Source organism: Silene latifolia, chromosome Y, assembly GCF_048544455.1.
Source record: "Silene latifolia isolate original U9 population chromosome Y, ASM4854445v1, whole genome shotgun sequence".
In the NCBI taxonomy this organism is placed as follows: Eukaryota; Viridiplantae; Streptophyta; class Magnoliopsida; order Caryophyllales; family Caryophyllaceae; genus Silene; species Silene latifolia.
Window position 1 is genome coordinate 312876088 of NC_133538.1, and position 72089 is coordinate 312948176.

The 72089-nt window shown below is 36.9% G+C and overlaps 3 protein-coding genes across 3 annotated transcripts; 2 read left to right on the forward strand and 1 right to left on the reverse strand.

The window, feature by feature from the left end:
• Positions 1–14216: 14216 nt before the first annotated feature.
• LOC141631204 (uncharacterized) lies at positions 14217–14946 on the forward strand. Its single transcript, XM_074443905.1, has 2 exons — positions 14217–14238; positions 14354–14946. Exons 1-2 carry the CDS (start codon positions 14217–14219, stop codon positions 14761–14763), a joined length of 432 nt encoding a protein of 143 aa, XP_074300006.1. The 3' UTR covers positions 14764–14946.
• A 17009-nt stretch (positions 14947–31955) lies between these two features.
• On the forward strand, positions 31956–41608 carry LOC141627321 (linoleate 13S-lipoxygenase 3-1, chloroplastic-like). Its single transcript, XM_074440636.1, has 8 exons — positions 31956–32558; positions 35071–35351; positions 38071–38311; positions 38479–38802; positions 38894–39087; positions 39175–39476; positions 39570–39833; positions 40647–41608. The coding sequence occupies exons 1-8, from the start codon at positions 32177–32179 to the stop codon at positions 40948–40950; spliced, it is 2292 nt and encodes a 763-aa protein (XP_074296737.1). The 5' UTR covers positions 31956–32176; the 3' UTR covers positions 40951–41608.
• A 2237-nt stretch (positions 41609–43845) lies between these two features.
• Positions 43846–45981, reverse strand: LOC141627323 (serine/threonine-protein kinase RIPK-like). Its single transcript, XM_074440637.1, has 5 exons — positions 45466–45981; positions 45146–45281; positions 44875–45011; positions 44648–44774; positions 43846–44542 (listed from the first exon to the last, which is right to left on the reverse strand). The coding sequence occupies exons 1-5, from the start codon at positions 45868–45870 to the stop codon at positions 44064–44066; spliced, it is 1284 nt and encodes a 427-aa protein (XP_074296738.1). The 5' UTR covers positions 45871–45981; the 3' UTR covers positions 43846–44063.
• Between the last annotated feature and the right edge of the window lie 26108 nt (positions 45982–72089).

The window sequence follows — 72089 nt, forward strand, 5'->3', positions numbered from 1 at the left end:
AAGCTCAACGATTGTAATCGAAGAAGCTCACATATCCACACGCTAAATGTTCGATTAGCAACATAAATTTTCATTTGTAACGGACACTTGCTGCAAGTGAGTGAGCAAGTAAAAGAAAGGTTATGTAAGATCACAAGTTTCTGACTATCACAAGCAAAACTCATTGGATTAACAATTGGTCTTGTTTTAACTTGCTTAAGTCCAATTAATCTCGATCTTCCTTTTGTCTATTAAGAAAGGTAAGTTAAATGCTTGATAAGCCTAATTTTAGTGTCATTTTACCCATACTTTTACTCTTATTCAACTCGATTTTGGGTGCGTTAAATGATTAAATAGCTCATTTATTAGTTTTATTAGTTAATTTGTATTTAATAGTTTAATTCTATTTATCGTGAATAAATATATTTATATGTCGGAATTTAGTTCTATAACTCGTTTTATTTGCTAATTAGTAATTTTAATTATAAATAATTTGAATAACGTCATGTTTCGAGAATTAGTTACTGCTTTTGTTTATTTAATTTTTGTAGATCCGAGTTCGTGAGGGGAAATAAGACGGGTCCGACTGTCAAAGTGGCAAATTGGAATAACCGAAGTCCAAAATAAAGGTCAAAGTTTGACTTTGTTCCTTCTTCATCCCCAACATCCGACATCTCCCCTTCATCTCTTGATCCTTCTTCATCACCATTAACAAACCCGCCATCAATCAAGCTTCATCACGCATCTGCTCCTTCATACACCATCATCATGGCTGACATACTCGACATCGACGCATCCACCTGCTCACGCCCAGAAATCCACCATCAACCTTAATAACATTACCAGCAGCTCCATTTTCCTCTGCCTCACATCACCACAACAACCCGCATCAACATCATACATCCACCATACTTCACCAATTCGCATCACCATCACCATTGCTCGACCTCGGACGACACCTGCAACAACAATCATTCATCATCATCACCAGTCCCCTACTCCCCTGCATCTCGTCCATAACCACAGCAGCAACAACAGTCCACCATTACCATCATCATAGAGCTCCCATTCCACCATCAATAACACGCACTCGACATCCCTCAACAAACACCATTAACCACTCGATCACCATTGATGAAACAGCAGCAGCGGCTCCAATCACCGACATCCGCAACCACCATCAATAACAACAGCAATATCAAATCGCTTCATTTGCATCATTGTACTCCTAGCCGGCCTAGCACCGGTGGCCGGCCAACCGGCTCGTGCAACACATCGACCGTTTCACGCATCACTTTTGTATTCCCAGACGGGCCACCGACTGCCGCCCTCCATCCCGGCTGGGAATACCATTGATTTCGCCCTTTTCTTCCAGAGACTTCCCAGCCGGTGCCACCACCGACCGCTGGGCACCCGGCTGGGACATCCCATTGCTGCGATTTCCGTTTCCCCTTTTTGCTTGTTGGTCATTGTGTTTCACGCGTCTTTCTTTTTGCCCTTTTCATTTTGTTTTAATGACCGTGTATTGGTGTTAATAGAGGGAGTATATTAATATTATTATTATTATTAGAATTAGAAGAATTATTAGAATTATTATATTATTATTACTATTATTATTAGATTAGTATAAAAGGCAAATTACATTAGATTAGAAAAGACACTACACATTACTACCTTAAAAATTAGACTAGATTATTATTCTCTCTCAATATTGTAGAACCCTAAATTTATTTTGCTCTTACCCAAATTGTAATCTTTACTCAAAAATTAATACAATTGTTCTCTTGTTTATCCAAGTTCTTCATTCGATCAATTCAAGTTTCCATGTTATTGGTATAATTCTTTACTCTTATTTCACCCTTTAATTTCAATTGTTTACATTTGCCTTCTTTTAAGTTTTGTTTAATTGTTTATGTTTGAATACTACTTCTTATTGTTTAATTGATGTTATTCTCTTTCTTGTTCATCTTTTGTTTGTTTTCCATTGTTGTTGCTCTCAAAGATTGAGTCTTTAACTTTCTTGTGTCAAAGATTGAATCTTTGAGTTGTTTGTGTTAAAGGTTGTGTCTTTTAGTTTAATTCTCACCCATCTTTAGTTTAATTTGTCTTTCTTCATAATTTGTGTTGGATATTTGCATGATTAATTGTAGAATCCATTTTCACACCATGTTCATGATTAAAGACTCCATCTTTATTGTTTCTCTTGCCTTTAGAAACATGATTAGTGAGTAGTCTTCTACTAGGACTCGGTTTGACCCGACATGAGTAATTTCACTAATTGATTCTCATAAAGGCTAATTATTTGGGGAAATTGGTGAGGGTAGTTTAGAGGAATGATATGGTTTATGGATTGATTTTGGGTAGTGTCGACTTGTGACCCTTGTCCACCAACGAGAGTTGGTTAGGTTGTGAGTAGGGTACCCGGAATTCGACCATATTGCTAACCTTTGTTGAGACCGAAAGGGAGAACCGAGGGAGGGTGCCTCTAGACTAGCGTTTGAAATCGACCCTTGAGAGAGGGAGTGGGATGACCCGGATTACGATGAGTACTTAATGATCTTGACCAAGTTCTTGACCTCCTCGGAAATATGCATGTTTTTGGGGTTGTTGAGTGTTGAGTTAGGGATTCCGACCTTCGAACCCGAGAGGGGGGTTGGTGGGTAGTGCTAGTGTCCTACTTCGAACCCGAGAGGGGGGTCTTAGGCGAATTAGAGCCATCTCCTCCTTGCCCGTTTACCTAAACGATTAGCCTAGGGAATTAGTATGTGGAATTACGAATTGTTGTGGGAGAACCGAGTCTTAGGCCTTTTAATTATTTGAATTACAACTTTAATCCTCTCTTACTCATTTATCATCTTTTGTTAATTTGCATTTTATTTTATTTAGTTTAGTTGTTTAGTTTTAAACCTCATCCAAATATTGCCGACTTAGCTAAACAAAGATTTAAAACGATTAATACTCTTCCTAGCTCCTCGTGGGATCGACCCTCAATAGTGTACAACGACAATCGTGCACTTGCGAGGTATTATTTGATAACCATCAATGCACTTATGAAGGAGGAGGTAGATTATTTTTTTTTTTTTTTTAAATAAAGGCCAATCCCAAATCACTTCCAAAATCTATAGCAAACTCGGAATTGATCTGAAAGGCCTGACCGTCTGAAGCTACTCGGACTTGGTGCAACCATGTTCACACCATTTCTAGCTAAGTAGTGACCCGTGAAATTTATGGTGAACGGACTTTTCAACTCTAACTAGGTTTGTGACCCGTGAAATTCACAGGTTTATCTATTTTAGTTTTGATATTTTTATCGTATTGTTAATATTTGTTCGAGCAATTAGTTATTGATCCATTTAAAAATATATAGTCTTAAATACATAGAAATTGGTTAGTTAATACCTTATTTCTTTGACAACTTTGGTTTATTTTTTTAAATCGAATCCTGCAAGTGACAATTTGGTAGCTACTAATTTTGAGAAACTTGACAACGGAGTAATGACAAAGACGACTCATTATATATACGTGTGTTTTACTCCGCAATATAATAAAGTGAGTTTTTTTAATATTAAAAGTTGAAACCATCCGTATATAATAAATTCCGTATGGAAAAATCTTCAATGACCCCTTATAAGGTTGTAAACTCAATATCTCAGTATAGTCATCTCCAAATTATTTTCAGACCTCTCCATCAACACTCCCATAGAAATATCTTTGAAGTCTTATCACCACGTGCATGCTTCAAATATTATTTACATCCGAAAAACATTTATTATATCGATAGAAAAATATTAGATACGATTCAACGGTATGGTCGCTATCTACTCCATGTATTATGAATTAAATTTTCATTTCAATTTCTCGATAATCTAAAAAACTATATTCCCTAAATTCGAATTCCAAAAGGTTCATAAAATTTTTTAAGTTCCTTATTACTATTTCAAGAATTTGATATCTCTTGTTATACTTATGTCCACCATCCTATATAAAAATAAAAATAGTATTAAAGACTATAAAATGATCTATTTCGGTTTTGAAAAAAAAAACACATAAACTTAAAAATATACGGATTTGAATTTAGAAAGCATACTATTTAATATTTATCTGAAGGTTCACTTTCGCTTCCTTTTAGTACGCTTCCTTTTACATGCCTTGATAATAGTTCATATGAAATGAAAAAGAAAAATATATGTTAGAGATGATTATACCATGAATACAAAAGTACAAATTCAAATAGGTTGATCGGGAAAGCATAATAGTAAAATTACACAACAATATACGCTTAATAACAATAAAGAAATATTATAAGATTTCCATTTTGAGATCAACGATCATCTTATAATGGTTAAAAAAGCATAAACCACTTTAAAAAGTAAAGTAAATTTTATAGAAAAACAATCAAAGGTGGGAGTTGGAGAAAACTTAAATTGAAAGAGGAAATGACATAACTAAAATGATTAATTATTGTCATTATGGTTCAAAAAGTAAATTGTGAAATTTTAAACATTTTTCATTCAATTATTTGTACTTATTTATTTACCATTAATTATGAGAGTAGAGTAGGTCTTTTTTTTTCTTTTTTAAGAAATTATGAGGGTAAGTTTTATGTATTATTCCTGTTTTGACAAAAAAAAAAAACATAAACTTAAAAACATACGAAGTAGAATTTAGAAATCATACTATTTAATATTTACCAGAAGGTTCACTTTCGCTTCCTTTTATTACATGCCTTGATAATAGTTCATATAAAATGAAAAAGAAAAATATATGTTAGAGATGATTATACACGTGAATACAAAAATACAAATTCAAATAGGTTGATCAAGAAAGTATAATAGTAAAATTACACCACAATATACGTTTAATAACAAATTAAAAGAAATATTATAAGACTTCTATTTTGAGATCAACAATCATCCATTACTTATCAGTTTTTACGTTTTTTTACCTTTCATTTTACCTCAGTTTCGTGCCTTTTGTATTTCTTCCCTCTTAAGATTACCCACGTGATGGTTTACCTTATCTGCATTCACATACGTTTCATGGTGCTTTAAAGTTATATAAAAAATACGTTGACCAAAAGATAAAACATCAACCTGGCAAAAACTTGACAAACGAATCAAAACATTGCCACATGTAAGTCACTTAAATTAAACCAACTGGAAAACATGAATTCAAATATAAAGCAAACGATTCATAAAACCAACAACATAACAAATTAAAATATACTTTATTGGACACAACAACAACAACACCAACAACAATACTCAACAATACTCAATAATAATACTCGACAATAATACTCAATATACTCAATATAATCAAATAAATAAATTAAACCATAAAATACAATCCACAACTTAGAAACTCATGACAAATGGGCATATTTTAAATAAATAAAGTGAATAGAAACTATTATAGGTATTGTAGGTTTTATAGTCATTACACAACCATAAATTCCCATATTTTAATTGAATTTTTAATTTATTTTGTGGCATTATTAAATTAGATAACTGATTGCCGACAACCTCAAGAGATGAATTAAATAGGACAAAATGTTAATGAAAATTATGGGTGTTGAGTACTATAAGGAGTTTTAATAAAATTATTAACATATTATATTACAAAAATTAATTAAATAGGAGAAACTTTTAATTAATTTGGTGTGTGTTAAGTATTATGAAGAGTTTTAATCAATTTATTACCATGTTTAATTAAAAAAAATTAAATAGGAAAATGCTAATAATGGTGGGTGTTCAGTAATATGAAGAGGTTTAATTAATTTATTAACAGGTTTTATTACAAAATTTTTAAAAACAATGAATTAAATAGGAAAAATGTTAATAATGGTGGGCGTTTAGTAATATGAAGAGGTTTAATTAATTCCTTAACATGTTTTATTAAAAAAAATTCAATTAAAAATTCAATTTTAATTATAAATTATGAAATTTATTAACATGTTTGATTACAAAAATTTCAATTAAAATGTCAATATTAATTATAAATTATGAAATTTGATGTAAATTTGTAAGAGTTATATAAATTTTGGAAGACAATATATTTAATATACAAAATTAATTTAAGAATAATGATAATATCCTTTCATATTATAGATATAACTGAATTAAATTAATTTATAGATAAATGATTTAAATTAATGTCATGTAATAATAAATTGATAATCCATGTCACATTAATTCGCCATGTCATATTTAAAATATGCAACATCTCATTTAAATATGCCACGTCACATTAAATTTTAATTTAGGTGACTTTTTGGATCCTACGTGGCTTTGTTTAGGTGGCGTTTATTTGTCATTTTAGGGTAGCCTTTTAATTATATTTATAGATAAAATAATTTTCTAACTTATATACAAGTTCAATACGGAGTATTTTAAATGTTAAGAAAACTTTATAACGTGGACAAATAATTATTTGATATCTCACATATCATAATTCATAAGTTCATACCCCATTCGATATGTCCACATACTATACGTCTAGCAAGACGTATAAAGCATGGAATCCCCACATTCAAAAATGGTTTGTTTAATTATGGCCTTACACAAATTGGTCTCTTGTGCGACAAAGCCAACCGTGTGTATTTATTTTACTCAATTATTATCAGCCGGATTCATTAATCATTAATAATTATAACTATGAATTAATAATTTATATTATTTGTCAATCTCCCAATCACTTTCTTGTATTATTTTTACACAAATTCTCATTGAAGACATGACATATCCGTCACAAGCTTGTGACGGATACCACTTTACCTCACAATGTACCCACTTTTTCTCTCTCTGCAACACTATTTATGTGGTCCCCTTTCTCCACTAACCCATTTTGTTACCATTTTATCTCACAAAATATCCGTCACAAATGGTAACCCGTCACAAGGGAGACCAATTGTTATTTTTATGTTCCATGAAGGAAGAGGTCTACACAAGGAATCGGAATTTGCTTCAAGAATATTTCGTTGATAAAAAAAAAAAAAAAAAATATATATATATATATATATATATATATATATATATATATATATATATTAGTTCTCATATGATGTAAAATTAAAAAGTCACACAAAATCGTAAAATGATCGTTTATGACATAAAATAAAAATATTATAAAATCATCCTACACCAAAATTAACCAATGGGTTAAAAGATGAGAGTGGTTGGTGTCTGATTATCTCGGGGTGCGTGGTTTTGGATCCTGATCGATAATTCGAAGCAACACAAGCTTGGACAATGATATATCTCTCGTCTATGATGATATTTTTAATTTATGTAATCGTTTTAAGTATGTTTCCTTTTCTTTCGTTCGTAGAATGAAATCATAATAAGGTTTTAGTCCTTGGTTAGTTGTTAACAGAGACGTTTTAAAAAAAATGAAGGCCTGATTGACCATAAGAAAATGAGGCCTCAAATATGAATGTACAATTACACTATACTAGAGCTAATCAAAAGCGGGCTTGGGTCAGACACGGGTCGGGCCCAACTGCCGAAAAAGTGTCCGATGGGCCTTATTTTATAGCCCGAGCCCGTTAAGCGGGCCAGTTTCCATTGTCCGTACCCGCCCACTTCAAGAGAGCGGGCCGGCCCGCGGGCCTAACTAAAATCAAATACGAAAATTAGTGTTTCTATTGAAACACGAGTTTGTTATCGCACTAAAACTTAACAATTGTCTTTAAAAGCTTACCCTTAAAAAAGTATACTAATTTTCAAAAGATAAGTTTACTAGATTTTGGAAAAATACAAGTTTGGCAATGTTCTACTACAAACATCAAAAGTTCATTTTTACCTTGGTCTTTGTGCGGCATTGTTAGCGGTTACACACACTCCAGTGTAAATATTTGAAAGGTACGTACTATCTTTATACGACGTTAACATGTCCATTCTCGGCGAATCTTTATACGACAAGTGTAAATACTGACAATCTCCAACTTATACATAAGGCATAAGTATTCATTTGCGCTACCTAATTGATTTAAAGTGTACAAATTGTAAATGAAATGAGCAGAGAACGGCGGAGGATTGAGGGTTTGAGGACTTTTATGAGGTTACTTTTAATAGCGGGCCTAGTTTTCTTGTTCGTTACCCGTTTAATTTTTTATTTTTTTCGTCCAAGCACGCTATTTTAACGGGCCGAACGGGCTGGGCCGAACGGGCCGCCCGCACTTGATCAACTCTACACTATACTTCGAAGTTTGTATTGAATTTCACCAACAAAGCTTGTAAATTCCGTGACCAAAACCGGAGGTCCGGTTTCATCGCCCGTGGTTGCTTAGAGCCTTAGACGCCTTTGGTTGTTAAATATAGTTAGTAAGGATTATTTCCACATAGGCAAGTTCTCATTTATGACGGATGTGAACACATCACAAGCTTGTGACATGAGACAAGCTTGCAAGTGGGGAGGTGCTTATGACATGTCACAAGCTTGTGACCGTCATAAGCAAAACAAGATTTTCCACATAACATTGTACATTTAGCTGACGCTTATTTGTTGTTATGAACAAAGCAAGCCTTACGTGTAACGTGCTCTTTGTTTGGAGATTTGTAAATCCATGTTAACTAAATTTCAATAGATAAGATTGAACTTAAGTCCTCTATTTTTGATTAATTATCTATTACGAAGTACAAGTTTTTCTAACCAATAAGATAAAATTCGGTGCTAACAGAAAAAAACTTTTTATAGATTACAATATCTATATTTAATTTCTTTATTTATTTTCAATTGGCTTACATATTTTAATTATTCAATCCTCAATCATTGGACCCTATTTTCCCTCCATTAATAAAAGCCACCCTCCCCCATTTCTCAACCTCCCCTCCTCCAATATCTCTTCCTCTCTCTAAACCCTTTTCAAGCTCATCAACCTATAAAATATCCAAAAAATTATTCTAAATACAAGAAAATTAACTAAAAAAATTACTTTTCTTGAAAATTATAAAATTATAATGCCTTTGGAGCTTGAATTATTCTTATATGAAGAGAAAGTTGAAGGAGATTGGGAGAAAGAAAGATAGCAATTAACATTTTCTTGAACATCATTAAGGCAGGCATCAACTTGTTTCTTACTTCTTCGGGTAATAAATAAATAAATCGGTTTTTCTAACCTGTGCTCAGAAAGGCACAATGTTAATAACCTCTTTTATCTTTTTCTAGTTTTCACCTTTTTTATGATCTGTAATCTGTATATGTTTTTGAAATTTGATTCTATATCTTTTTATTAAAATCTGAATTGGGTACTTAAAAAGTTTTGATTTTGATCATTATTTTGCTTAATTTTGGCTAATTTGATTGCTTAATTATCAGCTGATTAGTTTCCTTAATCCTGAGATTTATCCAAATTTCTTTCTTATTTTAGTAATTTTGATTAGTTTTTCATACATGCTTTTCTTCTAAAAATATAGAATTGCATTCAATTTATTCAATACCTTGTTATGACTCCCTCCGTCCCGATCATTTGTTTACGTTTGATTAAAATACCCCTAACAAAGATAAACAAATGATTAGGGCGTAAGGATTACACAATAAGTCGTTCTATGATTTTGACGTACGAGATGAATTTCCTGAAATTTACAGGAAAATATAACAACAAAAACACAAGATGTCAGCAACAATTGTAAGTGAACCAATGATGGTATCAACCCAACAAGAATCATCATCGTCATCATCGTCGTCATCAATATCAATTCAAGTTCAACCCGAAATCCGATTCATAAAATGCGAATGTTGTGGACTAACAGAGGAATGCACCTGATAAGATTAGTAATCAATTCCTTGCCTTATTTCATTATACGTCATATGAATATATAGTACATATCGTGCTAGGGCTACAACTTAATACGACTCAATACGGGCCTTGGACTAGGCCATACAATATTGCCCTATTCTACTCTATTACCCCCCCCCCCCCCTCAAGTCGGAGCATACGGATTTAGTATGTCCAACTTGCTAACAAGAGACACAAACTGTGAAGTACCAAGAGCTTTAGTGAGAACGTCAGCTAATTGAACTTTGGTAGAGACAAACGAGGGGGCAATGAGACCAGACTGGATGGCATCCCGTACATAATGACAATCAATCTCGATATGTTTGGTACGCTCATGAAATACCGGATTCTGAGCAATATGCAGGGCGGACTTGCTATCACTAAATACCGAAACAGGAGATGGGTGAGAAACCCCCAAATCAGATAACAAGCCTTTAAGCCACGTAATTTCACATGTGAGAGCCCGTAGTGCACGATATTCAGCCTCTGCGGACGACAACGAAACCGTGGGTTGTTTCTTTGTTTTCCAGGAGACCGGAGACGAGCCCAAAAATACCAACCAACCCGTGACAGAGCGACGATTAAGCGGACACTTAGCCCAGTCGGAATCACACCATCCCGTGAGCTGTAGGTCGGATGCAGTAGGAAGAAATATCCCTTGCCCGGGCGTTCCTTTCAGGTAACGAAGAACACGGAGTGCGGCCTGCCAATGGTCTTGTTGAGGAACGCTCATAAACTGCGACAGTACATGTACAACATAGGATATATCGGGCCTTGTGACGGCGAGATAAACAAGACGCCCAACGAGACGCCTATAGGATTCCGGAGTACCAAGAGGAGGGCTATCAGAGCGACCCAGCTGATGGTGCTGCTCCATAGGCGTGGATGCAGGCTTACAGCCAAGAAGACCCGCCTCTGAGATAATATCTAAAGCATATTTCCGCTGACATAGGAAAATGCCAGTGGAATTACGAGCCACTTCGAGGCCGAGAAAATACTTCAGCTCACCCAGATCTTTCATATGAAAACATTTATTGAGATATGCCTTAAATTCGCCTAGGGCTGATAGATCATTGCCGGAGATAATGAGATCATCCACATACACCAATACATTCAAATGGACGGACTCGCGAACATAAGTAAACAACGAATAGTCATAATAGCTGTGATTAAAACCATACCGTTTAAGTGCGTGCCCAAGCTTTGCAAACCAGCACCGGGGAGCTTGCTTAAGCCCATAAAGAGATTTCTTCAAACGACAGACTTGCCCCGGAGAGGATGACGTGAACCCCGGTGGTAATTTCATGTATACTTCTTCTTCCAAGTCACCGTGAAGAAAAGCATTATGAACATCCATCTGATGGAGGTGCCATTTCTTTGCCGAGGCCACAGACAAGAAGGTGCGAACCGTTGTCATTTTAGCGACAGGAGCGAAAGTTTCATCGTAGTCCACCCCCTCGGTTTGGTGATTCCCAAAAACAACTAAACGGGCCTTTAATCGCTCAATGGAGGAATCAGATTTGTATTTGATTTTGTATAGCCACTTACTACCGAGAGCTTTCTTACCCGGAGGGAGTTCGGCCATTTCCCACGTATCATTAGCAATAAGAGCTTGCATCTCAGCTTGCATAGCATCTCGCCAGCCCGTATGCTTTGCGGCCTCTTTGAAAGATCGAGGCTCGGTGTGACTTAACAAGGCTGCCATATAGGAACGATGTGGGGGCGAAAATTTATTACAAGATAAATAATTTACTAGAGGATAAGAGGTACCTGAAGGGGACGAAGAGACATGGACATTCGAGGCACGAGATGGACTGTCATCGTCGGAGAACTCGGTCACATAGTCCTGAAGAGACCTGGTCGGTATCCTCACACGCTGCCTACGGCCTAAGGCAGCAGGGGTGGCGGCAGGTGTAGCAATGGGGTGATCAGGCGCGGCTTGCTCAGTGGTTCCAGGCGCAGCAGTTTCAGGCGGCTCGGGAATTGGAGCATCCGGAATTCGCGTATCATTGAGAGAATCAGAAATCTCATCCCATATTATACACGGTTCACTGGGTGTATGTGAATTAATGATATCCTGGGTGGAGTCAACATCATGGGTAGGCATTTGGAAAGGGAATTGTGTCTCATAAAATTTAACATCCCGGGACACGAAGAATTCTCGCCTGTCAAGATCGTATAAATACCACCCTTTTTTACCCGCAGGATAGCCCATAAAAACACATTTCCTACTCCGACTAGCAAACTTGTCTCCCTTGGACCGTTGATTATGGGCATAACAAAGGGACCCAAAAACCTTTAATATATCAAAATTGGGAGATTTATTAAATAAAATGTCATAGGGTGTTAACCCGTCTAACAGTCGAGAGGGTGTGCGGTTTATGACAAAGGCCGCAGCTAGAGCACACTCACCCCAAAATTGTATAGGTATACCCGCCTGAAATCGTAAGGCTCGTGCGACATTTAAAATATGTTGATGTTTGCGCTCAACTCGCCCATTCTGTTGAGGGGTACCCACACACGAGGACTGAAATAAAATCCCATTTGTGGCAAAATATGGTTTTAATGGGTGAAACTCGGTACCATTATCACTCCTCACAATTTTAATGTCAGCTGAGAACTGTCTTTTTATCATTGCAATAAATAGGAGAAATTTAGTGGGTACGTCAGTTTTCGCATTTAACAAATAAATCCATACGCCCCTCGAAAAATCGTCCACTAAAGTCAAAAAATATCGAGCACCTGACATGGAGGGTGTATCATAGGGACCCCATAAATCGCAATGAATGAGCTCAAAAGCACGGGCACTTCTATTATTGCTTAAAGGAAAGCTACTACGAATATGTTTAGCTCGGTGACAAACCTCACACGGCTTTGACAAATTTTGTTTGCTAGTACGTAAGAAAGGAAGCAATTTAACAACATTCTCTGACGGATGACCCAGCCTCGTGTGCCATAAGCTCAAGGATGACTCAGCCGTGACCTTGTTTATTTGTCCATCGTTAGTCCGCAAGTAATACAGTCCATCGTGCCTCTCACCCATGCCAATCGTCGCCTTCGTAACCCGGTCCTGTATGATACAAGTGGTAGCATTAGTAATAAACTCACAATTTAATGAGTCACATAATTGGGATGCTGAAATCAAGTTACACTTCAGTTGAGGGACAAATAATACGGAATCCAAATATAAATTACAAGTCAGCACCACACGACCCAATTGTGACGCGGAAACGGTCGACCCATCGGGTAAACCCACGACTTTACTGGATATGTTTTGCACATTAGTTAATAACGCAAAATTGCCCGTCACATGATAAGAGCAGCCCGTATCAAGTAACCACTTACCGGAATGAGTGTGAGTAGGAGTACCATATACTGTTATGCGAGAAGCGGAAGCATTTGGTGTAGACTCACCGGTAGCAGGAGGTGCGGTATTAACATTATTTGCAGCCGAATTACTTCCACCCTCACCCCTGCCATTACCCTCATCCCGAGGACGAGAGGAGCCACTCCTCCCCCCACCACGGCCACGGCCAGCCTTGTTACCGCGAGAACCCGGAGGTTTTATTCCCTTCAATTCATACCACCATTCGGGAATTTCATCTAGTAGGTCGAAACACATGCTTCGGTCATGCCCTTTTCGATTACAATTGCTTTGCACCGGTTGTTGTCGTTCGTCCGAATCGATTGAGAGGGGTCTTTAGGCGGCTGACGGGAATCGAACCGTGGTTTCACATTGAAAGTAGAAACATCAGTAGAAGTATCATTTGTGCGATCAATTCCCCGAACCCGTTCCTCTTGGGAAATCATATTAAATGCCCGAGCAACGGAGGGCAAAGGCACCTGGGATAAAATCACAGAGCGCAAGGACGAGTACGGGGTCGGGAGAAGACCAAGGAGAAACTGGTGGAGACGGTCGGAGGCACGACGAGCCGCATATTGCGTCCCACTAGTACACTTATCACAACAGTCACATGAAATAATTGGTTCATGGGAATCTAATTCATCCCATAATTGACAAAGCTTACCATAGTAAACAGCTACCGACATGTCCTCTGTTTGACGGCAATCGCGAAGTGCGGATTTCAGCTGCTGAATGCGGGACCCATCAACAACGCCAAATCGATCGTGAAGATCATCCCACATGCGTTTGGCATTCTTGTATTTTGGAAGGAGTGCACGGACTTCGGTGGTGATCGTATGCGACAGCCACGAAACAAGCATAGAATGTATTGTTTCCCAATCATCCACCGTACATGGAGGCTTGGGCTCGGTAAGGGTACCATTAACAAAGACAAACTTTCGACGGGACTTGAGCGCGACACTGACATCGTGCGCCCAATCGTCAAAATTGGTTAGGGTAAGACGGGTCGGAGTGATAGAATCCCCTGGTCGGTCTTGAGGACCGAGGAAGTATGGGGAGGAAGCATCGATTTTAGAACTCCCTTCGCCGTTGGTCATGGCGGCTAGGGTTGAATATCGTAGGATTTTTATTTTGTGATTTTTGAAGACACTGATACCATGATAAGATTAGTAATCAATTCCTTGCCTTATTTCATTATACGTCATATGAATATATAGTACATATCGTGCTAGGGCTACAACTTAATACGACTCAATACGAGCCTTGGACTAGGCCATACAATATTGCCCTATTCTACTCTATTAGCACCCCAGCTTACATCGAAACGATCCGAGAACGATATATGGGTAAATGGATATGTGGATTATGTTCCGAAGCGGTCAAGGACGAGGTTATTAAATCGAAGAGGTTAATTACTACTGATGAGGCTCTTAATCGCCACCTTAATGTGTGTAGGATGTTTCGGTCCTCGTGCCCGCCAGCTGGCGGTGACCCGACCGCTCATTTGATCAAAGCTATGCGGTCTATACTTCGTCGTAGCTTGGATAGTCCTCGGGTTAGGTCGACCCCGGTTAGTCCTAATAGGGAGGGTAAATTCCGCCCTAAGCTCACTAGGTCCGAGAGTTGTTACCCGAGCCTTTGATAAACTTATTATGAGACCGTCTACACTCTACTGGTCTAGGGCGAGTGACAACCATGTTATGAGTTATATATGACTTGGATTGGAGAAATAATTGACAAAATCGAGTTATTTTCAGGTCAATTGTACTTGGACGAGGAGCTAATGTTGAGAAAAAAATCGTAAATTAAAAAATGGTTTAGTGAACTACTCTTATTTGCTAGAAATAGCGCCTTGTAATCTATTCTATCTATCTCGATTATTTGTTTTATTTTATATTTACTGCTAGAAGTATTTAACAAAAGGTAACAAATGATTGAGACCGACGAAGTAAAACTATATCAAGCAATTTTGTGGGTATGGATAAGAAAATGTTGTAAATTTGGTTAGTGGTTACAACAAAATTGTTCTTGGTTTGGAATAATTTACTTTACAATTAGGATGATCATGTTTTTTAACTTTAGATTTGGATTGACATGAACATTCTTTGTGCTAGTCACTTTTTATCCTTTCACGCGTATTTCCTTTGCCAAAAAAGATTAATCGATGCTGACGTGAATATCCCTTAATGAAGTACGGGTATGTATGATATAAACTCTGAAACGTTCTCTCTCATTCAATACTCCCCCATCGAGTCTATAGTTTACATTTACTTTATTTTTCTATTCGAAAATAAAACAAATGTAAATTATTCACGGTGATAGAGAGAGTATGTAAAACATTATTTTAACAAATACTCTGTAACCATTTTAGATTTTCGGGTCAGGTTGGGTTTGGGTTGGGTTATTATTGAATCAGGTCATTTCATCCTTTCAAGTCAATCGATGTGTCGGGCAAGTCGGGTTCAGGTTGGGTCTAGTTACTTTACCGCACTACTCCAATAATTTTACCAATAAGTTTAATTTTCGATTATTATTTGGTTTAGTTACTTTGATATTAAATCAAACATTGGACTTATATTAAGTTTAATAATTGTCCGATCATCAATCTTATCGGGTCGGGGTCAAGGGGGGTTCAGTTCACTGATTATCGGATTATATCGAATATCAGGTAAAAAACAGGTCGAGTAGAGTTGATTTCTCGAGTTACTGGATTTTCGATTAAGTTGGATCGGGTCAAGTTTGCAGGCTCTAGGCGCACACATAGCTTCGTAAATTTAGTCTTTTGTGGTACCATTACGAGTATTTAGGGTAAGATTATTGACAGTCTTGAGATAAGACGTTGGTAAGTTTGTCGAGACAAGACTCACTTAAAACTACCAATAATCTACCTTGGTCTTGACAAAGTCTTAAGTCGAGTCTTGTAAATTCAAGACTCAAGTTAAGACTTTGGGTGAGTCTTGACCCCACTTTCAAGGGAAATTATCCAATGAGTGGATCTCACGTGTCATTTTTTTTTGTAAAAAAAGGAAGTGAAGTGGAAAAGTAGAGTTTGAAATACGTCTGACGGACAATGTATAAAGTCTAAGATAAGTCTGAACAAAAAATAAATAATACTCCCTCGACAATTTAATGTTCTTTCCATTTCTCTATTATATGTGAATAATATTTTAATGAAATGGGAAGAACATTAATGTGTGAAGGAAGTAGAAGTAGTGAAAAACTAATATAGCCAAGTTTTAAGATTTAAAAGAGTTTTACCGATAATCTTACCTTTTTAAACTACTTTCAAGTTTCTAGTGTGAGTGCACTACGAGAGACTTGAAAAAGGAGTGTGGATGACGACATGAGTAGTTGGACTTGTTATCATCAAAGGGTAAAAAGAGGATTTTTATGTGTGCTTAAAAAGATTACAAATTTTTGTCAAAAAAAATGTGAGTATTTTACGATAATTTATTATAAATTATTATCTGATAAATAAGAATTTATGGATAGTTACATTTTATTGTAAAATGATTATATTTTTTCCGTCATAATTATTAATTAATGACCCGTCACAAGGTACTAAAGGAGATCAACTGTAAAAAGATAGGTAAAGGGTCAAGATTCTGTAGATATGATTTAGCAATACTTTGAAGAATGTAGACACATGAATAACTATCACAAATTGTCGTTATAGATGGAAATATCCGTCTATAGTTATAAACGGGTCAAATATTCACCCATTTTAAGCATAAGACAAGTAACAAGTTGTATGGTGGGGCCCAAAAATATCACCATTTTAAACATATTTGACCCGTCTTTCACTTTAGGCGGATATATCCGTCCATAATAAGGCTAATATGAACGATATGTTCTACTAAAAATAGTAATATGTCACATTATGTTGTCCACGAATTACGGTACAAATATATACTCCGTTTGAATGACCACCTAACAACTAACAAATTCTATAGCAAGTCTCCAAGTCAACAAGTCTCATTGAAGACGGACATATTTGCCGCAAGTTGAAAATGGGTTAAGTAATACTCAAGTGAGTAGATAAGATAAAAACAGAATGCCCAGGGAGTAGGGACTAGGGAGTAGCATTCTACTTTTGTTTTATCTACCCACTTGAATATTACTTGACCCATTTTCAACATGTAACGGATACGCCCGTTTTAACGAGAATTTGTGCAAGTTCTATTATTCGAGTCACGTTGAGCAAGTTTGTTAGCTTTATGGTGGGCATGTCAATATGTCATGGTAGATTGGTGGCTAGTTTGTGTCGTTTTTTCTTTCAGAATTTATTGAATTGTAATATTTGTCAAATGAATCGAGATATTATCGAGGGTGGAAAATAATCTGAAAATAATCTTGGATTTTGATTTTAATTTATCATCAAAAAATATTATTGACACTTTAAAATATAATGGTATAACGTTTTATATGTTATAAATTTAAAAAGAACATGTTATCAAAGAATAATAATGAAATAATAGGTTTTTTTTTGTGACAGGTATATTCGTTACAAGTTTGTGACGAGTCAAATATCACCCACACGAGAAGATAAGACAAAAATTAGAGCGTTTAGAGAATTACAAAAGTTTGTGACGGATATTGTCCGTCACAAATGAGAATTCGTGATAATGAAAAGGTCATCGCATGCAAAGATTACTAATAAAACAATACCTTTTAGTGATAAATTAGTACGTTTATTATAAAAATAAACACCGATTAAAGGCATCACTTGGACCATGGTGTTCACCGATCCAAAATTGTGTCGAATCAGACCGACCGATTAAGCCGAAGACCGAAAATAAAAAATAAACCGGTCCGATCTAACCAGTCTGCTCCAGTCTTTTTTAGGGGTTCAAACCACTTTATTACACCAAAGGTTTGCTCGAACCGGATGACTGCAATTTACAAATCTATAGAGCGAACCGAAAGAAACCAGTCCAGTCTGATTGGCCCGGTTTCTCGGGTCGACCCGGTTTTTGAACCGCCCTGCTTTGGACAATAAAAAGATTATGAAACATATAAAAAATTACTCGCATAGAAGTTAGGAGGTGTTTGGTTGGGAGATTTGGAATGGAATAAAATGGATTCTAGTCTTTCTAGTGTTTGGTTGGGCACTTTGGGACGGGGTTAGAATCCATCAGAATTCTAATTCCACCTCAAGTCCTCAACCCCTTGAAATTGGAATGCCATACCCACCTCCTTCTCATGGATTCAAACTTCATTCCTTTATGTTTATTTTTCTAATGAACCAAATATGTTTTGAAAGGTATGAAATTGGAACCTCATACTTCTATAGTTTCTCATTTTCAATCCATTCCAATCTTAAGCAGCGAACTAAACAGCCCCTTAATCTTTTATTTAGTAAGAGACCGTTTCTCTTAAATACTTTCGTACTATGTTTTTTTTTCTGGTGTAAATCAGGTGTCAATTTACAAATAACTTGATAATAGTTGACCCGAAAATGACCCGAGCCCGAAATGACCCGGTCTGACTCGTTTGACATGTTTGCCAGGTCTAGCTCTCACGAAGAGGCCAGGTAAACGACTGGCCAAAGAATTTGCTCCATTCCCATGAGCAGGAATCGTACCCCTGGCCTCATGATTAAGGGGTGAATTGAGCAATCACTATACCAAACGCATTTAGTTGTACTTCCGTACTATGTTAAAGGTATACGTGAATACAGTTCTAATCAAGGGCGTCTAATACCCGGGGCAACCACGGGTGGCGGAACCAGGCCTCTAATTTTGGCCACTGAATTTATATCCTTTACTGATAAAATTCAATACAAACCTCAACTTATTGTACACTTATACATTTATATTTAGGACCTTATTTTGTTATGATACACCGAAGCTCCATTTTACTTTAAGACTCTCTCACATTGTGGCGTAAAGTCGTAAAGTATTGCTCATGACTTGAGTCACGAGCATTAAGAGAATCAAAATTTGATGTAGTTTATGACATGCAGTCAAGGAATAAGTCCAAAAACGGTCTTCCTTTTGATGTAACCTTTATTTAGTTAAATTCTTACTTGCTACTCGACTTATATAATACTCCTATAATAATGGCTAGCTAGCTAGTTTTGATCAAATTACAGATTTGATCTGACCACTCATAGTGTAAAAGTACAAGGAACAAAGGGCGAAAGTAACTATACAAGGAAGTTGCTCTAGGTTTGTTAATACTTAAGACTAGTCCTCTGGCTAATGCTTGAACATTAATATCCGTTACAAGCTGAAGACGTCTCACAAAAAGAGAGAGAGGACAAGGTGGGGTATCTCCCATGTGCTTCCCCACTCACCTCTCATAGGTATTTTGTGAGAGGAAATGGTATTGTGACGGATATCGCCGTCTTCAATGAGAATATGTGTTCTTCGTAAGCTATCTACAATGACTGATCTTGAGGCAAAAAAAAAAGGGACTGAGTTTCAAGTTTGAACCTAGGTTCCTAAACTCAAGGTTGAACCCAACCTCTCAAATTTATTTGACGAACCTCGATCTCATTAGGTAAAGCACTCCGTATATGACATGCATAATAATTACTCCATATGAATATATGATAGTACAAGTATATATGATGACACCTGAGAATTGTGACAGAAGAACATGAAATAATGTATGTGTTGCATGGTTCGCTGCATTTAACAGAAAATGCCACAATATTTATTCCAGTCAAACATATCAGACTAATAATACATGCAACACAATGAGGACCTTCACGTTCACAAACAAATCCTAGCATCACGACAGATTTCATCTTCAAGATTATTTCATTTATATCGTCGGGTCGTCTCTTTTAAAATGGACGGATATAATCGTATGAAAATTTAAAGGAGTAGAAATAACACATAAATTATGTCAATGGAATACTCGAAAGTTTTTGCTAATCCTTACACATTTTGCATGCGCATCATCTATTTTTTTATCCATTTTAAATTTAAACCAAATATACCTGACTTAAACATTTGTATACAATCTATATGGACATGATATGCCATAGTCGATATATAGGAATATGTTTAAATATTCGATGTATATTTCATATTATATATTTATATTGTGTTATCATAAATCTCAACCCCTTCTATTTATAAAACTGTTGTATGGTAAATGGAATAATATAGAAAAGCCTTTTGACGAATTCGATCCTCCAATCATTCTTTCAAGTATAATAATAATAATAATAATAATAATAATAATAATAATAATAAATAATTAAAGGTAGTTATGTAGTGGATTATACACGTAAGTCACATTATTGGGCAATCTATGCCTTAAATAAGCATGCACAATATGGTGTACTTCATTATGAGTTATGAAAAACAATGATGATTAACAGATTAAGTGAAACGATTTCAATTCATCCTTTAAGACTTTTAAGTTTTAACTTACAAAAATGTACTTTATTTTAGTTGTAAAGAGTGAAAACAAGAATTATTGTTCAACCTCCAATATCATGATAATCTTATATTTTATGAAAGAATTTAATTTATGGAAAAATAAGGAGCAGAACCAACCAGGGGTCTTCGAGCCTTTTGGGTGTTATTAGCCAAGCCTTGCGGCCAAATAAGTCTGATCAAACAGAAGAAGTAGTTTTGTATGTTTTCATAAGTTCATGCATTTTGTTTTTTGTTACTTCTTTTTCTATACGGATTAGACGACATGTGGTATCGACCATATTTTGGACTTCATACCACATGTCAGTATCGCTCTCTTTTGTATCCTAAGTTATTGATTAATAACTTAATAAACTCCTAAAATTGCTATTAAAATGAATTTGCAAAGTTTATGTGACAAATTCTATAGGTCGTCGTCCTTGAAAGTTGAAACAATGGTCAATGCGCGTATATGGACAAAATCCTCTAAATCATCAACATCAAAACGAAGTCGTTTTAGCTTACGTTTAAAAACAGATGAAGGTAGTTTACCTAATCAACATGATTAAATGCATATCTTTTGACATTTTGGTCTTCAACCACATGATTACTTATGACTTGCGGACTATTTTTTACTAAGCATCTTTTTTTTTAGGATACTTTATTTATCGTCAGTTCCTCACCCATTATTCCATTACTCTTAGGAAAATCAATCTAATTAACGAGTAAATTTGTACTGTATGGAGTTGTGGCCATATATTATATTTCCTCCCCTTTGTTCAATTCTATACATTTGCTTTAGAAATATATATCAATACTCGTTTTCTTTTGTTCAAAGTTTACTCTTAGGAAAATCAATCTAGTTATATATTAATAAAAATTATAAACTTTTAATATTCATAATGCACCCGGTAAGACAATTTAAATAAGATTTCACATAACTATCTTTAATGTTATATATTAGAAGTTGTATCGAAGATTCTCCCTACTTATGAATAGTTTGAGGTGTCAGTCGGGTCGGGTCATATCGGGTCGTGACTACATTCGGGTCGGGTTTGGATCACTTATGGATCCGGTTAGTCGGGTCGGGTTGGGTTCAGGTCGTTGTCGGGTCGGGTCATTCATATGGAGTCATCGGGTCAGGTAATAGATATTTTAATACGGAATAGATAGTTTCATAGATTACTATTTTTACAACATTACGGAGTATAAATTATGTAAGAATAGGGAGTCAATTGTAGGTTTTTCTTTCTCACTTTTATCTCTTACCCAACTTTAAAATCTACATTGGCCCAACTAATAAACACAGTAAACGGTTGAATAAAACAATCTCGACGATATTTACAGGCCTTAAATTATGGCGCTGTTTGGTAATCAGCAGATTAATATTAGTAGAAGCAGATTGATCAAGCAGATTATAAATGACAGATTGGATTAACAGGTTTGACTAGTATATTTCAATTAGCAGATTTAGTAGAAGTGTTTGGTAATTAACAGATTTTGGTTAATAGATTGTTGTATCTATGTGTAGATTGTTGACGGATTTATATTTCACAATCTACTAATGTGAATATGCAGGGTATAGCAGCATGTTAGAAAACAGTAGATTGAGCTCCAATCTACTTTTTCAATATGCCATGTACCAAACACTCAATATTAGGATATTAGGCCCATTAGGGTTTGCCAAACTAGGATTAGGGTTTAATAAAATGTGAGCTATTATAAATAGCCCACCATATATTATGTAAGACAACATTATTATCAATACAATTACCTTATGCAATTCTATTCCCTCTATAAACTTATCATGGTATCAGAGCTCATGGTCGAAAAAACTAAAACAAAGGCATGGGCATGAAAAAAAGAAAAAAAGAAAAATTGGGCCAGAAAAATTGCAGTTGGACAAAAGACTTAAAAAAATCCAATCTGCCTGAACAGGGACCTCACATGTGAGGGGGAGTGTCAATATACAGTTCACCCATGATAAAGGCACATGTGAGTATCCCACATTGAAAAAAGAGGAGAGAGTTGTTTATCATATAAACCAAGGAGTTACTCCACCCATTGCCAATTGGTTTTGGGATGGAACGTCCTTGGGCTTATTAGTCGGACTCTCTCTCCTCCATGCGGGTGCGGCCCAGGCCCGATAACAGAACTTATCATGGTATCAGAGCCTCTCGCTCTTTAGGCCTAAATCAAAATTCGCCCTTGTCGGTGGGTGTTTAACTTAGCTATCATGCCCACCGGCGGGATCTTAACAAACAAATCAAGTTTTCCGTTTTTCCCTTTTAATATATTAGGTTCAAGAATGAATAAATTCAAATCAATTCATATTGATATGATCAATTTTTTGGTTATTGGACCAGTACGGCCAGTAGTCATGAGCATAGGCAATATTTTTTTGATGATTAGTGCTTTATGTCATTCCAAATCCTTAGAAAAACTCCAACCCAAATCATTTTCTTCCCTTTTTTTGGCAAATCTAAAAAAATAAAAAATAAAAAATGCAATTTCCTCTGTCGTTCTTCCATTCAATATGACAGATCTAAGAAATCTTATTTCTTTAATCAAGGTGGTATTAAATTTACTGGCGAGTTACGCATGAAAAATTTACTGGCGAGTTACGCATTGAAAAAAAACTGGCGAGTTACGCAAGAAATTTGTCTGGCGAGTCCAATATGCACCCTTACCAACCAACTTGTGAAAACGAAGAAGATTGCTGAGAATTTTTTTTTTTTGAAAGAAGATCAAGATGAGGAGAAGAAGACGTGTTTTTTTTATATCGATTATGATTTTCTTGTATTTCTCCAATCGTAAAGTTCGTACTATGTACTGCCTTTACGATTGCGGGAGGGTATTAGGATATTAGGCCCATTAGAGTTTGCCAAACTAGGATTAGGGTTTAATAAAATGTGAGCTATTATAAATAGCCCACCATATATTATGTAAGACAACATTATTATCAATACAATTACCTTATGCAATCCTATTCCCTCTATAAACTTATCACTCAAAATAGTAGATTGGTGAGTTAAACATGCTAAAAGCCTTGAATATGCTGAAAATTTCTCAATCCGCTGTTTACCAAACACCTCCTATACCGTATTTAGATTTTAGATAGATTTTGAAATTAGAATCCTACTCGTATTGGACTCACTTTCGATCAACATAACTTTTACATAAATAGAATAAATAAAATTATTTACACAAAGCCCTACTTTATACTTTAGTAGACGGTAATTATTATCTTGTAGAACAGCCTATAGACTATAGTAATTGGAAAAAACATTACTCCGTAATAGAGTAGAGTTTTGTTTCATCATCGAAGCCTTTGACAGTCCTCCGAAAAATCAACTTAGACCCGAAATCGATTTAAAAATTATGGGTAGAGGTGGCGGTGGTAGTTCAACTAGGTTTCGCGCTGTGAGATGTTATTAATCCTCCCTCAATGGGCTCAGTCTCTTTTGTATTTATTTATAACTTAAATTAATTAAGATGTTGAAAAGCTATTTAATTATGGTTATTGTTTAGGAAGGTTACATAGACACGCAATTCAGGTCGTTTCTGGTTGCGGAACCAACTTTTATAGTTAGAGATAAATCAGATAATAGGAGTAGATTATAAATAATAATAATAATAATAATTAAATCCCTTAATTCTGCCACGGGCATCAATCAGGCGTGGTCGCCCCCGAACCCTGACAAATTTTAATTTTAAGGTTAATATTTCGATTTAGCCCTTAGCGTCGATTTGGTTTCGCTTTTATTCTCGACGTGTTGGAGATTCGACCGTTGTATTAATTTTCAAGCCTGTAAACATACTGCTAATTGAGTATTATTGGATTAGGAACGTGTGTTAGCTTACGATTAGGAGACGTACGACTTTCCGTACATGTGTGATTCCTAGTTAGCTTCTTAGTTTCGAATAATTGCATCAACATTTGATCCGTTAGTCCGCTTGGTGTTCATACTAGTTCAATTAGTAGTTCTGATTAAAGTCTAATAATAATTTGGTTCGCTTTGCTAGAAAAGGAGTGCGGGTCAGATGCAGTTGGTAAAGGTTACGAGAATTGTAATCGCCTCTTGAAGAGGTACACAGAGGTGAGTTTCTTACTTAAAACCATGGTGTCGGTTGTCGAGTACATCAGCATCAGACCTGGGTATACGACTATAAGTACGTTAAGCATATATATTCCTGCTGTATGGTCGAAACTGATGCCAGGGTGTCCTGTATCCCCATTTCAGTCTTGATCACTAGGCCATGACCTCATTGATTAGCGACCAAAAAGAGCCCGTCCCAAATGAGAATTTGCATATAGAACAAATACAAAAATGTCCAAACTTTTACGACTATTAATTAATGTCGGACAAGAAGAAATTCAACAAAGCATGGACAAATTTGCCGCATGTACACTAGAACTGATCATGGGCTAGGCCCATACAAGCTTGGGCTGGACTATCAGAAAAAAAAAACAGTCCGTTTATGAGGGTTGTGTCATGTCGTGCCAATGTGTGGGCCTATTTCGTGAGTCTAACCTCAGTCCAACTGGGATAGCTCAGACTTTCAGAGTTCAAGGAGGTCCTAAGATTTACGAGTTACGACTTATCGAATGAGATAAGTAGCCTAATATTGTTCACTAGTACCATAAATACATGCTTAGTTTATAACATTTGTTACACGGTAAAAAAAATGATAAAGTATATGAAATGGTCGGTAAAAAAAAAAATATATCAATTTTAGAACATGCTTAATCTTGTACCCATGGGCCCTGGATTTAGAGCTGGCCCGGCTTGGCCCGACTTTCGGTGTCTTTCCGCACACGACCAAGCCCAGCCCGCCCAGGCCTTTCTCCCCTGCCTGGCCTGGCCTGGATCATGAATCCCAAACCCGGCTCGCCCTTGGCCCACCTATTTAGTAAAAATAAATTACATAGGTCCGTCAATCCGGCCAGCCCTCCACCCCACCACGGGTCTGACCCGGGTGAAACATACTCCCAGCCCGGCCAGGCCTGCCCCTCCCCCTGGCCGGTTCAGGGTCAGCCCGGCCCGAAGACAGCTATACCTGGATGCAATATAGGCTTTCTTATAATTTTAAGGTGGTGATTTTCGCAATACACATTTTATTTGTGCATTCACGCCAAACCATGACCCTAATCCAGCCTAAAATTACTTTGGGCCCTTTGGACTCCACATGGCTGTTTCAAGACTAAATTCATGGCCTAAATGCGGGGCTGGACCGAGCCAATGGGCTTGGCCAACCAAACCGAATGTACACTATACATCTAGGCCCAATTCATTTATCAGTACTCATGGCTAGTTGGTGTTGTAGTCTGATAAAAACCAAGGAAAGAGGAGGTAAACAATAATTATTTAATAACAAGGGCACCAACTTTATTTCGGTTGGTAAATTACATAAATTACCGACTAGGCAAAAATCAGATTTGATTTTAATAGTGTCACATAAATTAATTAAACAATAGGTATTGTTGAAGACGGATATATCTATCTTAAGGATAAAACGGATTAAATATCACCCCACTTGCATGTGTGGGAAAATATTTTGCTATTTCCAATGCATTGGACTTTTGTCAAATTTGTAATACTTGACCGGTCTTAAGCTTAAGAGAGATTATAACCCGTCTTAAGTGAAATTTGTGATTGATTAATCAAATGGAGAAATGCGGCCACGTAGTAAACAAAAATGTAGGTTGGTTGTGCAGTCCCAACTTTTTGGTAAGAAACAAGGAATAGGCGTGGCCGGTTAGATAACGGTAGTTGCAAAACTTGAGAACGGCTACACATATCGTTGTACTTGACTCCGTACATGTTTCTTTTTCTAACTTCCTTTTCAATTTCAATCTTCGTATTTACTTTTGTGGCCGGCGTAAATAAACTTGAAAACGGCTACACATATCATGTGTCACGACTCATATATTTTATTAACGGGTTAAATACTACTCACATGAAAGATAAAATAAAAGCAAAGTAGAAAGTGTCAAAGAAAAGTAGCATTTTGTTTTGCCTTATCTACCCATGTGGGTAGTATTTAACATGTCACAAGCTTGTGACGAATATTACGTCACAAAGGAGACTTGCTGTTTTGACAGCTCTAACCTTATGTCTCATTTGTTATATTCTTACGTTTCCCGTAAGTCTAAACGATCATTTATGTTCATTTACATATATACCCGATGAAATGAATGTAGTTCGGAATATATAGAATTTGTGTTTTTAGTTACGACTAGAGTACATGGGAAAAACAACAAATTTGTGTTATAATGAATATTTGGGATGATACTTTACCCGTTTTATTGTTAAGCAGGATATTAAGGGAGACGAATGCATTTTTAATATGCACCAAACACATATGTACTCAAATTGGCGTGACCCGTTTAAAAACCTAGAAATAACTAGATAGTATTCCGTATTTCGCACGACCTGTTTTTATATTTTGTTACTGTAATTGTAGAAAATAAAAATATAGTCGATATATAATGTTGTTTAAGATTAAACATATAAAATAAAACAGATTGAACTTTATCAACTAAATATTTTCTTTTTTAGGTTTAATTTCAAAGTATTTAAAATAAAACATTAAAAATATTTTAAACGAAAGTATAGTTAGTTAGGCATAATCAATGTTGTTTATACTTGACATATACATATGTAATTGAAATAGCAATAATAAAATGTATTATGTTTTCTACTTGTTCGTGTTTGTTATAGCACAATTGTATTTAATAATCATTACGTTTGTTGTGACTCTTCAAATGCACTCACTATCACAATATACATACATACTTGTTTCACACTATTTAAAAACTCCTAAAATCTTGTTGTGTACTTTGCTCTTATATGTATATAATTTTTTTGCAATATAATTTGCTCATTATTCCATGTTATAAAAAATTACCTTTTAGTAATTAATTTTTTTTAATAAATACAATGGCTTTTAAAGATATTTATCCGTGATGGATCTAATGGTCTAAGTTTTGTAACATTTTCAAAAAAAAAAAAAAATCTTACTTAAATGTAAAGTATTGTGAGACACTCACTTAAATTATCTATATGTACATCAAAATATTTTAATAAGTATAATGCAAATTATACTCAATTGAAAGCATTTTTCGTGATAAACGTAATGAATTAAATTTTATATTTTATATCAATTTTTGTTTTTAAAATTTAGAATCGAATCGTGGTACATTTTTAGCGTGATATAATAAATGACATAATAAACTATAATTAACAGTCTGCGGAGATTTATGCAACATTTATTATGTTCATATTTAATAACCAGCTGTAGTTAATGCGTGTAATTAAGGTTGTATACGCTACGTGGCGCATTCAGAGCATTTCAACCCAATTATATATATATATATATATATATATATATATATATATATATATATATATATATATATATATATATATATATATATATAGATATATAAGATAAAATAAAATTGTATACTTAGAGCAAGTCCAATGGTGTAGCTTAGAGACTTACTTGCAATTTCTTAAAATTGCAAGCTAGTTGTTACACCATTGGAGATGTCCAACTAGATTAACTTGCCTTAAGCAACAAGCCTCATTAAGCTAGTTGCTTAAATGAGCCCACAATATCATATCAACCAATGACAAATTAGTTTTTTTTTTCATAATTTTAATTTTATTAAAATTTAATTAGGTTTGATTTTTTTTCACAAACTAGCTAAACCATTGGAATGAATTTGTCAAGCTACAAATTTTTTGCTTAAAATATGATGTGGATTTGTCAAGCTACAAGGTAATTGCTTACCATTGTACTTGCTCTTAGAACATTTCTAATGGTTTGTTTCTAGGGACCTGCTTGCAATATTTGCAAAAATTTTTACATATAGCTTACCATTGAGGTTGGAAATTTATGTGTAGCTTTCAAGCATTGTAGCTTTGTCAAACTATATGGATTGCTTAAAAAAAAACAAAAGCGAAATTGTCTCATTGGTTGAAAATAAGAATGTAGACTCATATAAGCTACAAGATGTTGTAGTTTGTCGTTGGAGCAATACGTAACCGGAAAGAAGCGTAGCTTGAGAAGTCGATGTGGCAAATTAATAAGCTACATCGAATTTTAGATGCCCATTGGAGTTGCTCTTAAAAGAACCCGGAAAGAAATGGCAAAGAATGATAAATTTTGTTGGATGTAGTGTTGAAAAGAAATGCTTTATGTAACCATATTTCAAGACTTAATTAATTTTCCTATGAATGATAGACGCCAATTTCAACATTTATTTGTTATGTTGTTATCCTATTAGTGACTTCTTAACATAACGTATTATCTTTAGAGTGAGAAAATCTCTGTAAAACGAGTTTACAATAAGATTTTTTTTCTTTTAGTTTAACGAAATGTGCACTTGGTCGCATTATAATAGAGGGGAGAGGGCAATCGAACCTGAGACTTATTGTCCATAATACCTCCGTCTTAACAACTAGACTAAGACAAGAAGATATTATGAAAGCAGATAGCCAAGACTTTTATGCCTTTATTACGTAAAAATGATGGTTAGTAATTTGGATATTCTACAGTGTACCCTCGAGTTTTTCGGTATTCTATGTTGTACCCTTACATTTTTGAAATTCTATGATATACCCCTAAATTCCTGACTTATTTCTCCATCATAACCTCCTTCATATCTCCATTAACTTTATCATTATCAAACAACCGTACTTTAATCTTTATTTTGACTCATTAATGGTGTATCCCCATCTTATATGAGAAACATCACAAATCACTTTTAATAAGTACAAACTAATATTAAAAACTTCCGCTATGAAGCATGAAATGATAATAGAGATTTGATGAGTTTCAATTAAATTTGTATACTATTTGGTGGGTCAATGTGTAATTCGGCGAACTAATAAGTAAATGAGTAGATAATAGAGTAATTGAAATGGTAAATAAGCGATTTAAAGATCAATTAAGAAACTAAGTTAGTAAAGACAATAAATAATGTCATGCTATAGACTAATGTATAGAGTTTCCGGGTATACCATTCAATTTTAAAAATGTAAGGGTATAACATTAAAAACCGAAAAATTCAAGAATATGTTTTGCTGATTGAAAAATTGATACTCGAGGAGCACTAACTTTAAAGATAAGAGTTAAATTACTAGTGTATTTAGGGCATAGTAAGCTCTAATATTACTACATAATTACATTTTTTATCGTAAAAATAAGTAAATAACCTTGAAAATACAGAGTAATTAGTATATTTACGACATAAAAATTAAGGATTTCGGCCATTGCTTTAACATTTTTATTGTTGAGACGGTTCTTTCATAATAGTTATTCAAAAAAAGTACTGTGAAAAATAAGCAGTGATACAGTCGTCACACCTAAGACGTATGTCGTTAATGAAAGCACAAAAGATACCAGACCGTTTTCTCTATTTTCGTTTTGATTTATTTTCATGTAATGTGGTGTGACTAATGCTACAATTAATTAGTATTAGTTTGCCATATGAATGCTTACTACGAATTTCGGCTAAAATAATAATTGTCAAACAAAATTATTGACACAGACACCTTATCTATAAATAAGACAATAAAGCACTAAAATTACTCCATCTGACCGGTTATTTATTTAACTATTCCATTTATGCGTGTTTCATTCATTTGTTTATCTTTTTATATTGAGAATATTTAAGGTAATTTAATCATCCATATAAGGGGGCAAATTATATCCTACTCCCAGGAGTAGGGAGTAAGATACACCCATGGTAGTTAGGGGGGAAAAAAAAAAAAACTACCCACTACTTCTCTCACAATACTTTTTTTTTCTTTTCTAAATTACTCAATTTATCAAATTTAAAATCCTATTGAATTTATTAAATTCGTAGTTTTCTTTCATCTATTTGTATTCGAGTTTTATCAAATTTACAGTTCATAGTCATCAAATTAGACCGATATTAGCTAAACTCAAAGTGAATATAACAGTGTCATAAAATGAATATCACATTACATAACACACGTTCATCAAATTACACTATCATATTCATTTAATTCAACGTGAATATAATTGTATCATAAGGTGAATATCACACTAAATACTACATATTCATGAAATTATATTATCATATTCACTAAAATCAAAATGAATATAATAGTGACTTATGATGAATATCACACTTGATAAGACATATTCATCAAATTAAATTATCATATTCACTAAATTCTGAGTGAATATGATAGTGTCATATGATGAATATCACACTCGAAAACACAAATTTAATCATAAATAATGAGAGATAAAACATAAAAACTCAATTTAATTTACGGTATTATACAACTTTTAGGGTTTATGTAATTTCAACGCAAACCCGATAAATTAAAATTTAATTAATCAAAACACGAAGTAATTTTAACACATACCTGATAAGTTAGAATTTAATTAATCAAAACTCGAATCAAGATTACAAAACCACTGTGTTGGATGGAAAATTAAATTTTATGGAGGATTTTTTTTGATAGAAACGGAAGACGTAGTTTGAAACAGTAGAAAGAAAGAGTTTATGGAAAGTGATAACTGTTAAGTAGTGGGGGACTTTTGTTATTTAATTTTTTTTTTTTAATATTGGGAGTAGGAAGTACCATACACATGGGTGCATGGTATAAGAATTGTATAATCATTGTCCACTTGTCACTCAATAACACCTAGAAGGCTACAAATGGTCATCTTCCTACTCCCTGATCTATGTATCAAGATCAAAGGTAAAGCACTGACGAGAAAAATGAGTAAGTGACTTTAAATAATAAACGAAGTATTAATGAAATCTTATAAGCATCAGATCTGGGTCGTCAAATGAATTTGAGAGATATGTTTTTATATTGACATTTTATTATCTTACGGAGTATTAAACTAATTATTTGGTTAAAAAGCTTTTTGAGCCCCAAATTCTGAACTTTTTTTTTTGAATTTATAATTAAACGGTTTTTGTATAGCATGCAATATTGTTAAATTAGAATAAACAACCTTTGCAACTTTATACAACATATTTGCAAGTCGTTATTATTCCTATAAAGTGACATTTCATTTTCGAAACTCTATATATTTCATTCGGTGCGATTTACAAATATCATATGATCATATTATTTTGACATAGATTGGCGAATCACTAAGAGCCAAATATTCATTATCACATGTGAGTTTTTTCAAACCCATTAATTTATACTCACAATTACTCCGTCCGTTCCATTATTTGTTTGTTTTTGGTTTTGATACAAAGATCAGAAAAAAAAAAAAGAACGAGGGCTAATTATTAGATAACAAGTACACTAAATTAAGTGTGAAAAATTTAATCGTCCATTATAGATAATCGTAAAATAAAACGACAACAAATAATTGAAACGAACCTAATATAAAATAGACAAACAAATAAACGTGACTGACGAAATATTTTTTAAAATTCAGTAATTTAGTCTCTTCATTTCTTCTCGTAACTTTAAACGTGTTGACTAAACATTTCTTACTAACCTATCACCATAGTTCTCCTTCCCTATATATACACTCACACACACTCAAATCCAAATTAAACACTAAATATTATACCTAAAAAAAACCAAAAAAACAAGAAAATTTCATCCGCATAACCTCTCAATTTTTTCCTCAAATAATATTTTATATTTATACGTTGTAAATAAAATGGTAGGAGTTAAAGAAATTATGGGGACACCAATTATGCAAAACTCATCATCATTATTAACATCATCAACTAGATTAATTCAAATATCACATAATATTAGAAATTACCCATTTCATAATGTTCCTATAAAAAAGAGAAGATTAGTGGTGCAACCAAAGGCTGTAATTAGTGATAATTCCTACGTGATTAAGTCGTCGGAACCGTCTTATTTGGGTACTAATCATTCTAATTATGGTGAAATCAAGGTTAGTGCCGTCGTTACGGTGAGGAACAAGATTAAGGAAGATTTTAAGGAAACCCTTGTTAAACAATTGGATAATTTGGGTGATAAGATTGGTAGAGGTGTTGTTCTTCAACTTGTTAGCATTGAGATTGATCAAAGTACGTATATTTTTCTTCTTTCTTCATTTTAAATAACTTGAATTGTTATATGGCACACGTTAGAAAACCGTTGTTATATTATGTCTTTTTATGTTCTTGGTTGTACGTAAATGTATTATGGGATGTATCACGTTGTAGATCATTAATATATAGGAGTGTGCAACAACTAAACAAATTTCCTTTACCAAAAAAAAAAAACAACTAAACAAATTTCGTAAAAAATCGTCTTATAATAAAGTCTCGAAAAGCCATTTGATAAGGAACATTTATTAATTGCTAAACATAGAGTCTAATTTTGGGAAAACAAGTTATTTTACATTAAAACTATGAGATGATCACTTATTATTGTAGAAGACGATCTCATAATAAAATATTTACGACCATTCTTCTGTTAGACCGGTAATTGCTTTTGGCATAAACCATAAAACATTTGTATTACCGTTTTTCATAACTACTTACTACTCCCTTTTTGATATAGACCATTTTTTTATAAGTGAACCATTTTATATTATTTGTGATTTTTTTAAAAAAAATTACTCCGTATCATTGCATTATCATTTGTCAAGAGATTCTCATATAAAACAATTTAATCTTATAATTTGGGATATCCATATAGTCAACGTTCTTTATTTTGCAATTTATCGTAAAACACCCGTTGGAAAATGAAACTTATTAATAAAATGCTTATGGAGTATTAATTTATGTAGTAGTGGAAGCTGACAAAAAAAAAAAACCTAACATGTTTTTGATATCTAATAAATTATTCTCTATTTAGTTTTGTACTCCGTCCATCCCAATTATTTATTTATCTTTGATTTTAGCATAAAGACTAAGAACAAGGGAGGAATCACTTGTGGTGGTGTTAGTTGATGACAAATGAAACATAATAAATGCTTATCATCAAATTTTTCATAGAAAACCGTCCTAATATAGAAACGTAAATAAATAAATAAGACGCTCTAAAATGAAATATATAAATAAATGACCGGCGTCCTTAACTACAATAGCTCTATTTTATTGTATTCTTTTGAGCCGACAAATTCCACGTTTCTCTATGATGAGATTCCAATACGTGAAGAGAAACACTTTATTTTCTGATTCCACCAAATAATGTTTGTATACTTGTGGTATACAATATGGTAATAATTGATCTATATAAACGATCAAATTTCCTCCACTTTTTTACGTCAAATGTTCTACTTTCACCAATTTAAGGAAACAACTTATTGTTGGTCGAATTTGTACAACAAATTCAATAATTAAAATATCTCGGGTTTAAATTAATTACTGAATTCAACTCATACGACATATATTCTGTTAGGGTGCAAACCCTTGTCCCACATCGGTAGAATAAAGATGGAAGATCATCTTTATAAGTATCTACAAAATATAATAGTACGAGGCCTTTTGGGAAGGAGCCCAAGAGTAAATCCGTGAGGGCTTGGCCCAAAGCGGACAATATCGTACTATTATGGACAGTGGACACCGGTGCAGCAGAGGCCCAACACGGGGATATTCACGCTTCCGCACAACAAGTGGTATCGAGCCCAAGGTTCTACTTGGGCTAGACACGAGATTCATCGAGCCAAGACTTGAAGGTGGATGTACACTATAAGACTTGGAACTCCTATAGCTCGAGGGAGAGCTAATATGTTCGCGAGAAGCGACATGGTCTCACGGTGATGAGACGACAGGCCGTCCAAGAGAAGATCGTCAGCGACCCGGCGAGGTGGGCTGAGACTTAATGGAGGCAACAAAAGCGGTCCATGGTAAGTCCAAAAAAAGGCGGTCCGGTGTGACGTGCTGAGGCGGTGGATTCGGACCCAGTCCAGGGTATATTGGATGCAGAGGAGTTTGGTACGCAAGTGTAGCACAAGCCCCATGAGACACATGGTGTGTCGTTTAAGGGGAGGTTATCAAGACTTGGTGATGCGGGTGTCTAGGTGATGGGGCTGCATGGTGTGGGGAGTTCTCCATGAAGGTCAAGGTCCGAGTCAAGATGATGGTCCTTGGTTTGAGGGGAGGATTGTTAGGGTGCAAACCCTTGTCCCACATCGGTAGAATAAAGATGGAAGATCATCTTTATAAGTATCTACAAAATATAATAGTACGAGGCCTTTTGGGAAGGAGCCCAAGAGTAAATCCGTGAGGGCTTGGCCCAAAGCGGACAATATCGTACTATTATGGACAGTGGACACCGGTGCAGCAGAGGCCCAACACGAGGATATTCACGCTTCCGCACAACATATTCGTTAGGGTATGCTTTTTCTGTCTGGTCCTACTCAACTCAAACTCGGACGACTTTCAACATCTAGGTTTGAATAATGAGTAAGTCTCACATGAAACTGTCTTACACGATAAGATAGTTTGAAGCGAATAGAAAAAGAAAGAGAAAGATATGGATTAATGAAATAATACCTAGTATGTGAAAGCTTTCACGATACACTTATAATAAAACCGTTTCTTATAATAATTACGTGAATAGTAATATGAAAATGTTTATTGTACGCAGGAGCTAGAGGACCAAAGAAAAGTGGTGAAGCAATATTAAAAGATTGGTCAAAAAAATCAAACTTAAAAGCAGAAAAAGTAAGTTATTTGGCAGAATTTATGGTGGACGGTAATTTTGGAATACCAGGAGCAATATTAATTACCAATAAACATCAACAAGAGTTTTACCTAGAGAGTATTACACTTGAAGGTTTTGCATGTGGACCTCTTCATTTTCCATGTAATTCTTGGGTACAATCCTTCAACGATCTCCCAACTAGACGTATATTTTTCCATAATAAGGTACACGTTAGTAGTAATCTTTTTTAGTATTTCATGCATGTTTACTACTCAAATACTCCCTCTGTTCAATTATTTATTTATCTTTGTTTTTAGCACAAAGACCAAGAAAAGAGAACGAGACCAATTATAAGATGACAAGTGAATCAAATTGAGTATAAATAATCAAATTGTCAATCAAAAGTATTCCTAAAATAGAAACGTAAACAATTGACTGAGACAACTCAAAATAAAATAGCTAAAAAAATGACCGGGACAGAAGTAGTTATTCATTTAATAAATAATTTCCGGTGAGATGGTTTTAAACTGTAAGATGATGTCTTTGTATAAAAAAATCTTATTTACTAGTAGCATTAAATAATTCTTGGGTGCAATCATTCAAAGACTTTCTAAGTAGAAGCATATTTTTCCATAAAATAAGGTACGTAAGTAGTACACTAGTTTTTAAAATATTTCATGCATGGTTTGCATGCGGAGAAAAATCTAACTCATATTTTACGTTTTCTTTTTGTCTTTTGTTCATGCATGTTAGTTTCGTCTTCATATGTTTACTAAGTCAATTTTATTATTATTGTTCTGACACTGATTTCCAATCTCATTTAATAAAGAACTTTTGCCACATGGCACATGCCCATGGCATAACATAACACAAATCAGTAGTTATGGTACGATATTACCCTGTGAGACGGCATTAGCATTAAACGAATAGTTACTTATAAAATCGACTTGTCCCATAATTTATGATTGTAAATACTTTGATAAAATATTAGTTTACGATTTATCGTACATTTTAAAAGATAATGTATATTTAATGACTCGAACGAAAGAACAACGAAGCATTTCTCAAAAACTTAAAGAGGATTGATAATACTTAGGTACTCCCTCTGTTACTCCGCATTTTTTATAAGTCGTTTTAGCATATAACAAATGAATTAAGAGGAATTTTTGAAAAAAATAAAAATATTCCGTATCATTTATGTATAATTACTAACATTTGATTTACACCAATCAAATGGATGAAAATGTTGAATTGTCTAGTATATAACGCACATTAATTATTTTCTTCTCATAGTATATGTAAAAGTAAAACGATAAATTAAAGAAAATTTGACTTTTCTCTAAAACGACTTATAAAATGGAAGGGAGTATTATTTTTCGGACTTTTAACATTGGAAAGGTAAACACCGAATAATTGAGAGTGTTTTTAGGTCCAATGTGTTCCAATTTATGTAAGTATTCAATTGGCACGAAATTCACGATTTGCATATTGAAACCTTGGTATAGAATAATTGATTGACTTGAATAATAAATACGAGAAATTCATGCAAGTAGAATTGACTTGAGTAAATACGGATTGCCGTAACATATGATCTTTTGTAAATTCTTGTTTTAGACGGGTATGATCATTTTATTGTTAAATGTAGTCATAATAGTAAAATCATTGTTAGTTGTTACAGACTTAGAGCTTATGGTAACTTGTTTTTCAATAATAACCACATCTAACTGTAAAATGGTTATAAAATCTCGTCTTATTATTTCAGACCAAAAAAATCTTGTCATAATTTTCAGTTTTGGGGTTGTAATTAGTGTAATTGTTGCTTGGTAGTTGCTACAGTTGACTCAATTGATTACCACGTACTACCCTATCTTTTTACCGATAGTCTTGTTATAGACGGGTCAAATAGTTTGAAAGTGGTTATATTTTGGCCTCCACCAGTCCACCACCCACTTATTGTCTATCCTATTAGAAATGTGGTATTATATTTGGTCCGTCTTTAATTATAGACGGATATGTACCGTCTATAATGAAAATTTGTGCTATTTTTAAGGCCAAATTGATTGGGTAGTCGGAGTTAGTCCCACGTACGGGAGCCTTGCTTAAAAAGCATGCGATCTTTTAGAGGTATCTTTTTTTTTTTTTTTGGTTTTGATACTCATTGGGTTTATTTAGAGATTTAACATCTTTCATATTTGGTATTAAGTTAGAATTCTGTTACATTAAAGGGTACTACGGAATGTTAACTTTTAATGACGTGGCAACAATTAATAAATTAAAAATTAATAAAAAAATATAAAATAAAATATAAGTTTGAGCATTTCCCATGTTACATTGTTACCCTGTACTTTATATTCCCTCCTATTCTTAATAACCCTTCCCTTTGATGGAGGGCACGGAAATTAAAGGAGGGGAGTATTATATGGTTAAGTATTGTAGTGGGGTAGGAGATTGGAGAGAGGGAAGGTATTGCGTGATTAAAATAAGTATTGTTGTGGGGTTAGGTAATTAAAATAATTATTGTTGTGGGGTAAGGTGATTAAAATAAGATAAAGTATGAGTATTATGGGGTATTGTTGTAAGGTGAGATGATTAAAATAAGTATAAAAGTTTGCCAAATAAGAAAATAGGGAGATTTTTGTGAATAGACGAAAAAAAAAATAGAGAGGTTATTTAGAATAGGAGGGGGTATATCTTTTCCCCATAAATAAAAATTAATTCTAATTCGGTTCACTTTACTTCAATTTTATCGAGTCTGCTTCCAGATAATTCAATTTGGGTTTCCGATATTTGATACTATTCCGTATTAGATTTACATCGAAGATGGTAGTTTTAAGACTTTTAACGTCCATTTATACGTACCAAGTTTGAACATAGACTTCTAAGAATTTGTGATTATTATTTCGCAAAATTAATCAAGTCGTCATGTAAAATCGATTTGTGCAGCCATATCTACCACACCAGACTCCAGCTGGACTAAGAGCATTAAGGGAGAAAGAGCTTAAAGATTTAAGAGGTGATGGCAAAGTTGGAGAGAGGAAATTATCAGACAGGATTTATGATTATGATGTCTATAATGATTTGGGTAACCCGGATAAAAATTACGAATTAACCCGACCCATCCTTGGTGGTCCAAATATTCCATACCCCAGACGTTGTCGCACTGGACGCCCTCCTTCTCAAACTGGTAATGCATTACTCTCTTATCGACTCAATTATTATTTCTTCATTATCGATTTTCTAAAGTGAACATGAAAATATTTGGAGAAAATAATGGTTAAACTTGACATATTAAGGTTTAGTGTATTATACGACAGTCTTACACGAAACCAACTAATTGAAATGTTATTGTAGATAAAAGAGTAGAGACGCGAGTGGAGAAGCCATTACCGATATATGTACCAAGGGACGAACAATTTGAAGAGGCAAAGGCAGGGACGTTTTCATTCTGCAGGCTTAAAGCAGTCCTTCATAATTTGTTACCGTCCTTGACGACTAACATTTCGTCTAAGTACGACTTCACCGGGTTTCAGCATCTTGATACTCTCTTTAATGAAGGATTGCTAATAAATCTAGGTTTGCATGAAGATAATCTTCAGAAGTTGCCAGAGTTTGTGACCAAAATACGTACTACAAGTCAAGCCATGCTCAAATTCGACACACCCTTGATAATTGCCAGTAAGCACTGCTCAAATTCGACCCACCCTTGATATGTAGGAATTGTTTTCGATGTGCTAACAAAATAATTACTGTACTGTGTGAATGGCAGAGGACAAAATGGCATGGATGCGAGATGATGAATTTGCACGACAATTCATAGCCGGTGTTAACCCTGGTAGTATCGAGAGAATGACATGTTTTCCGCCAGTGAGCAAACTCGATCCAGAACATCACGGTCCTGTTGAATCAGCTCTCAAAGAAGACCACATTTTAGGCTACCTTGATGGGATGTCAGTACAAGAGGTACGTACAATAATTACGACATTTAATTTCCATATTTTCCGTTCTTGTAAATTTCATCACGAGAAGTTTATAATCCATTTCTGGCAGGCTTTGGATGCAAATAGGCTGTACATTGTGGACTACCATGACATTTATATGCCTTTCTTAGATCGGATAAATGGTCAGGATGGCCGAAAAGCTTATGCAACGAGGACATTGTTTTTCTTAACCTCACTTGGAACCCTAAAGCCGATTGCCATTGAACTCAGCCTACCGCATTCAGGACACAACTCAAAGTCGAAAAGGGTTCTGAATCCTGCAGTTGATGCCACCACTAATTGGATGTGGCAGATTGCCAAAGCCCATGTCTGTGCTAACGACGCTGGTGTACACCAACTTGTGCAGCATTGGTAAGTAACTAAGTATTACGTACTAAGTACGCCTTTCAAAATCTAACCCGACTCATCTTTATATAATTATCTTGCTGTCAATTATTAAATCAGGTTGAGGACGCACGCCACACTAGAACCATTCATCTTATCGGCTCACAGACGATTGAGTTGTATGCATCCTATTTACAAACTTCTGGAACCACACATGAGATATACATTGCATATCAATGCTTTTGCGCGGCAAAGCTTAATCAACTGTGGTGGAGTTATCGAGGAATGTTTCACCCCTGGCCGCTATGCTATGGAGATTAGTGCCGCTGCCTATAAAACTTGGCGCTTTGACTTGCAAGGCCTTCCCTCTGATCTTATTCAAAGGTACACTAATTATTCCACTTCGTGAGTTATTGAGGCTGCCAGGATTCGAACCCATGACCTATGGTCACGCTGGCTCTGATACCATGATAGATGAACCCGCTCAACCAAAACCTTAAGTTGATGGTTGAGGCCCAACTATTATAATTATTCCTATTAACTTTAGATTAATAATTGCGAATCGCTAATCAAATTGTACCTAATTGATCGGAGCCACACATGAGATACACGCTGCTCTGATACCGTGATAGATGAACCATCTAAACTAAAACCTTAACTTGATGGTTGAGACCCAACTATTATAATTATGGGATATTCCCTCGTGTACCCCTGAATTTTTTCGTTTTCTAAGGTCTACCCTCGTTTTTCACAAAAAAAAAATTGACCGACAATGATTCTCTATTACGAATTCAGAAAACGGTAATTTTTTTTTCAAACCAATTATCTCGTCAAGGCCTTGAATTTGAAAAAAACAATTCACCGCTTTTTGAACTCGTAGCCGGTAATTATGGTTGGTCAAAGCTTTTTAAACGAGTAAACTTTGACGGACCATAATTCTCGACTAAGAGTTGAGAGGTAGGTGAATTCTTTTTCAAACTGAAGACCTCTTAAAGACGGTCAATTTGAAAAAAAAGTTTTATCATATTCTGAACTTGTAGCCAAGAGTTATTGACAGTCAAGTATTTTGCAAAAAAAGATGAGTACATCAACGAAAAAGTTAAGAGGTACATAGAGAATATCCTATAATTATTCATATTAACTTTAGATTAATAATTGCGAATTGCTAATCAAATTGTTTATCATGTTTGAATTCAGAGGAATGGCAGTACCAGATAGCACACAACCACATGGATTAAGGCTATTGATCAAGGATTACCCGTACGCAGCAGATGGACTCTTAATATGGGATGCAATTACTAAATGGGTTCGAGACTACGTGACCCATTACTACACAGAACCTAGTCTAGTTGCCGAGGACAGAGAGCTTCAATCATGGTACGACGAGGCTGTAAGAGTCGGCCACGCTGACTTCAGCAATGCGAGCTGGTGGCCGGACCTAAAAACTCCAGAGGACCTCACTAACATCTTGACTATACTCATATGGTTAGCCTCAGCATAGCATGCTGCCCTGAATTTCGGACAGTACCCATATGGCGGGTATGCCCCAAACAGGCCGGTTTTAATGCGTCGTTTGATACCCGATGTGAACGACTCAGAGTACGCTTGCTTCTTAGCTGATCCACAGAAGTTCTACTTTACTGCTCTACCTAGTGTGCTACAAACAAGCAAGTTTATCGCGGTAATTGACACGCTTTCAACTCACTCTCCTGATGAGGAATACTTGGGGGAGCGGACTCAACCGTCTACTTGGACTAGGGATGTCGAGATTGTAGAGAAGTTCTTTGAGTTCTCGGCTGAGATGCGTAGGATAGAGAAGGAGATTGATAGGCGGAACCGTGATCCGAGTTTAAGGAATAGGTGTGGTGCTGGGATTATACCTTATGAGCTCATGGCTCCTAGCTCTCCACCGGGTGTTACTTGTAGGGGTGTGCCTAATAGCATTACTATTTGAACCCGGAAAACGAGACACTCAGTATCACTCGGTGGCGTCCTTTCGTTATCCTTTTGAACATTGGGCTCATTATTTAAGTGGGCTTCATCCTATGATTACTTGATGCATATATAGTGTTAGAGCCTTAGTGGGCTTATTAGAGGACTCAGGTTGTAAATGAGCCGCATTGTTTTGAATAAATTCGAATGGTTAAACATATTAGAACCATTATATATATCCGTCGCAAATTTCTAATGAGTCAAGTTTTCCCACTTGGGTAGATAAGACAAAGTATAGGGAATCTCAAATGACTTGTCTTTTTCTATCCAAGTAGATAATACTTGAGCCGTCGCAAGTTTGCGACGGATATGACCGTCACAAATGAGAATTTGTGTATATATATATAGTACTTCACATTCAGACCAAACTATCGTTATTTTAAAACTATCCTTATATATTTGTAGGTTACCGGTAACTTGATCTGTATGAGAGGCAATAGTATGTACGGAGTTTTAAGTTACTACAATCGTAGTATATACGAGAAATAAAATTTTGTAATAATTTTAAAAATTTTTATTATTATTTATTAGAACCTAATTCTATTTGGTGATCGACGTCACATAACTTTTTATAACATTTTTTTTGTTTCATCACATTTATCACATAACTTTTTATAACATCTTTTACAAGTCTAACGAAATTATGCACCTCGTTCAAAATTTAATTAATAATTTATTCTAGAATCAGACAATTCCTTATACTCCCTTTGTCTCAATTATTTGTTTAGCTTTAATTAAAATATTCCTCGCAATAATATAAAAGATAAATAAATAACTGAGACGGAAAATGTACGTCGTAAGAAAAAGAAGACAATGATATGAAAATAATAAAGGACAAAAAGGTCAAAGAATTAAGTAGCATATTAGGTAGTATATGTATATCAACTTTTTTAAAAATTCTAGAAGATGCAATATTAATCATACATGCATGCAATAATACAATTTCTATTACTATCTATTTCAGTAACAAACTTATTTGGGCGGCTAAGATTAAAAGATAAAAAAAAAAAGTGAATTTGGTCCGACCTACCAAGTTTTTATGGAAGATTCTGATGTCAGTTGCAAGAAATTAAGAGTAAATAAAACAAAATGTGTTGATTAAGTTTAGATAGTGACTGAGATTCTTTAGGTTAGTGAACTATATTGAGAGTCGTCTGGTTGTAAATCAATTGTGATTATTGATTGATAATGATACGTCCTCTTAATCATTGGTGCTTTATTTTGAACTTTGAAGCATTATACCAATACAATTAGTGAAACTTATACACATGCATGTATTTGTTAAATCATGCAAACGATGATAAATATTGGTGATAACAAATAATATATTCTTTTATCAATATAAAACGAATGTGTATTCGATAAAATAAAATGTGCTCCAAAGAAGAAAAAGTCGAATTATAGAGATATTTACAAAATTATCCATGTCTCGGTGAGTAATAACCCTTTTTATATGTTCAAATTTGTACTCAAGAGTCAAGACGCAAATATTCTCTTATTGTAGGTGAAAAAGATCTACTAGTACGATAAAATGATCGGACCTGAATGACCCAAAATTTGTACTCAAGACGCAAATATTCTTTTATTGTTACCATTCTATTTTGGTAATGCTTTTGATGAGCAATATGATCCTATACACTCAATTTGGTCTACTTATCATTCAATAATTGACCCCCATCCTCTTTCTTTGGTCTTTGTACCAAAATTAAAGGTAAATAAATGACCGGACGGAGGGATTATTTGCAACTAATTACGAACTTGCGTCGAACTTGTGTGAGACATACACTAGGAGTAGTAGACTTAGTACTCCTTATTATGGAGTAGTACATTGCATATTTGCATGCCGTGGTGTACTATACCAACCTCTCCTTGACTTTGTCCTGAACAAAATGTCAAACTTTTGCATTATCAACTTTTAGTTAGGTTCACATCGAACTTTCTATCTTCTATGGATTATTTCGTTTGTTTTCAACAAAACTGATGAAAAGCAAACATCCATGATCATAAACTACGTACGACTTGTAGTATACTTGTGTATCAATCAATCTTTATTACTTCTTTAGATTACATTTTCTACGCTATTGTTACACGAAGTCATATTCCGTCTTGGAAATATTAGGTCACCACTAGATGGTACTGAGACTCGATTTCCCCTCTCACATGCATACATATATTTCATGGATAGATGTGAGAGGGTGATTCCGAGTTTCTTTACCACCTAGTGATGCCATCTTATTTTCTTTCCGTTTTCTATATCCTCTCACGTCATTATATAAAGTATTACAGTATAATTTTTTATTCGGGTACATGAAAAAGGGAAAATCAAACAAAAAGAGTTCGAATCAACTTTAAATGAATAGTTTAATGTTTACAGTCTATAATATATACAGAGTAATTTTCATTGCATATAAATTTACATTATCGTAAGAAGAAATATTTAATTACAAAAATTCCCATATTTTTTTTAGTGTATGATATTCACTAAATTACAAGACTACTTATTAATATTTTGAATAGTATGTCTTTGTACTAAGCAAATTGAGTGTCACACAAGAAAGTATATATATTCTACTATATACATATTTTAATTGAAAATGGAATAATTAATTACTATTATCTTCATCATCTATCATGCCTTGGAGAATTAATACCATAATTACCAAGCCTCTTTTGTAATTCATAATGTCTAACCCTATTATTACCACCATTTTGGTTCTTCTCCCTAATTTTGTTTACACTAATGTTCTTCTCTTCTTCCTTAGGCACCTCATACACAAAATGTGTAGGAATGTCCTTCATCTCCATTATCGACTCCAACGTCTTCACCGCGGTCCTCATGGTCGGCCTAGTCTTAGGTTGGTGGCTAAGACATTGGTACGCTAACATAGCGGCTATTTTTGCCCCTTGGGCCGAGTATTGGCCTTCGAGTCTTGGGTCCATGATCATATCAATTTTTCTAGGGTCCTTTAACATAGGTCTAGCCCATTCAACCAAGCTAAGTTTTCGTCTTGCCCGAGTTTTATCCATTGACCTTTTACCCGTTAACAATTCCAATAATGCTACTCCGAAACTGTAGACATCACTCATAATTGTCAAATGACCTGAAAATACACACATTATTAAAATGTTAGAACGCGAACAATTATAATTTGACACAACGAATGTTTATTATATTTTTAAAACTCGCGATTAATTAAGTTAATTACCTGTCATTACATATTCAGGAGCGACATAGCCTTTGGTGCCCATTATATGTTCTGTTGTAACATGGCTTTTATCTCCCTCAGGCCCATCTCTTGCAAACCCGAAATCAGACAGTTTTGCTTTAAAATCCTGAATTTCAAAAAATAATTAAGAAATTAATATTTCATGCATAAAGTATGAGCAAACATATAATTAACTAATTAATTAAGATTAATTAAAAAAAACTTACAGCATCTAAAAGAATATTAGCAGCCTTAAAATCCCTGAAAATCACAGGTTTACTTTCTTCATGAAGAAATGCAAGGCCTTTAGCTGCTCCTAGAGCAATTTTCATTCTTGTTAACCATGGTAATGCAACACTGCACCCTGCATTTTCCATTATATTTAAACATTATTAGTAAAACGATAATAAAAACACGGTTTTTTTTATAGTAAGTCTCCTGCAATATCGACTGTCTCATGTTAAATTAGAATAATTCGAGAAATAAAATTAAACTTACTTCTAAATAATTGGTTGTCCAAGTTGCCTCTAGCCATGTATTCATAAACAAGAACTCTTTGTTCATTTTCACAACAATAGCCTATCAACTTCACCAAATTAGGATGTCTCAACTGCCCAAGAAATATAACTTCTGCCTGAAACAAAAATAAAATAAAAATAAACATATATTAACAATAAAATTTAGTAAAAATAATATTTGTAAATATTACGTACTTTGTTCTATTTGGTTATATACGTTTTTCATAATATGTGAACAGAACTTTAAAAAAACGTATACAATCAAATAAATGAAAAATATAATATGGAATTATTGCTTACCAGCCATTCTTTATGGCCTTGTGGACCGTCCAAGTCTAAAACTTTAACAGCAACGGTTTGAGCCTTTAAACCGGGTCTAAATTTATCAGTAATAAACCCTTTATAAACCGCTCCAAATCCACCCTCACCAATAAAGTTACTTGAATAAGAGAAATTACTAGTAATGACTCTAAGCTCATCAAGTGTAAATGCATGGAGATACGACCCGAGTAACGAGTTTGATATATCATTCATCGATATTTCCGAGCCTCCATAGCTTAAGTCAGAAATCGATAACCTTTGGGGCGAATTTGGTACTACCTGAACGCGTTTGGGTTCGGGTTTTGTTTTTGTTTTTGTTTTGGTTGTCTTTGGTTTGAAGCAACTAGGTAAAATGGACTCCCATGTAACCCTTTTAGAAACCATATTAATTAACTTTGGCAAATTGTTGAATATTTAAGAATTTGTATTATTAAAGGAATAATTGGAAATGTTCTAATTTGATTTGCTAAAGTTTGAATTTTTTGTTGTTATGTTAAGAGTTGTTAAGAATGCACCTAATATATATAGAAGTATATGAGAAATGGGAACTTTGTGTGTAACATTGATGTTTCTAGGTTTGACTTTATCCTCCATAAAAGGGGCCACACTTGATTTTGGTGGGTTCCTAGCAATTATATACTTGTGGATTAAGTTGCTAAGTAAAATATAATTAAGGAAATAATTTATTTAAGAGAAATAATGTATTGGTTGCCCCTTTGAATTGCTACCAATGTGTGTGACCAACATAACATGTCATTCTCAACTAATGTCACTATTGTTTTGTTAATTGAATTGTCATGTGTTAAATTAAAAATGGACATTTTTTTTTTTTTGCAGATTATAAGGAAGTTCTTGTTTTATATGATCAACAGACCGATCAATAATATTATCAATAATAACATTATTCATACTGAATTTGTGGAAAAAAGTAGCACCATGTAAAGTCAGCCATTAGATAAAACATCGTCATCTCAATATCTTGAGATCTTGAAATCGGAATGAGAAAAGACTCGAAATATATAAAAGATCGTCTTAATAGCAGGATATTACAAATATTATTGAAATTGATATTTTTTTAACTTTTGATAAAAATGATCATCGCCTCAATTTTTGATTGAGATGATTATCGTGACGATGCTAACGAAGAGGAACACTTGCTTAGGTTCTATTGTGCATATACGGATAGTATAATAATGGATTAAACGTTTAGAGAGAAGGATGAAAAGTCCAAAGTGACATCAGGTTGAATGACGAATCCGTGTAAAAAATTGCATACTAGTTGTCTAACCGAGTATACATTAAAAAAATAAACATGTGTTTCACCAAACATTCCAAATGATTGAAGTTTTTGCACGTAAACTTCCATTAGTAATAGTACTATAGTACTATAACCTAAGTTCAATGACAAAATAGTGCACATGAATATGCTACTCATTATACAACTTACCTCGTATTGTAATATACTCCCTCCCATCCAAACCAAAGATAACACTTGCTTTTTGGCACTATTCATGGTCGTAGGGAATCTTTGATATAATTCTTAATCTATAAGACAAAATATAGTCATGTGAGATCTTGTTTGATTTAAAATATCAAACTTTTATAATTTTTAACAATGTGTAACTAAAGATATTCATGTTGCAAAACGTGTCTCGGCAAGTGTAATAAAGCAACTGTTACCTTTGGTTTGGATGGGAGGGAGTATACCATTTGTTGATTTGCATGTTGTATATATAATTTTCTATTCTTCTTTTTGTCTCTTTTACTTTTGTTAATTACGAAATTAATACGATGCATACGGAGTATTATAAAAACATTAGAAAGTTATACATCTAGTTAAACAGTGATCTACGGTAATTATTGTCTTACAGTATGAGACAGATTTTATACTATATTATTTGTGAGACGGTTAGTTGTTAAGTCTTAACCGTCTCAATTATTGATGAGTAATACTATATATTGACCTAGTTGTTATAATTAATACTCCGTATTTTATTATAAATAATAGGGCTACTTTTTCAATAATTTTAGTAAACGAAAGACAAGTTCAACTCTTATGGGCTGTGGCGTATTAACTACTCCTGTTACAAAATACAAAGTACTATGACTATGTCCTAGGTTTTAGCTACGGAGTAGTATATTTACCAAATAAACTTGCCTGATAATTTCATGACGTTAAATTTGAGTATTGCATGTTAACGACAAAAATAAATATTACTCCCTCGATTATTCATTATATACTCGTATATGTCATTTTAGAAAAAATGCACACCTATTAATGCAAAATGACGTATAAACAATAAAATTTTCAATCACCTAAAACGACATATATAAAGAATAATGGAGGGAGTAGTAATAGTATCTCTCCAAATGCAAAATGACAAGTTTTTAGTTACAGTACTTAATTACTTCCATACAATTGTCTAACCGCTGACGCATGTTATTGGAACTTTTTTTAGGGTTAGTGTTTACGGAGTACGGAGTACTTAATAACTTACTTGCAATTATCCGTATTTTAACCGAACTAATTCTGAACCGCCTCAGATAAACTTTACAACTAACCCTAATAACTTTAACCATCTTGATTCTTGAGGCCGTTTTATGATTATTTGTAATTAAATATGATCAGCAATGCTTTAAATACAAAGCCAACCTACAATAATACCCAGCCCGGCCTTGCCTCTCTAAAAAAAACAAGTGAATATAAAGTCTAAGATCGACCGTTCTAACTAATTGTATGTAAGTTCGTGGTACATAACAGAAGTCCCCTTATAATAAAAAGGAGTTAATTGAATCTATTGTCTATCGTTAGGATGCATCCGCCACTAGTTAATTATTAACTCATTTGTCTTAATTATTTGTTTTTCTTATTAAAAATATTTTATTGAAAGGCAAACAAATAATAAGACAGTAATAGTATCTTTTATGTACATATGAACGATCACAACCACAGTAGTGCGCCAACTCAACAAGCAATTAGTTCAAATCTAATTCAAACGAAAATGATTAATTCATGATCATTTGGCTTGAGAATATAACTAAATATATTTCATAAATTGTTAGTACAAACTAAATCCTAATCAGCTAGAGTACTATTAAATAATAATCCATTAATAATAATAATAATATAAATATACCCTCAAAAACAAAATAACAGCAAGATTAGAGCAAACATGCGACCGGTGGAAAACATAAATTATTAAATAGAACGGTTTCACAAATGAAGTCAAGTCAAAAGTAGATAACAGAAGTTTAACTAAAACACTTAATAAATTGGGGTAATATCTAATTAACTAAAAAACAGCTCTCCAAATCTCCAATAGAACTGCCCTATCACATAAGTGATAAGATGAGCATAATAACGAAAAAGCCCAAGTTTAAGACTTTAGTATATTGGACTCATGGTTTTATTTTTGATAATTTCATATCTTATAATGAAAACTAGCTTATTTTGATATGGAATAATATGAGTATTTTTAATGTTAACAATTGTATTCACACTATGTTATTCTTTATTTCAATATTTGATCATTCTTTTCGGTAATATATTAGGTTGTGAAATGTGAAACTACAATCGCAAACCGTATAGCAAAATAAAAAATCCAAAAAAAATTGTATTCTTATTTTAGGTTAATATCGTACTCTTAAGACAATCTCAAATCGAACATTGCAAGCAATTAAATCATGCTTAATGATCCTAAAAACATTAAAATTCAATCATTAGTTCATTAATTAATACGCTAATTAATCATTAGTCTACATAATTGCGATCGTGCTTTTAGATGTACATGGTCGGGCAAATACGGACATGTGTGTAACGGGAACGTTACATTCACAAACATCCGCGTATTTGTTAGAATTTGTTACAACGTACGGAGTATTTTGTTTGATATTTCTTGTCAGTTGTTGTTGTTGAAAAATCCTCAATCAAATCTTTAAAAACTTTAATTTTTTCTTGACGCAAATTATTAGGCCTCTTAGCACTTAAATTAAGTCTCTAAAGACTCGGAATTACCACATTGTTTGTTTGAAATATTTGCGTGTTTGATTAATTATAACTAGTTTTATGGCCCATGAAATTCACGGGATGTTTTGTTTTGAATATGATGTTTCTAGTGTTTTTAGTAATTGAAATTTTATAAAATATCAAAACATATAGTAAGCTCACCTTATGAATAAGTCATCATTGATTGCGTACTAAAATTACGGGCATTTACATGTTAACATAAATATCAAAGTCGATAAATTAAATAAGCCAAAGTAGGTGAATATTGCTATTTTTTTGAAGGTAAAATGATGAAAAAAATAAAAAAATACCAAAATAAAATATACATTTGAAAAAAAAGAAAAAAAAACTTCTAGTCATCTACGTTGATGTCGTCAATCTTGTAGTTAGTCTCCAATATATAGTTATTTAAGCAATCCTAGTATTTTACTTCTCTATATAGTCTTCTTTTTCCAACGAATCGACCCTATAATAAAAAAATAACTCAGTAATTAGTCTGAATTAACCAACAAAATAGTGAAATTTGTTTTACGCAATATTATCGTTATTAACTTAAGTTTCCTCGTAAATAGTGAAAGAAAAAGGGAATGAGAATGAAGTCGTAGAGATGTAAGTATATTAACCTTTGAATAGCTCAATTACATAAAAAGTAAATAAATTAGTTAATAATTTTAAAACCTTATACACTTAGCTTGATGTTAATAGAATGATAGAAAAGTTTAGTGATATATTTAGTTCTACTGACGATAGAGATAAGAAAAATTGTATCTTATTGTTCCGGGTGTAGATTTCGGAGCAGTATTGTTTACCACGTAAGCTTGGTGAATGGATGTCCTTCCTTGCTTTGACTCTTCCTTTCGGTCTCTCCTGAAACGATGAACAAACTGAGGGCTCGGCTTTGCACCGAGCGTACTCACTCCGACGCTCAAGTCAGTAAACTTAAAGGGATTAAGTTGTGTGTTACTTGACAAAGTATATTGTAGAGAGATAAGGAAGTTTATACCAGATGAATAGTGAGTTTTAGGTTAGATTGTGGATCCCCTTCTCAATGAGAGAAGTGGAGTATTTATAGACTTTCACCTTTTGTCACGTAGTGGCCAAGTGGCCAAGTGGCTAGCAGGTGGAAAGACTGTTCTACCCTCGGCCGAGGGACCCATGGCGAGCCTACCGACTCCATGCCGAGGGGTCTTGGATATGAGTACGCGGATATGTCTCCTACCGGTGATTGCCCAGTAGAGACCCAATGACCGCCCCGACAAAGTTGCGTCGGTTAGGCGGTCTAACATGTTGACTTGCTGTCTCTTGATCCTTGACCTTGCTCAATATGTTGACTCGGTCAGGGGGTGCAGAATATGCCCCATCACTTATAAATTTTAGCTTCCATCAAAAATATATAAAGAATTGAGAATGCGTTTTATAACTTTTGAGCATCCTTTTTTAATTATTATCAAAATTAATATAGGTGTAAATATGAATCAAGGTACATGACTTTTGGGCATCATTTTTCATTATTATGAAATTTAACATAAACATTAATAAGGAATAAAGAGAAATGGAATGTATAAGTTTTGCTTGATTATTATTATTGATGGGGCATATTCTGCACCCGCTGACCGAGTCAACATATTGAGCAAGGTCAAAGATCAAGAGACAGCAAGTCAACATGTTAGACCGCCTAACCGACGCAACCTGTCGGCCCACTGGGTCTCACTGGGCAACCGCCAAATGGGAGACATATCCGCGTACTCATATCCAAGACCCCTCGGCATGGAGTCAACAGGGCCCGCCGGCCTGCCATGGGTCCCTCGGCCGAGGGTAGAACAGACTTTCCACCTGCTACGCCACTTGGCCCACTTGGCCACTACGTGACAAAAGGTGAAAGTCTATAAATACTCCTCAACCCTCATTGAGGAAAGGATCCACAATCTAACCTAAAACTCACTATTTATCTGGTATAAACTCCCTTATCTCTCTACAATATACTTTGTCAAGTAACACACAACTTAATCCCTTTAAGTTCACTAACTTGAGCGTCGGAGTGAGTACGCTCGGTGCAAAGCCGAGCCCTCAGTTTGTTCATCGTTTCAGGAGAGACCAAGAGGAAGAGTCAAAGCAAGGAAAGACATCCATTCACCAAACTTGCGTGGTAAACAATACTGCTCTGGAATTACACCCGGAACAATTATTATAATTTCTTTTTTTATAAGATCCACTTTACAGGAGATTGATTTAAGATGTTGTCTTTTTTTTTTCTTTTAAAAAAATATGACATGTAATGATGATAGTTAGTTTTGCTTGCCTTTTAATTAGATTTATATATTTTATATTTAGATTATTGAGTTATAGATTTTTCTCATTATTATGAAAATTAATATAGACATAAATATGAAGCAAAGGAGAAATGGAATGTAAAAAGTTTGCTTTATTATTATTCTTTTTTTTTTTAACAAAATCCACTTTGCATGAGAGTGGTTTAGAAATTATCTTATGAAATTTTAAATATGATGTTCAGATAATGGTAAATAGTTTGGCTTACTTTTTAATTATAGATTATAGTTTTATAAATTCAATTATTATTCCATGCATGTCATATTGTCAATATAATTAAATAATCAATAAAAATGAATAAGAATTAACGGGGTGTGAAAATGTCATGTAAAATGAAATTGAATGTTCTAAGCTACCCTTTTAATTAGATAAAATAGATAGATTTCATGCAATGTTATTGATAATTTAGTATGCCATCTTCCTGCAATTTTAATACAAACACAAAAACAATAACTAAATAATATTCTTACTATTAATAAATTTAAAACATAATAAGGATAAAAAGCGAAAGAATTCATTTAATTATCTATGTATGTATACTTTACCTACCAACTTTTTGAATAAAAATGAAAATTAGGATTGTTATAATAGTTATATAGAAAACTTTTTGTTATTAATTATTGACTAATTTCAACAATTTATTCGAGGGAAGAGGAATAATTTTGTAAATTTAAAAGGGGATAAAAAAAAATATGATAACAACAAATTATAATGATGGTGAGAGAAAACCAAAAAACCATCCTATTAAATAAAAGAAATTAAAGGCTAAATAAATAAGTAGATTAATAACCAAATTTATGAAAGGAAAATAAAGAGTTTGTATTAATTTATTTTTTGTGTTTGTAATTAATATTTTAAAATTTTTTTTGTACTTATAAGTTATAAGCATGTGACAGTTTTAAAGATAACTTGTTAATACATAGTCTAGACTTTTATAATATTGTATAAATAAATAATCAATTAATCAATATAGATGAATTAGTATTTATCAATAAAAAATCGACATGTGGATTAAAATTAAATGTTTTAATTAGCCTTTTAACTATATTGTACAGATACAATTTTTTTTTCAACTTCATTTATTCTTCTTCGTTCTTAATTTCTTATGTATTCAGTTTTTTTATTTCGAATACATATAATACCACTCCATATGAAATATCTTGAAATTATTAACTTATAGTTAATGCGTATGTTTTTATTTTAGTTTTTTTTTTTTGAGTTAATTAAGTTAAAGCTAATGGATTATGGATGGATTTTTAAAAGAAATAAGTGAATTAAATTAATGCATCATAATAATAAATTGATAATCCATATCATATTAGTTTGCCATGTCACATTGTTATTTTGTACGTGGCTTTTTTTCATCCCATGTGGCATTGTCTACGTGACATTTTTAGGCTAGCCTTTTAATAATATTTTATAGATTGGTCGATTAGACTTTTTAAAGACTTAATTTCAAATTTTAACATTGTTTAAATTTGAACAATTATAATTCGAAAGATATACAATTGAATTGCTTTGGTCTATGATGGGGCATATTCTGCACCCGCTGACCGAGTCAACATATTGAGCAAGGTCAAAGCTAAAAGACAGCAAGTCAACGTATTAACAGCCTAACCGACAAAGCCTGTCGGCCTGTCACTTGGGTCTCGGCTCGGCAACTAGCCGACCGAGAGGCATATCCGTGTACTCACATCCAGTCCCCTCGGCATGGAGTCAACCAGGTCTGCCGGTCTGTCATGGGTCCCTCGGCCGAGGGTAAGATAGTCTTTCCACCTGCTAGCCACTTGGCCACTACGTGACAAAAGGTGAAAGTCTATAAATACTCCACTTCTCTCATTGAGAAAAGGATCCGAAAATCATCTTAATCTGGTATAAACTCCCTTATCTCTCTACAATATACTTTGCCAAGTTAATACACAACTTATCTCTTTAAGTTACTTACTTGAGCGTCGTAGTGAGTACGCTCGGTACCAAGCCGAGCCCTCAGTTTGTTTATCTTTACAGGAGAGAGCGAAAGGAAGAGACAAGCAACGACGTCATTCTACAAGCTTAAGTGGCCATAATCCTGCTCCGGAATTACACCCGGAACAATTGGCACCGTCTGTGGGGAGATACTAAAAGCTAGTCACCTACCTTACAAAAAAAAGAAAAAAGAAAAACCATTCAGCGAGCTAAGAAGATGTCAAAGCAACAAGAAACTGTGAGTGAAGGAACTGCATTCTTCCAGGATGACACGTTCCGTAATTCTGAGATCGGGCAGTCCCCCACCGGCCGAGTCACTGAACCGGCGTACGGGATGCCAAAAGAGCCAGAAACACCGCTGCCTACCGGCCAAGTCATTGTCATGGGACATGTGGTCGATGCAGCCAAACTAAAGCTATTTCTGGACCTGATGGGTAGTACGTCGATCACCCCCGTCACGACGACGGTGACGGCAGCGCATCCACAGGTGACCAGGGCCCATAAAGTGACTCCGAACAACTTGACCGGAGCGATACAAGGAGCTGGGCATGCTAGGACGCCAGCAGAGCCCGTGGTGCCAGTGGCAGACCTGAGTCCTTCCCCCACTCGCGGGAGGACAGCGTCGACGCGGCAACAACGAGGCCACCCCCGAAGGAATGAAAGAAGTCCGACTCTCCAAAGTCGGACAACAAGAAGCCCTTCCCGCCAAAGGGAGAGAAGCCGGACTAAGGTTGCGAGGAGCCGATCGCCGCGTGTCATTCGACACGTGGTCAGACAGACCCTCAGTGCCTATGTCCTCAAAGTCCCTGTGCCGACTAAGCTGAAGTTGCCGCCCTTATCATACAAAGGGGATAGCGACCCAACCGACCATGCCGAGGCTTTCGAGTCGTACATGTCGGTATGGGAGCAGCCTGATGAGGTGTGGTGCCGAGTCTTCCCAACGACCCTGCATGGGATGACTCAGAGTTGGTACAAGGGGCTACCTAATGGCTCGGTATACTGTTATGCCAACCTAAGAGACAATTTCATAGCCTAGTATGCTTGCAATAAGAGAAGGGCCGTGGAAACATCAGATCTCCTCACTATCCGACAGGGGGAGGACGAGTCCCTCCGAAGCTACGTGAAGAGATTCGACGCCAAGGTTCAAGTGATCCGTGAGTGAACACCGAATCGGCGGCCTTCGACTGATGAAAGGCCTCCCGAAAGGCGAGTTCAAAAATGAGCTGATCAAGTGTGAAGACCTCAACCTAGACTCCGCCAGAAAGATGGCCGACCGAGCCGTAAAGGTGGAGGACTATCACAAAACCTGGGTAGGCCACAGTGAAGCTGGGCACCCAGAGAGGAAGAGCCGCCGGGACAACATAGATGAAAGCCGCCGTGACGGGAATAGGTCACGGCCTGAGAGATTTAATAGAAATTGAAAGACTCGGCGGGCGCCGGGGGGAGTTCGGGACCGTACAACCAGAAGCGGTACAGTAGTCTCACCCCCTGGTCGCCTCTCCGGCCGAGGTCTTTACCCTAAGCAAGAATGATGGACAGAAGTGGGCAAGGCCCCCCAAGGCGAGGGGGGACGGTGACGCAAGCCAGTTTTGAGAGTACCAAGGCCACACCGGCCACAAAACTGACAACTGCCGACATCTGAGGGACGCCATCGAAGAGCTGATCCGAAAGGGGAGCCTCAGCAAGTATGTAGTTGGAGGCCCAGGAGCAAGCGCCGATGGGGCGAATAGAAAATTAGTATTCCAACGGATGGGAGTGATCCAGGTTGTCATCGGGGGAAACGAGAACGGTGGGTCAGCTAATGGGCACAAACGGCACCTGAATGAGTTATACCAGGCCATTAACTTTGTGCCCAAAACAGCGATCCCCGCTTCCACCATCCCCGATATAACCATTGGGAAGAAGGACTACGAGGGAGTCGTCGCCCCGCACAGCGACCCGCTTGTAGTCCACCTGGATATAGCCAACCACTTGGTCAAAAGGTGCCTGATTGACACAGGCGCCTACACGAACATCATGTTCAGGGAGTGCTTTCTTAATCTCGGTCTGAAGATTGGAGACATGAGCCCCTGCGCTAACCCGCTATACAGCTTCTCTGGGGCCGACCTAGTACCCCCGGGTCAATCGATCAGGTGATGTTCGGCCAAGCGGACGCGGCTAAAAATGTTCTATCTGAGTTCGTGGTTATTGATGGTTCGTCTGCCTACAATGTTCTCATAGGCCGAGTCACTTTGAGCGACGCCGATGCAGTGATGTCCATCCGGGCCCTGACATTGATGTACGTCTCGGACCGGGGGGAAGCACAAAAGCTCGTCTCAAAGGACGAGAGAGATTAAATAGTCAACATCCAAGTGTCTGCCAGGGGGTGCAACATGCAATCCCTCAAAGTGGCGAAGAAGTCGGAGAAAGGGAAGAGCCCATCCTTGTAGCAGAAGGGCGACCCGATGAACACTAACGTCGGCATGGTCGAAGGAGCCGAGACCAAGGAAGTGGAAATTGACCCAGGGCGCACCGTAATCGCTTGCCGGTGTCGGCACTGAGCCAAAATTCGTAGCCGATCTCCTAGACCTGTGAGGAAGAACAAAGATGTCTTCGCATACTCGGTGCCGACATGCCGGGCGTGAGCCGGGAGGTGATCGTTCACAAGCTGAACGTACTCTCCACCACTCGGCCTGTCAAGCAGAAGATGAGGAACTCCTCGGCCGAGAAGGATGAGGCCATCAAAGCTGAAGTAGACAAATTATTAGCGGCGGGCTTTATCATGCCTTGTACTTACCCTGAGTGGCTAGCAAATGTTGTAATGGTGAGGAAGTCGTCAGGGGCGTGGAGGATGTGTGTTGATTTTACTAATCTTAATAAAGTGTGCCCTAAAGATTGCTATCCCTTGCCTCGAATAGATAGTTTAATTGACGCCACGGCAGGCTAAACTATGCTAAGCCTGCTAGACGCCTTCTCAGGGTATCATCAGGTATTCATGGCCGAGGAAGACATGCCTAAATGCGCATTCATCACCATTCATGGCACATACATGTATAAAATGATGCCGTTCGGTTTGAAGAACGCTGGCGCAACTTACACTAGGTTGGTGGACAAAGTGTTTCAAGATAAAAAAGGGCGAAACATCGAGGCTTACGTCGACGATGCTATTGTAAAAAGCAATTCTGACAGCGAGCACTTGGCCGATTTGAGCGAAACATTTTGTTCACTAAGGAAATATAAGATGAAGCTTAACCCAATGAAATGCAACTTCGGTGTCCGGGCCGGCAAGTTCCTCGACGTGCTTGTCAGCGTCAGGGGAATTTATGCCAATCCAGAGAAAGTCCAAGCAATACTAGACCTACCGGAGCCGAGAAATCGAAAAGGGGTTATGATGCTGACCGGAATGATGGAGGCTCTCGCCCGCTTCATCTCCCTGTCGGCCGACAAGAGCACTCCGTTCTTTAAAGTGCTGAAAGGGAATAAAAACTTTAGCTGGGGAGGAGGAACAGAGCACGGCTTTCAAACAACTGAAAGCCCACCTTCTGACACTACCGACCCTGTCCAGGCCGACGCTGGGGGAGACGCTATATCTATACTTAGCGATTACCTCCGCACGGTCCATCTTAGTAATCGTCGGGGAAGAAAATAAGCGAATACCCAATCTACTTTATCAGCCATACACTGCTGGCCGCCGAAAGAAATTACCCACTGATCGAAAAAGCAGCCTTCGCCGTCGTCGTTGCCGCAAGGAAGCTAAAACCCTACTTCGACGCACATCCCATGACGGTCTTAACCGACCAGCCATTGGAGAAAGCATTGGAAAAATTCGAAAAATCCGGCAGACTTATCAAATGGGCGGTGGAGCTCTCCGGCTTTGGCATTCAGTACAAGCCGAGGCCTTCGATAAATGGGCAAGCGCTTGCAGACTTCCTGGCTGAGTGCACATATCAAGAAGAATCACAACCCGGCGTGTGGGAAGTGTATACCGACGGGTCCTCCACGGCGAACAGCTCAGGAGCCGGCATCCTTATCATCAGCCCTAACGGAAACGAGTTTGAGTACGCCTTGAAGTTTTCCTTCTCGGCCTCAAACAACAAATCCGAATATGAAGCGGTGATAACTGGAGTCGAGTTAGCTAGAGCTGCCGGGGCGGAACACATTGTGTTGAAGACAGACTCGCTCTTAGTGACTAATCAAATCCGAGGGGAGTATGAGGCTCGAGACGATGGGATGGTAAGGTACCTGGAGAGGGTAAAAGCCGACACCTCAAAGTTGAAATCTTTCCAAATACAGTACATCCCCAGGTCTGAGAACAACCGAGCCGACGCTCTCGCAAAACTTGTCAGTTCAAGCATCAAGAATGTCAGTCGAACCGTGCTGGTGGATGTCAGAAATGCCAAAAGCATCACTGAGACCGTCGGCATGGTGGGCGACATCGAAGCCGAGACGACGTGGATGACTCCGATAATGAAATACAAGCTGACAAAAGAGTTGCCGGAGGACCGCAGTCTGTCTCAAAAGATAAGAAGGATCGGCTGCAAGGTACTTGGTGTTCGAAGGAGAATTGTACTGTAAGGTCCGTAATAAGGCCACTCTTGAAATGTGTCGGTCCAGCCGACGCGAGCTCATACTTGAGAGAGATTCACGAAGGCATCTACGGACATCACATGGGGGCGAGAACGCTAGCCCACAAAGCTCTCCGAGCCGGCTACTTACGCCTACCATGCTTTGAAAGATTCCAGGGCAAAACCCGTATGCAAGAATTGCCGGATGCATGCTCCGTGTACATGCACCTTCCCGAGACCCGCAACCAGCATTTAGTCCCCTACCATTTGCACAAAGGGGGGATGGATTTATTAGGACCATTTCCGACGGCCTCCGGAGGAAGGAAGTACCTGATTGTCGCCGTTGACTACTTCACCAAATGGGTTGAGGCTGTCGCGGTACCTGCTAAGACCACGGCGGCCGTAAGAAAGGTGATTTGGGATAACGTCATAACTCGTTTTGGGTTACCCCAAGTCATTGTATTCAACCATGGCCGAGAGTTTTGGAGCGACATGGTAATGAATTGGTTGGAAGAGCTCGGTATCAAATTTGCATACTCCTCCGTCCGCACCCTCGTAGCAACGGGCGGAGGCGCTAATAAAAAACAATACTGAACGGGTTGAAAAAGAAGGTTGAAGATCTAAAAGGAAGATGGGCTGATGAACTACCCGGCCCCGTGGTCACTTCGAACCACGGAAAAAGAAGCAACAGGGTACAGTCCATTCCACCTAGTCTATGGGTCTGAGGCCGTCCTGCCAATTGAAGCAGCGGTGCCAACATTCAGAACACAAACCTTTGACCCAGTCGAAAATGAGGAAGGCCTGAGAGCCTCCCTAGACCCGGTCGAAGAGAGTCGAGATACGGCACGGCTCAACTTGGCAGTATATCAAAACCGAATGAGAAGAGCATACAACCGTAGGGTCCACAAAAGGGACTTAAGAGTAGGAGATCTAGTCCTGAGAAAGTCGGCCGCAACAAACAAAGGAAACATCCATGGTAAAATGACGGCCAACTGGGAAGGACCCTACAAGGTGGTTGAAGAAATGAGGTCGGGGACATACCGGCTGACAGACATGGAGGGTATGCCTCTAATGAGCCACTGGAACACGGACAATCTTAGGAAGTATTTCGTATAGCGGCGGAGGTGTCCGGGACCGTTGTGGGCACCCCAACGCGTGATTATATCTTATGAAGAGTGATCCAAGTTTTCCATCGAAATGCTTGTCCCCTCCGTAGTCGTACCAAAGTAGACGCCACGGCCAAAGTCGGGCAGTCACTAGTAGACGCCACGGCCAAAGCCGGGCAGTCACTACAATGGCAGTTGATACTCGCGAAAGCGACCAACATGCTTAAGAACGTATAAGTACAGTTGAGAAACGCAACTGATCGCCTCGCCAATCCGGGAGTGGCAGAGGAAGCGATCAATATGTCTATAGATATGAATGTAGTCGAGCCGTAACTTCGATTGCCTCGGCCAAAGCCGGGAGTGACGGGGAAACGACCGATATGCTAACATGTTTACAACAGCAGTTGGGAAGCGCAAATCTGACCGCCTCGGCCAAAGCCGGGAGTGGAGTAGGAAGCGACCGACATGCCAACATGTTGCTAAGCAGATTGGGAAACGTGAACCTTGCTACCTCGGCCTGTTCAGGTGCAGCAAGGGACACGACCAATATGCTAAAAACGTTTAAGTACAGTTGAGATACGCAATCTAACTGCCTCGGCCAAGCCAAAGGTAAAAACGAAAAAGCGCTCAATATGTTTAAAAACGTAAAAAGACAACTGAATGGAGGATGAGATCAAAGCCTCGGCCAAGCCAAAGGCAAATAAACAAACTTTATTAAAAATGTTTACAAGTGAGGCAAAACAAAGTCGACGGCCGTCCCCATAGGGATAGCCTAAACACAACCTACCAAAGTTTAACAAAAAAGAAGGAACAACAAAAGATTACAACATTAAGACTTGAAGCGCCAAAAGGATGGCAGGGAGGAAAGGCTCAATAGTTGGCCCCCGAACAGCTGAAGCTGTCCGAAGGGCCGGGTGAATCTGGTGACGACCGCCCGTCTCCCTATGCTTGTTGCTGCTCGCCACCGGCAGCAGTAGCAGCGTCACCAACGGTGGGCGGCCTAGAGGACGGCTTGGCAGCTTCACTTGCCTTTGCCCTCTCAGCCTCCTCTCTGGCCTCCTTCACCTTATCATCCTAGGCCGCCTTGGCCGCAGCTTCCTGAGTAGATTTCGCCGCCTTCGCCTCGGCCGCGGCCTTGGCCTCCGCAGCAGCCGCCTTCTCATCCAGAAGCCTGTCAAAATCTTGCCATGGGAAGGTGCCTTCAGGAAGGAGCTCTTTGATCGCATCCCTGGTAGCATCTTCAGCTTGGTCCCGGTACTGGGCACACATGTCAGGGATGATGACGGTTTTCAGCATCTCAATATCCTTCTCCCTCTGAGCAAGGATAGCCTTTGTGCCCTTGTGCTCCTTCGCCTCGGCCGAATGCAGGGACTTCCATCTTTCCCTCTGCTCAACCATGTCCTTATAGCCGCCCTCAAATTTGTTTCTCTCCTCCCGCAGCTTAGCGGCATCAGCCAACGCAGCCTCAACCTTGGCTCTCTCAGCCAGGACCACCTTCTCGGCCTCCTCCTTAAGCTTTCGCTCGAAGGAAGTCTTTCATGGTGGCCAGGAAGTCCCTCTTCGTCCTCTCGGCCTCCTTCTTAGCAGTGGCAAGCTCAAGCCTAAGCCGTTCGAGCGTAGGGGCAGTTTGAGCCACGAGCTTTTCTTGCTCGATAAGTTGAGTGCCGGCTAGTTCAACCCACTTCACCAGCCTCTTGGCCAACCTTATGCCGTCCGCCCTGAGCTGAACGGGGGAAACCTTCTCGGATGAGGAGTCGGCGGTGACATTTTTATCGCCCATCTGTACAGGCTGCTTCTCCAATTGCCGTTCAGTGAGAACGACAGCCGGCGACGGCTGATCTATAAAAAACCCAGACAAAGCATCCATGTCAACATTCATTGACATATCAAAAAGCCCGTCATCAGGAATGCCTAAAGAACCTGCTAAATCCGAGCCATGGGTTAGATCCGTACCAGTCTTAGCCTTCTTGGACAGAGGGCCTGGCCCCCTTTTCTTTCCCCGCCTCGAATAACGAAGAAGAGCGGATGTTTCTTTCCTCTTACCAGAGGGAGGAGGACCCTCCAGAACGGTGACGTCCTCATCAACATTGACGACCACCTCATCCTTTTGGACTGCGGGGATTAGAGATCGAGTGGGGGTTGACGTCGTAGCCGCCTTAGACGTTGTTTTTGGTCTCCGGCGCGGCACGTTACCGCCAATCTCCGCTTGAGTCGCCGCCACATCCATTGCCTTCATCGCCTGCTCCATGAGTTCGTGAGGGGCCGGTCTGCGATCACGTGGCGCGACCTTATGGTGCAGCTCAACAACTCTCCCGTCCCGGTCAAGTCCCAACTTGTTTACAATGGAGACGGAGAGATCTCGGCCAAATCGATCTGCAAGAAACAAAGTCAACAGTTAAGCAAAGGAAGTAAACCAAGGCTCAAATACAGAAGCATAAAAAGCAAAGGTGGGCCTCACACCGACCCCACTCACCCTGGCTGAGGGCCGGTATGAGGCCGACGTGGCAAAGCAAACTCATCTTGAAGGACGATCTGCGTCGGAGGCATCCATCCCTTCGGCGTGCCATCCTCTCGGCCTCGAATGTGCTCATTGCCCGCATTTCGTCGTCCTTAAGATAGACCTTCTTGGCGTCCATCTTAATCTTATTACGGAGACATATCTTTCATGCTCCCCCGACTCTCACACCGCAAATTGACGCGCGCCGAAGGACCGGGCAAAGGTGGATAGTCCTCCGGAACCTCGACATATACCCACCGCCCCTTCCAGTCTTTGCAAGATGTCAGCTTGGAAACGGTGACATAACCCGGCTCGGTCTGCACGCTGTACCACCCCGAGCCGCCTAGGGTAGTCTGCCGAAGATGGTGAAGCCGGCGGAAAAGGTTCACCGTTGGGGCCTCCCCTTTAAAAAGACAAAGACATACAAAGCCAATAATCGTCCTAATGGCCAACGGATGCAGTTGTGCCACGGCGACATTCATGGCTTTAATTATGGCCGCGACGTGTTCATTAAGAGGAAATCGGAGCCCATACTCCAGATGCCTAATATATACACCTATACAGCCTTCGGGAGGGCAACAGACTGCCTGATCACCCTCAGGGACAATGATTCTATACCCCCTGCCGAAGGAGTAATGGTCTTCAAAAAGTTCAGGCCCGGAGACACTAGCGAACTTGTTCGTCCAAACACGATCGGGTTTAATCGAGCAGGCTTCGCCGTGCCACAAGAAATGCGGCCTCTCTACATCAGAATGGGTCTTTTCCTCATCATCATCATCATCAAAATCCTCCAAAATTTTCTCATCAATTTCAGGAGAAGGCGACAAGCGCCCCCGAACCCTATCGGGGTGACAACCAGTGGCTCCTGTTCATCAGGATGCGGCGGTTCGCCCCCCGGAGTAGAGGTACTTGCGAGCATCGGCAGCATCATGGTGGCAATAATTAATTAACAAATAAAAGTTGGGGAAGAATTTTTTTGTTTACCTTGGAAGAAAGTGTTACGCCGAGTAACGCTTCAAAAATTAGAGAGAAGTTTCTTCGAAAAAACTAGAGAGAGGAAATTTTTTGAGAAAAAGAAGTTTGTAGGTCAAAATGAGGGGCATACTGCTCTATTTATAGAGCAAAGCCCATTCAGTGGACCAATCAGAGCAAAGCCCATGAAGCGTCCACCAATCAAGACACCAGGCCACGTGTCAAGCATGCGACCACGGAATGTCAATCGACATACAAGAACAAATATTCTTCGACACGCTCCTTGGTATCTACTTGCTAACGGCCACTTATCAACCAAGCTTGGCAAAGACCGGGGGCAATCAAAAGCACACGGCACTCTCAACCTTGGTCTCGGCCAGCGCCATTTTCTTTTCCACATTGGATGTCCATTACACAACCATGTGGAGGGGGGATATGGTACGGCCTGAACAGAACCAAGCCGAGGAAGAAGATCGACATGCGCAGAATACGCTCAACACTCATCGAAGGTCCATACCACGGCATAGACTACGCTGGGGGCAAATTGATGGGGCATATTCTGCACCCGCTGACCGAGTCAACATATTGAGCAAGGTCAAAGCTAAAAGACAAAGAAGTCAACGTATTAATGACTTAACCGGCAAAGCCCGTTTCGGCTGTCACTGGGTCTCGGCTCGAACTAGCCGCCGAGAGGCATATCCGTATACTCACATCCAGTCCCCTCGGCATGGAGTCAACCAGCCTGCCCGCCTGTCATGGGTCCCTCGGCCGAGGGTAAGATAGTCTTTCCACCTGCTAGCCACTTGGCCACTACGTGACAAAAGGTGAAAGTCTATAAATACTCCACTTCTCTCATTGAGAAAAGGATCCGAAAATCATCTTAATCTGGTATAAACTCCCTTATCTCTCTACAATATACTTTGCCAAGTTAACACACAACTTATCTCTTTAAGTTTACTGACTTGAGCGTCGGAGTGAGTACGCTCGGTACCAAGCCGAGCCCTCAGTTTGTTCATCTTTACAGGAGAGAGCGAAAGGAAGAGACAAGCAACGACGTCATTCTACAAGCTTAAGTGGTCATAATCCTGCTTCGGAATTACACCCGGAACAGTCTATATATTGTCAATTTGTCATCATGGTATGTAAAGGTATATATAATTTTCTTGGAAAGTATTTGAATGATCACGATCAAGGGTAAAGAGTTTTTAGTAAGGTAGGTTTTGATGGCACCCTCAATCGGAATTTGGTTATTCACCACGTATGAGGATCCATGTTGAACGTTTATGGCTGAATGGTTAATTAAAATCCCCCAATTTAATTCACAATTGGCGAATTCGTATGTTCAATTCCTATTATATGCACGCCAATGGAACCCTCCAATAAATTTGGCTATGTATCAATGAAATCTCATTACTCATATTATTAGCAAAATTGCAAATTCTTTTTGGTGAATTTAAGGGTATCAGATCATGAAATATAAGTCAGGATTCTAATTTGTTACTCGATCAATATCTTATTTGAATATATTTGTATAGTATCATCAAAATACTGATGACAAATTTATATTTTTCCGTCCTAATCATTTATAATCTACTCAAACATATGAACTCTGAGCTATAAAATTGGACGAGTAAGAACGATACTTATATCCTATATTACTTCGACTCCTCATACTTGAAATAAATATATGACACTTAAATACCTTATTTTAAATCAAAGTGTCCATATCGTCATAGATATAATCGAGTCCGACACTTCAACAAACACTTGTGCCCGATACTTCGATTTTAAATAAATAAATAATACGGAGTAAACACAATGATACATATTGATTAGTACTTTGGTCAACATATGTAATGTAATAATTAATTCACAATGCATTGAAAGTCCAACCAATTAATATGGCAACAATGATCAATTACACCCGTATTAACCAGGATAAAAATATTGTATTTACTTATATAGTAAATCACCATAGCCAACATGTACTTAAACAAAAATATCATCACCCATAAAAGATGATGGATATTGCTTGCAACACACTCAATATGAGTACTTATAAGATAAAGGGTAAGACCATACCTTGTGATAATAGTTTTATACCATTCTTTTATAAATTTTCTACCACAACCATGACATTGCAGCCCATTTGAAGAATGGTAGATGACTTAATCTGCTCCTGGCTCCAACTACAAAGTTGTACCCCTTCTTATTAGCTTTCCAACGCCATATTACACGACTCAAACGAAGGTCTAGAGATCGAGTTATGGCCAAAATACCGAAGAGCTGTCTCACCTTCCGCGGACATAATTTTAGACACGAAAACACAATAATTTTGCCTATAGAAATAATCTCCAATGACAAGAATGATAACACAACAACAATAATACTGACAAAAATTCGTTTCTCAATTGTTGAAAAACAAACGAAAATAACAAACACAACAAAGATCGAAAGTTCGAATAATCGATTTAGATTGAAGGAAATATGAACTTATCTGATCGATGTAACCTTAATCGAGACGCCGTGTAAGACACGCCCTAAATCGTTAGACCCCACTCACAGGTGCTCCTTGGGTTCCGTGGTCACCGATTCCAGGGTTAACGCCTCCTTCCGCACAATGTTGCACACCAAGGGCGGAAGCGGAACTGTTCTCGATAGAAAAGGACGAAATAGAGAAGAAGAATTTTGTAGTTTTTCTGTGTGTATAAAACTGAGGAGGTAGAGGATTTATATAGTAGCCAAGAGGCTCCTCCAACAGTCGGAAATTGAATGCCATTAATTCTGCAATTTAATTGCCATAAATCGTGTAATGAATTGTATTGATTGCGGAATAAAATCTCAACATGACTATAAAAAGAATCCGAGGAGAAAATTCGGACCAAAAGAGCAAAAGGAGCCCCACCGCATCACAAGACGTGTCACGAGCCGAGCCGGCCGGACGGGACGGCGGCGCGTGGGGGAGACTATAGTCTACCCACTATAGTCTAGTTAACTCTAGTTAACTCTCTTCCATATATAAACACAACACTCCCCCACTATTCTTCCAATGTGGGATAAGTGTTGTTTTACTTAAGCTTTGGAGCAACCAAAACTCCAACAATCCCCCACTTGGTCCAAACTTAAGAAAACAAAAGAAATATAAGAAAAGCTATAATCAGGTGAACATAGTCTTGAACCTGAAAAAGGATGAAGATGAGAACAGTTCCCTCGAGTAACTTATGGCCCCATGAAAAACCCTGTCTCATGATTGCATTAGAGAATAGCCCACATCTATTCTCATAGGAGGCGGCCAACACTCCACAATCACGTAGGTGAGTCCATCAAGTGTGTACTGCACACACCACTCAAACCGTGAGATATGGAACTCATTAAGGACTACCACCGTCCAACCTAACCCCGCAAAGAAACAAACATGCTAAAAGGGATAAACTGAATAACCTCCTTTATTCATCAAGTAAAAGAATACAAGCAATGCTCGACGATTTCGTTTGACCTCATTGAATCTGGTAATCCGTTTGGGTATCCATCGTAAAAGCACTACGTAGGTGGGCTCAATCCCATCTTTTTAGCAGTTTCTGAAACTAGTTTCCTGTTTAAGGCCTTTGTCAGTGGATCGGCAATATTACTTTCCGACCTCACATAATCTAAAGAAATGACACCAAACTTGATCAAGTTACAAACAATATTATGCCTTAGGCGTATATGCCTACTCTTACCATTATAAGCCTTATTCTTGGCTACATGAATGGCAGATTGCGAGTCACAATGTAGGGGCACAGATGGCACGGGCTTTGGCCAAAGAGGAATGTCCGCTACTAAACTTCTCAACCATTCTGCTTCTCGACCAGCCAATTCGAGAGCTATAAATTCCGATTCCATTGTTGATCTCGCAATACACGTTTGCTTGGATGACCTCCAAGATACAGCTGCTCCTGCTAAAGTAAAAACATAACCACTGGTAGAGTGTATATCCTTACTCTCCGAGATCCAGTTAGCATCACAATATCCCTCCAAAACTGGAGGATAACCACAATAAGATAAACCAAACTCAAATTTGTACCTTTAAGATATTTAAGCAAACGAACTAATGCACTCCAATGATCATGACCGGGATTATGAGTATATCTACTCAATCTCCCAACAGAATATGCAATGTCAGGACGAGATGAACACATAAGATACATGACACTACCAAGGATTTTAGCATAACCAGCTTGATCCACACTTTCGATAAATTTTTTTAAGTGCACACTAGCATCAAAAGGTGTTCTAGCAGGCTCAACATCAAAATAACCAAACTTCTTTAAAATTTTCTCAACATAGTGAGCTTGACTAAGACAATAACCTTTACTAGTCTTTAATACTCTTAAACCAAGAATGACATCAACCTCACCCATGTCTTTCATTTCAAAAGAAGTTTTAAGCATGCTTTTAGTAGAATCAATAACATCTAATGAAGTGCCAAAGATAAGTAAATCATCCACATAAAGTGTTATAATAACACTACCACTAGCATTGGATTTCACATAGATACATGTATCAAAGATCACTAGCTCTAAAGCCAAGAGAAACAATCACACTATGAAACTTTTCATACCATTGTTTCGGTGCCTCGCTAAGTCCATACAAAGATTTAACAAGTTTACAAACTTTATGTTCTTGACCAGTGCACTATAAAACCATCAGTCATTCCATATAAATCTCTTCATCGAGATCACCATTTAAAAACGCAGTTTTCACATCCATCTGATGAACAAGCAAGTTATACATGGAAGCAATAGCAAACATCACTCTAATGGAAGCAATCTTAGTGACCAGGGAATAGGTGTCAAAATAGTCTAAACCAGACTTTTGGGTGAAACCCTTAGCCACCAACCTGGCTTTAAATTTATCAATAGTCCCATCACTTTGAGTTTCTTCCCCTCAACACCCATTTACACCCTATAGGCTTACATCCACGAGGCAGGTCAACAATTTCCCAAGTATGGTTAGACATAATAGACTCAAACTCACTATCAATGGCTTCTTTCCACAAGGAAGCATCAACTGATCTCATAGCCTCATCATAAGTCTTAGGATCCTCCTCCACAATATACATGTCAACCAACTCATCATCTAAATATCTACCATCCTCCTCCATAAGAAAATCAAGCCCAAAGGATTTCTCTACTCTTGGTCTCTTACTCCTTCTCGGTTCTATTGATGGTTCACTAGATATGTCAACATTGGTTGGGGAGATACCATCATTATCCTCATGGGAAGAATCATACCCTAAAGAAGGTTTCAAAGGAAAAAGATCCTCAAAGAAAACAGCATCTCTAGATTCAATAATATTACCATAAAAACCCGAACTCGCATCTTTGGTCATGAACCTATAGGCTGCACTATTAGAAGCATAACCCACAAAAATTGAGTCAATGGTTTTAGGCCCTATTTTGTCTTTTTTTAAAAGCAGGTAAGGCAACTTTGGCTAGACATCCCCAAACTTTCAGAAACCTCAAATTAGGTGGATAATCCTTCCAAATCTCATAAGGTGTTACATCAAGTTTCTTATGAGATACACGGTTTAAAACATGACAAACGGATAGAAAGGCTTCCCCCCACAATCAAAACATTCCTTAGATATCCACTCCTCATAATTAATGAGTTATCAAATCAAAACTTGATGAATAAAAATTATCAAAAAACAAGTTGAACGTCTTCGCCCACATGTTATCACGCCACAAATTAGTGACAAACATAATCGTTCAAACAAACTATAAACATTATTTATTTAATTAATCATCTCAACTTTTAGGTATCATATAAACGTATACGACAATTTAAATCTCCATAATCTATCCTTATGAAAATTGACAAATAAAGACTACCAATTATTAGTCACGCAAATATATCCAAGATAATAGATCAAGTGAGAACAAAATATTGAACCCCACAACATAGGCACACAACTTCTTGCATGTTATACATCATGCACAAAGCAAAAGTCTCAAAGCAACGAATTCTTATTTCATAGCAATTTGTATGATAAACGTGTTTTCTCAATATACACTAGTGAAAACAACTTCAATCAAGCGTAGCACATGGTTTTTAAAGTTCACGTACTTTATCACCAATTAGTGCTCAATTTGCAATTTGCAAATTAATACCAAAGACTCAAACATATGAACTCTGAGCTATAAAATTGGACGAGTAAGAACGATACTTATATCCTATATTACTTCGACTCCTCATACTTGAAATAAATATATGACACTTAAATACCTTATTTTAAATCAAAGTGTCCATATCGTCATAGATATAATCGAGTCCGACACTTCAACAAACACTTGTGCCCGATACTTCGATTTTAAATAAATAAATAATACGGAGTAAACACAATGATACATATTGATTAGTACTTTGGTCAACATATGTAATGTAATAATTAATTCACAATGCATTGAAAGTCCAACCAATTAATATGGCAACAATGATCAATTACACCCGTATTAACCAGGATAAAAATATTGTATTTACTTATATAGTAAATCACCATAGCCAACATGTACTTAAACAAAAATATCATCACCCATAAAAGATGATGGATATTGCTTGCAACACACTCAATATGAGTACTTATAAGATAAAGGGTAAGACCATACCTTGTGATAATAGTTTTATACCATTCTTTTATAAATTTTCTACCACAACCATGACATTGCAGCCCATTTGAAGAATGGTAGATGACTTAATCTGCTCCTGGCTCCAACTACAAAGTTGTACCCCTTCTTATTAGCTTTCCAACGCCATATTACACGACTCAAACGAAGGTCTAGAGATCGAGTTATGGCCAAAATACCGAAGAGCTGTCTCACCTTCCGCGGACATAATTTTAGACACGAAAACACAATAATTTTGCCTATAGAAATAATCTCCAATGACAAGAATGATAACACAACAACAATAATATCGACAAAAATTCGTTTCTCAATTGTTGAAAAAACAAACGAAAATAACAAACACAACAAAGATCGAAAGTTCGAATAATCGATTTAGATTGAAGGAAATATGAACTTATCTGATCGATGTAACCTTAATCGAGACGCCGTGTAAGACACTGCCCTAAATCAGTTAGACCCCACACAGGTGCTCCTTGGGTTCCGTGGTCACCGATTCCAGGTTAACGCCTCCTTCCGCACAATGTTGCACACCAAGGGCGGAAGCGGAACTGTTCTCGGTATAGAAAAGGACGAAATAGAGAAGAAGAATTTTGTAGTTTTTCGTGTGTATAAAATCGAGGAGGTAGAGGATTTATATAGTAGCCAAGAGGCTCCTCCAACGATCGGAAATTGAATGCCATTAATTCTGCAATTTAATTGCCATAAATCGTGTAATGAATTGTATTGATTGCGGAATAAAATCTCAACAGCTATAAAAAGAATCCGAGGAGAAAATTCAGACCAGTAGCAAAAAGGAGCCCCACCGCACCGCGCACGTGTCACGAGCCGAGCCGGCCGGACGGCGGCGGCGGCGCGCGCGTGGGGAGACTATAGTCTACCCACTATAGTCTAGTTAACTCTAGTTAACTCTCTTCCATATATAAACACAACACTCCCCCACTATTCTTCCAATGTGGGATAAGTGTTGTTTTACTTAAGCTTTGGAGCAACCAAAACTCCAACAATCCCCCACTTGGTCCAAACTTAAGAAAACAAAAGAAATATAAGAAAAGCTATAATCGTGAACATAGTCTTGAACCTCGAAAAGGATGAAGATGAGAACAGTTCCCTCGAGTAACTTATGGCCCCATGAAAAACCCTGTCTCATGATTGCATTAGAGAATAGCCCACATCTATTCTCATAGGAGGCGGCCAACACTCCACAATCACGTAGGTGAGTCCATCAAGTGTGTACTGCACACACCACTCAAACCGTGAGATATGGAACTCATTAAGGACTACCACCTGTCCAACCTAACCCTGCAGTAAACAAACATGCTAAAAGGGATAAACTGAATAACCTCCTTTATTCATCAAGTAAAAGAATACAAGCAATGCTCGACGATTTCGTTTGACCTCATTGAATCGGTAATCCAGTTGGGTATCCATCGTAAAAGCACTACGTAGGTGGGCTCAATCCCATCTTTTAGCGCTTTACGAAACTAGTTTCTGTTTAAGGCCTTTGTCGAGGATCGGCAATATTACTTTCCGACCTCACATAATCTAAAGAAATGACACCAAACTTGATCAAGTTACAAACAATATTATGCCTTAGGCGTATATGCCTACTCTTACCATTATAAGCCTTATTCTTGGCTACATGAATGGCAGATTGCGAGTCACAATGTAGGGGCACAGATGGCACGGGCTTTGACCAAAGAGGAATGTCCGCTACTAAACTTCTCAACCATTCTGCTTCTCGACCACCCAATTCGAGAGCTATAAATTTCGATTCCATTGTTGATCTCGCAATACACGTTTGCTTGGATGACCTCCAAGATACAAAATTATCCTCGCTAAAGTAAAAACATAACCACTGGTAGAGTGTATATCCTTACTCTCCGAGATCCAGTTAGCATCACAATATCCCTCCAAAACTGGAGGATAACCACAATAAGATAAACCAAACTCAGCTGTACCTTTAAGATATTTAAGCAAACGAACTAATGCACTCCAATGATCATGACCGGGATTATGAGTATATCTACTCAATCTCCCAACAGAATATGCAATGTCAGGACGAGATGAACACATAAGATACATGACACTACCAAGGATTTTAGCATAACCAGCTTGATCCACACTTTCAGATAAATTTTTTTTTAAGTGCACACTAGCATCAAAAGGTGTTCTAGCAGGCTCAACATCAAAATAACCAAACTTCTTTAAAATTTTCTCAACATAGTGAGCTTGACTAAGACAATAACCTTTACTAGTCTTTAATACTCTTAAACCAAGAATGACATCAACCTCACCCATGTCTTTCATTTCAAAAGAAGTTTTAAGCATGCTTTTAGTAGAATCAATAACATCTAATGAAGTGCCAAAGATAAGTAAATCATCCACATAAAGTGTTATAATAACACTACCACTAGCATTGGATTTCACATAGATACATGTATCAGCATCACTAGCTCTAAAGCCAAGAGAAACAATCACACTATGAAACTTTTCATACCATTGTTTCGGTGCCTGCTTAAG

Bases quoted from the DNA above. Each gene is read 5' to 3' on its own strand.
- LOC141631204 (XM_074443905.1), top strand. From the start codon at position 14,217: ATGGCGGCTAGGGTTGAATATC. The intron at 14,239-14,353 runs GTAGGATTTTTA...ATATCGTGCTAG, and splicing joins GGCGGCTAGGGTTGAATATC to GGCTACAACTTAATACGACT.
- LOC141627323 (XM_074440637.1), bottom strand. From the start codon at position 45,870: ATGGTTTCTAAAAGGGTTACATGGGAGTCCATTTTACCTAGTTGCTTC. The intron at 45,012-45,145 runs GTAAGTTTAATT...TGGAAAATGCAG, and splicing joins GGACAACCAATTATTTAGAA to GGTGCAGTGTTGCATTACCA. The intron at 44,775-44,874 runs GTAAGTTTTTTT...TTTGAAATTCAG, and splicing joins CTAATATTCTTTTAGATGCT to GATTTTAAAGCAAAACTGTC.
- LOC141627321 (XM_074440636.1), top strand. From the start codon at position 32,177: ATGGTAGGAGTTAAAGAAATTATGGGGACACCAATTATGCAAAACTCA. The intron at 35,352-38,070 runs GTACACGTTAGT...CGATTTGTGCAG, and splicing joins GTATATTTTTCCATAATAAG to CCATATCTACCACACCAGAC. The intron at 38,803-38,893 runs GTAAGCACTGCT...TGTGAATGGCAG, and splicing joins CACACCCTTGATAATTGCCA to AGGACAAAATGGCATGGATG.